Source organism: Hordeum vulgare, chromosome 6H (genome assembly GCF_904849725.1).
Source record: "Hordeum vulgare subsp. vulgare chromosome 6H, MorexV3_pseudomolecules_assembly, whole genome shotgun sequence".
NCBI lineage: Eukaryota > Viridiplantae > Streptophyta > Magnoliopsida > Poales > Poaceae > Hordeum > Hordeum vulgare.
The window spans coordinates 522752955-522825043 of NC_058523.1; the positions used below are offsets into that span (position 1 = coordinate 522752955).

The 72089-nt window shown below is 42.9% G+C and overlaps 3 protein-coding genes across 3 annotated transcripts; 1 reads left to right on the forward strand and 2 right to left on the reverse strand.

Moving 5' to 3' along the window:
* Nucleotides 1-14028: 14028 nt before the first annotated feature.
* LOC123402066 (ethylene receptor 4-like) lies at nt 14029-17262 on the reverse strand. Its single transcript, XM_045095927.1, has 3 exons — nt 15193-17262; nt 14530-15105; nt 14029-14440 (listed from the first exon to the last, which is right to left on the reverse strand). The coding sequence occupies exons 1-2, from the start codon at nt 16891-16893 to the stop codon at nt 14620-14622; spliced, it is 2187 nt and encodes a 728-aa protein (XP_044951862.1). The 5' UTR covers nt 16894-17262; the 3' UTR covers nt 14029-14440; nt 14530-14619.
* A 100-nt stretch (nt 17263-17362) lies between these two features.
* LOC123402067 (soluble inorganic pyrophosphatase 6, chloroplastic) lies at nt 17363-21455 on the reverse strand. The gene is made up of 5 exons (XM_045095929.1): nt 20984-21455; nt 18576-18676; nt 18299-18480; nt 17762-17860; nt 17363-17643 (listed from the first exon to the last, which is right to left on the reverse strand). The coding sequence occupies exons 1-5, from the start codon at nt 21370-21372 to the stop codon at nt 17551-17553; spliced, it is 864 nt and encodes a 287-aa protein (XP_044951864.1). The 5' UTR covers nt 21373-21455; the 3' UTR covers nt 17363-17550.
* A 5374-nt stretch (nt 21456-26829) lies between these two features.
* LOC123403536 (WAT1-related protein At1g44800-like) lies at nt 26830-29693 on the forward strand. The gene is made up of 4 exons (XM_045097467.1): nt 26830-27104; nt 28486-28548; nt 28631-29314; nt 29433-29693. Exons 1-4 carry the CDS (start codon nt 26911-26913, stop codon nt 29677-29679), a joined length of 1188 nt encoding a protein of 395 aa, XP_044953402.1. The 5' UTR covers nt 26830-26910; the 3' UTR covers nt 29680-29693.
* Nucleotides 29694-72089: the final 42396 nt, after the last annotated feature.

Sequence of the window (72089 nt, forward strand, 5' to 3'; positions counted from 1 at the left end):
TTGAGAGAGAAAACAGAGGCAGGGCCATGGCGGGCATGGAGACAAGCTTTTGAAAAAGTGGAGGGAGAACCCAGCCCCCAGGAGTATTATGATCCATTTCGACCCAGATTATTCATTCATTAATCAACAGGTACGCAGAATTTTCTGCAGATGAAGAAGCATGTTCATACAAGAGCAGCATGCTTAGGTACGTATGTCACTGAAAGAATGTGTTGTTGGCATTCTCATCAATATTTCCACAGCGGCATCACCACGTGCACAATAAATAAGCTTTTAGTCGTTGGATATCTTGTCTTCATCAATATTTCCACAGTGGCATCACCACATGCACAATAAGAATAACTAAAAGTCCATGTCAAACAAAATCAAGGTGACAACAATCTCTGGTACCCACGAGTTATGACTGACGTAAGACAAGTTCCAGATGAGTAGTGCCTGCAGCTTCAACTTCTGAATAGCCCTTCTTATACTTAACATTAACTTATAGAGAACCATTAGAATTGCCATAGTTAATACCATGTCAAAATACTTGCTAGGGATGGGAGTGGTAGCGGAGAACGAGACGAGAGCAGCGGCAGAATATAGCACTACTGGAGCTGCCTTCCAAAAAAACGCAGAGGAGCATCATCATCAAATCGGGGATGGTACCAATATGGCTTAGGCACCGGCCACCTGTTGTACAAATTCTTCAGCGCAAATTCGTGTTGATAAATAGTAAATGAATTTGCAGTGGGAAACAGCAAGAATACCTGTTTTTCTTAACTGTTGCCTCACCCATTATGTCAGTAGCATGGTCCGTTCCTCTTTGTCATAGAAAGAAAATAATAACGTAAGCACATTAAATGAATAGATACAAGACAACAAGAACCGAAACATTGTACAAAAGAAAAAATACAACAGAGACAAGGGAAGAGATGTACCTTTGTGATGGGAGATCAACCCCGCTTAAAACTTCTACAATGATTCTCCTTGGCAGGTAAGGAGTTACATCAGTTTCACCATAGAAGTTCATGCCAACAAAACACCCATCAAAAAGACTAACAAGGGGCCCTCCAATCCCAACCTGGTACAAGAAATGGAATGGAGAATATGGTTGTAATGCCCTGGATAGACTACGATAACTAAGTAATAGGTTGCCAATTAAGGGGCATGGTGGATTGATTCCAGTGTACCTTCTTGATTTGACAAGTAGATAGCTTAAGGTCTTCACAACTAAGTTTGTCATCCGCGCGCTTCTTGACCCTTTTACCAATCGTCCCCATCAATAATCCATCCTCAGCCTCGCGCCCTATGGCTACTACCCTACGTGGCCTCTCAACTGTGCAGAAAATATTTTCCGGACGGATACCATACAGACGCTTCTGAAGACTGATGACAGCAATGTTATAATCTGAATGGTACAGTTCCGATGTCCCAGCAGCACTCTGATTCGGTGGGAGAAGTACTTTAATCTGCAACGGTACGTAGGTAAAGTCAGCTCAATTAGCCAACATCTTACTCAAGAGGACAAGAAAAGCAATTAGGAGCAGCAACCTTCAGTTTCTCATCAATCTTGTCTTCATCAACCCGACTTCTAACCAAACTGGCTGAAGTCAGAATAACAGGGATACCAGTTTTATGCCACTTTATAAGTAGGCCTGTGCATGAAAAATATCTCACATCTCCTACACACAAATAACTTTGGACGTTGGTCAGTGGAAAAAAATAATAAAATGAATAATAATCAACATATGACTGTAAAATCACCATCGTATGAAGAAAGTGAGACAACACTCCGTCCAATATTTGTAACAACTTCTTTTTTAAGATCAGCCCAGACCTCCTCCCAAGAGCTACGATGATCGAGATTGCAATCATAGTCCTTATAACCGTATAATTGACCAAAATCCTCTTCAAATGTATTAAGCAATTTCCCACCAACTGGTTATAGAAAAACAAGATCAGAAGTTGTGTCACTGCAATAGCAAGAAGGTTAGAGAAGATCGAAGTCGGCGCTACAGAATGCAACAACTTACTTTCGAGCACAAGTGGTGGTGGCTGAGGATATCCACGTGATTTTAAATAGTTAATGTCTGCCATAAATCCTGATGCAATAAAATGATCAATGCGAGTACTCAAGATGATATGTATGATAATATCAACATGACATTCTCCACGCATGATGAACAGATAGCATTTTTGGAACGATAATTCACACCTGATGGGACTATGCTGTATACACCAACAGGCAAGGTATATTCACGCAAGTTGGTAGAGTTTGGGCTGCAATAGAACAATGTACGTTATCACAATAAGTAAATAGATACACAGAAGTGCTATTCCAACAGAAAAACAGCAAAAAACAACATGTGAGACAGATCATAGAGAAGGAAACGAGGTATGAAAGAAGACATGGAAATCAGGCTTATCAATACAAAACAGATGCATAGGTCAAAAATATGAGCCACATTGTCCATGTTTTAGTCTGAACGTGAATCTCTTCCTTATTTGAACCCTTTGGTCCATCCTGCGACTAACAAGAGCTTGACAGCTGTTTTCCTAATGAGTTTAGTTTGCTGTGGTCTTTCCATCGGTTTGACCAGGCTAACAGGTCGGTCCACTGCTTTGACTCGCTCCCACGAGCCTCAACCTATCTAGAAGTCCACAATCTTGTGCCCCTCTCTCCCCCACCTCCACCCCTTGCTGCCCATCTAGCACCGTCTCTCCTCCCTTTCTTCTTCTCACTAGTGGGGGCATGCAGCTTGCTTTTGGGAGATCGCAGCGAGCATGAACTCAGCTTTTGTGCGCTGGGAAATCCCCAACCCCCTATCCACCATTGGCCCCCTCCAGTCCTCTAATCCTCTCCGACACAACAGACCAGACTAAGAGAGATCACATGTGAGGTCCTTCTTCAGGAAGCAGAAGGCCCACTCTGGCACGGCGGCCACCAAGCCCACTGCCGGAGTTTCCAAGAAGGCGGTGCACCACGAAGAAGCAAGCTGCAGTGCATCGCCTAATCCCAGTTCAAATGGTTCATATGTCGTTGTCATCCGATCCTTGCAGATAGGCTAATCAACAATCTGATTTTCTTTATTTGCTGTCTCTGCTGTAGATCATGTCAACCTCCCCAAAACGTAGGCAGTAGTGCATGTAGAATCAACAGGGAGCTGATTTTCATATTTACCACTTCGTTATTGAGATCTAATTAATTCATCATTGGAGTTTTCACCTACATTTTTTGGAGTATTTAAGGGTTGACAAGTGATTCCATTATTGAGCTGGCAGGTTTTAGTTGACAACTTAGATAAAGATCGGAACAATGTCATTTGTGAGGATATGCTTACCATGGACATTTATTTATGAACAATACTCCCCTAATGTTTCTGTCCTTCAGATTGCATTTTATCATAGCTAGTGGAAAGAGGATCTGATTTTGAGCATATTCTGATTGCTCTTATGGGTGTTGGGAAAATACAAAATAGTGAACGTTTTGCTAAGTGTCAGGTCCATTTCTTATGACAGTTGCATATAATAAACTATCTTATTCAATTATTTATATGATATTAAAATAAGTGGATGTTCAATTCATTGTGAATTGTAACATTTACTCGGTTACTGACCATCTTATTTCAAGAAAAGCATACTAATAGGCACTTCCTTATTATTGTACATTACAACATCTACTCGCTTACGGACCATCCATTTCCAAACTTTGAGATATACATACTAATAGGCACTTCTTGAAAAGAAATACTCATCCTTCGTAGCGCACATGGAAGGACTTGTACATCAATTTTTCCTAGATAAAGGACTTGCACATCCATGCAAGCACCGCCCTGTCCATGCACCGTAAATCGCAAGCAGATATGCGCAGCACAGAGCTTGATACCTTCCAAGCCCAACCCACGTCACCGCCACAAAACATCAACTGTAACCGGCTATAAATAGACCAACAACCAATAGACTTCTACACCCAGCCAACTACGTACTCCTCCATCTCAAAATAACTGTCTTAACTTTGTACTAACTCTAGTATAAAATTGTACTAAGCTTAAGAAACTTATTTTGAGACAGAGGGAGTATATAAGATCCCTACAAACCGGGCAATAGACCATACACATGCCACCAAGGAGAACACACCAATATGTAAAGGAAAGACACGGGCAATAACTACTGTAGGTACACGATAACTAACAATGGGCTAATGCTAGGGCATGGCGTGCCGACGCACTACTACCTCGCCAGCTAGCAACATGAGATGACGCAAGTACCCACCAGCTAGAGGTAGACGACCCAATTTGTTATTATTGCAGAGATTACTGTGTGAGAACTCTTAAGGCTTCAATGCTTGTATCAAAAGATGGCTCCCCTTACAAGAGAGGAACTAAAAGAGGTGCGTTTTGAACAAAAAAAATATAGATACACAAATTGGGGATGATTTAGCTAATAATCATAAGTACTAGAAGCAAAGGAGACATACGTGAACTTCTCCAAATATTCCAAGCGGTCGCGAAGCGCCGCAAGTGGTAGGAAATAGGTAGTCACCCACTAGTGGAAAACGGGCCTTTGGCCGGGACCCTTTAGTCCCGGCCTGCCTCTGGGCCGGGACTAAAGGCCCGGCCACGTCGCCCCAATTCTCAATACCTCCCTCGAGGCTTTAGTCCCGGCCCGTAAGGAGCCTTTAGTCCCGGTTCGTGTCCCAAACTGGGACTAAAGGGCTACGCGGCAGGCAGTGGTGGTGGCAACCGTTCGTATCCCCCTTTAGTCCCGGTTGGTGGCTCGATCCGGGACTAAAGGCCCAACACGTGGCCTGCCGTAGTGGTGGCAACCGTTGGTATACCTCTTTAGTCCCGGTTGGTGGCTCAACCCGGAACTAAAGGCCCAAACGGTTTGCATCCCGCGTCGTTTCGGGCGATGAAAAGCACGAACCGAAGCACAGTCGCCATTTCTCTGTTTCTTCTTCTCTCTCGCTCTCCCTCTGTGTTCTTCTCCTCTCTTCTTCCCTTCTCTTCTTCCACCATGCCAACTCACTTTCAAAAGGTGCTCGCACATGGCACGACCATGCTCGATGTCGTGTACACGAACGAGAGCAGGGAGGTGCCGTTTTTTCTTGAACAGTTGAAGGAAAAATGGCTTGACGCCGCAATGGATCATGAGAAGTTCTTGGGGCTTGATCTGGAGTAGCCGATCAACGCGGTGTTGCCGTCATCCAACTATGCTTCGCACGCCATGTCTTGATCTTCCAATGGGCGAGGTAAGTTTTGAGGCTTTCTTTGATCCAAGATAATGACATTGTAAGTTTATTTGTTTCAATCATAGTTGGTTCCCTTCAAATAGTTGTAGTGAAACAATTTTGATTAGTTGAAGGGGAACACAATCTAATTGGAATAGTGTTCCATAATCTGAAAAATCGTATTAGAATCAGCTAGTGTTTAATATGTTCCATTGGAATCATAGTTGGTTCCCTTCAAATAGTTGTAGTGAAACAATTTTGATTAGTTGAAGGGGAACACAATCTGATTGGAATAGTGTTCCATAATCTGAAAAATCATATTAGAATCAACTAGTGTTTAATATGTTCCATTGGAATCATAGTTGGTTCGCTTCAAATAGTTGTAGTGAAACAATTTTGATTAGTTGAACGGAACACAATCTGATTGGAATAGTGTTCCACAATCTGAAAAATCTGATTGATTCAATATGTTCCATTGAAATCATAGTTGTAGTGATACAGTTTTATGCGGTGTTCTTTGATCCAAGGTTATGAAAATTGCATATAGCTAGTGATCTCTCTAGGTTCCATTGGATAGCAATATGATATGTCATAGTCATGAAAATTGCATATAGCTGGTGATCTCTCTAGGTTCCATTGGATAGCTATAGTGATCTCTCTAGGTTCCATTGCATATGTTCTATTTGAATCCTAAAGATAATTTTATCTTTAGTTGTAGTGAAACATGTTTCCTTATTGCAGCAGTATGTAACATTTGTTCCATTTTAATTTGTTTCTGTTGCAGTAGTGACAAGCATTGTCCAGAACTCATGGACTTCCTTCGCAGCGGCATCACTTTTGCTATCGTTGACATAAGAAACGACAAGCTGAAGATGAGGTACAGCTTCGGTATTGAGATACCAACTGGTTGCCTCATTGATCTCCAAACGGTATTCAGGCTTCGACATGTCAGGACTTTGATGGCTCATATGGCAGTTGCCTTGATCGACGAGGAATATGGTGATATGAAGACCAGTTTCCCAAAGTCTCAGCACAAACTTTGGGAGAAGGCCCCACTTGATCCTATCAACATGGAGTATGCAGCAAAAGATGCATACGTTTCATACGAGTTGTACCGCAAGATTCGAGTCGTGAACTATGGCCAGCGTCACCTCGAGGAAGGTGGACATTCTGATTCAGACGATTCAGACGAGTAGTGTTCTCAATGTCGAACACTTGTATATATATCTATGGTAGCTATTATTATGTACTGTTTGGACTAGTATCATGTACTGCTTGGACCAATTTATATATGTCTAGTTTCTGTTTGTGCCATTATAGTTTCCAAATTTCAATGGTTTAGCCCTTTCTAACTTCATTTGCTACTTTTGAATGGTTTAGCCCTTTCTAACTTCATGGTATCATGCATTTCGACCACATATATATACAAAAAGTCTTTAGTTCAAATAAGTTCAAAAAATGAAATCCCTTTTGTAACAGATCTGTTTTTGATTAAAACAGTCATTTAAAAATGAAAGACCATTAGTCCCACGTGGCGTGCAGCGGAACCACGTGGCGTGCCGCGGAACCACTTTTGTTGTGGGGGTTGCTTTTACTTCTTCTCCTTGTGCTAGATATTTGTTATGCATTAGGGAAAGAAGGAATAGCGACCATCATCGACGGTCAAAAAATCAGGTGAGGGAGTGTCCACCATACATGAGAGAAGAAGAATGCCGACTGTTGTTGTGGGGGTTGCTTCTCCTTCTTCTCTTTGTGCTAGATATTTGTTATGCACTAGGGGAAGAAGGAGTAGCGACCATCATCGACGGTCGAAAAATCAGGTGAGGGAGTGTCCACCATACATGCTATGTGGGTGAAATGATGATAGCATGCCAACTTTCAACATTTTCATAGTTCATTTGTAGTGCTTTTCAATTTCAGGGTCAACTAGCTCAAAAAAAATAAGTAAATGCACGAAGAATACCAAATGAAGTCAGAAATTGTTGAAATTTTGTCATGTGCCTTTGAATGATGCATTTTGAACACACAAAAAGTATGGAGTTCAAATAAGTTCAAAAAAATGAAATCCCTTTGTAAGAGATGAGTTCTCGTTCGAAACGCTGATACTTCGAGAGAGATTGTCCGTTTTGTACACGAAGTGCATCCAGTTTTTGTCGTAGCCCTCTCAACTTTTTAACACATGCTATGTGGGTGAAATGATGATAGCATGCCAACTTTCAACATTTTCATAGTTCATTTGTAGTGCTTTTCAATTTCAGGGTCAACTAGCTCAAAAAAAATAAGTAAATGCACGAAGAATACCAAATGAAGTCAGAAATTGTTGAAATTTTGTGATCTGCCTTTGAATGGTGCATTTTGAACACACAAAAAGTATGGAGTTCAAATAAGTTCAAAAAAATGAAATCCCTTTGTAAGAGATGAGTTCTCGTTCGAAACCCTAATACTTCGAGAGAGATTGTCCGTTTTGTACACGAAGTGCATCTAGTTTTTTACGTAGCCCTCTCAACTTTTTAACACATGCTATGTGGGTGAAATTATGATAGCATGCCAACTTTCAACATTTTCAGAGTTCATTTGTAGTGCTTTTCAATTTCAGGGTCAACTAGCTCAAAAAAAATAAGTAAATGCACGAAGAATACCAAATGAAGTCAGAAATTGTTGAAATTTTGTGATGTGCCTTTGAATGGTGCATTTTGAACACACAAAAAGTATGGAGTTCAAATAAGTTCAAAAAACGAAATCCCTTTGTAAGAGATGAGTTCTCGTTCGAAACGCACATACTTCGAGAGAGATTGTCCGTTTTGTACACGAAGTGCATCCAGTTTTTGTCGTAGCCCTCTCAACTTTTTAACACATGCTATGTGGGTGAAATGATGATAGCATGCCAACTTTCAACATTTTGATAGTTCATTTGTAGTTGTTTTCAATTTCAGGGTCAACTAGCTCAAAAAAAAATATAAGTAAATGCACGAAGAATACCAAATGAAGTCAGAAATTGTTGAAATTTTGTGATGTGCCTTTGAATGGTGCATTTTGAACACACAAAAAGTATGGAGTTCAAATAAGTTCAAAAAAATGAAATCCCTTTGTAAGAGATGAGTTCTCGTTCGAAACGCTAATACTTCGAGAGAGATTGTCCGTTTTGTACACGAAGTGCATCCAGTTTTTGTCGTAGCCCTCTCAACTTTTTAACACATGCTATGTGGGTGAAATGATGATAGCATGCCAACTTTCAACATTTTCATAGTTCATTCATAATGCTTTTCAATTTCAGGGTCAACTAGCTCAAAAAAAATAAGTAAATGCACGAAGAATACCAAATGAAGTCAGAAATTGTTGAAATTTTGTGATGTGACTTTGAATGGTGCATTTTCAACATACAAAAAGTATAGAGTTCAAATAAGTTCAAAAAATAAGTTCAAAAAATAAGTTCAAATACTTTGGATAGTCAAAATAATTACTTTTGAAAATTGAAAATAGTTTTGCATTATTTATTCAATTTCAAATACTTTTCATTATCATAGTTTTGTCAAATTCTCAAATATGCAAAAAGAATTTTTAATAAACATAGTTTTTAATTGAAAATAACAAAATAGATAATAGTTTGGATAGTCAAAATAATTACTTTTGAAAATTGAAAATAGTTTTGCATTATTTATTCAATTTCAAACACTTTTCATTATCATAGTTTTGTCAAATTCTCAAATATCATAGTTTTGTATATCTCTTCGGCTTATGCCTCTATAAACATGCACGCGTCCCTGCTAAGAGCATACGCTTCCAGCCTTTCTCACATGGTATAAGAGCCACCTCTTCCATCGACATGTCATCTTCCTCCCCAAGCTCCACCATGGCTGCCTCCCTCGCTGCGCTAGGTCACACCATAACCGAAAAGCTAGCTAGGGATAATTTTTTGGTGTGGAAGGCGCAGGTCCTCCCACATGTGCGCGCCGCCGGACTCATGGGCTACCTTGATGGCACCATGGCCGAGCCGCCCGCCGTTTTGACCACCGAGACTGATGTTGCAGGGAAGAAGGAGATCTCTTCGATTCCCAATCCTGCCCAAGTCCTCTGGTACACGCAGGATCAGCAGGTCCTCACTTTTCTTCTTGCCTCCCTATCTCGCGATGTTCTCCTTTAGGTGCACTCATTGGCTTCTGCAACCGGTGTCTGGACGGCGATCCAGCAGATGTTCGCCTCCCACTCCAGGGCGCGCCACATCCAACTCCGGGGGCAGCTCGGCAACACCAAGAAGGGTGACTCTCCTGTCGCCATCTACTTCACCAAGATGAAGGGATTTGCAGATGAGATGGCGGCAGCAGGCAAACCTATTGACGACGACGAGTTGGTGTCCTATATGCTGCAAGGATTGGACTCTGACTACAACCCGTACGTTGCCGCCCTCTCATCTCGTCCCGAGGCTGATCAGAAGATCGGTCTCACCAAGCTTTTCTCCTTGCTCAACACGGTGGAGGCCCGCATCGACGCACAAAACGACAGCAACACCAACTCCTTCTACATCAACCTCGCCTCCAAGGGGGGCTCCCGCAACAACACCGACACTCGCCCCTCTGGTCCTGGCGGCGGCAATCCTGCTGCCTACCGTGGTGCTGGCGGAGGGTTCTTCCCCAACACCGCTGCTGCCCCTCCTTCCTGTGGCGGGCGGGATGAGACCTGCCAGATTTGCAAGCGGCAGGGCCACGCTGCCTGGCGCTGCTTCAAGCGCTATGACAAAAACTTCAATCCTCCTCCCAAGCGTCAAGGTGGTGGTGGCGGCAACAACGGCGGCGGTGGCGGCAACAGCAGCGACGGCAACACCAAGTCTACAAACACTGTCTCTGCTGCCTACGGCGTCGATACCAACTGGTATCTTGACACCGGTGCTACGGACCATGTCACCGGCGAGTTGGAGAAGCTTGTCGTGCATGATCGATATACTGGACCGAAGCAAATCCACACTGCAAGTGGTCAAGGTATGGAGATTAATCATGTTGGTCATTCGCTGCTTCCTACTCCACATAAACCATTACACCTAAACAATATTCTTCATGTTTCCAAATCCAAAAATCTCCTCTCTGGTTCCCAACTTACAAAAGATAATGATGCCTACCTTGTTGTTTACCCTGAGTTCTTTTCTATTCACGATCAGGAAACGGGGGGCACAATCCTTCACGGTCCGAGTAAGAATGGGTTGTACCCCATTGCTGCTGGCCAACCAGGTGCTCATGGGCGTCACATGCTTGGAGCCATCAAACCATCTACTTCTAGGTGGCATAGACGCCTAGGTCATCCGTCCTTCCCAGTGGTGCAGCAGATTCTACGCAACCACAGTCTCCCAGTGTCAAATAAAGTAGATCATCACCTTGTGTGTGATGCTTGTCAAATGGCTAAAAGCCATCAATTACCCTACTCTCGGTCAACTAGTGTGTCTCAAGCTCCTTTAGAGCTCATTTATTCTGATGTTTGGGGGCCTGGCCCTCTTTCAGTTGGTAGACAAAAATATTATGTTAGCTTCATTGATGATTTCAGCAAATTTAGTTGGATTTATCTTATCAAACACAAATCAGATGTCTTCCAAAAATTTCATATCTTTCAAGCACTTGTTGAACGTTTGTTTGCCCGCAAAATTATTGCTATGCAAACCGATTGGGGGGGTGAGTATCAAAAGTTAAACCAATTTTTTCAGAAACTTGGCATTACGCATCATGTGTCATGCCCTCATGCTCACCAACAAAATGGTTCTGTTGAATGTAAGCATCGCCATATTGTCGAGGTTGGTCTTTCCCTCCTCGCTCATGCCTCCATGCCTCTCAAATTCTGGGATGAGGCCTTCTCTACGGCTGTTTATCTTATTAATCGTGTTCCTAGCCGTGTCATTCACAACCAAACTCCCTTGGAACGTCTTTTTGGTCTCACACCTAACTACACCTTTCTTCGTATTTTTGGTTGTGCTGTTTGGCCTAATCTCCGCCCCTTCAACAAACATAAACTTGAGTACCGCTCAAAACAATGTGTGTTCATTGGTTACAGTGATCTACACAAAGGATATAAATGCCTTGATGTCTCCACCGGGCAGGTCTATGTGTCTCGGGATGTTATTTTTGATGAACATATTTTTCCCTTTGCATCTTTACATCCCAATGTCGGCGCTCAACTTTGTGCTGAACTCGTTCTTCTCCCACCCACCCTTCTCAATTTATCTAGCCCCCTTACACCTTCCGCAGCACCAAATGACCCCATGGCAATCTCTACAACTTTTGCACCCACCTCTGCTAACAGTGTGCAGGACTCCGCAGGTATTTCTCATGATTTTATGCAGCCTAATGTTTCTACAGATCCGGTGGCCACAGAAAATCCAGGGCTGCCTGCCTTGGAATCAGCACCTCCAGCACCTGGGGCAGGCGATCCTCTCCTCCAGGCCTCGGGATCGGCCGCCGCAGCCCCTGGATCTTCTCCGGATTTATTGCACCAACCCGCTGCGTCGGTTGGCCGGTCCCCTGCATCCACCTCGGATCCGGCGCGCCAACCAGACACGTCTGTCGCTCGGGCCCCCGCCTCGGACCCGGTGCGCCCGACAACGGCTGCGACCGCGCTGTCCCTCGCCTCGGACTTGGTGCGGTCCCCCCCAGGAGATTCGCCTGCAGCGGCGCGCTTCCCCAACCACGCCTTGGATCGGCCGCGGTCTCCCCCGTGTGGTGGGCCCGCCCTGTCTCCTGCCGTGGACACGGGAGACTCCCCTCGATGTGGCGACCCGCTACAGGCTCCTGCGTCGCCGTCCCATGCAACATCGGTGGCATCCCATGCAGCGTCGGTGGCATCCCATGCAACGTCCGCCTCGCCTGCTGTTTCTTCTGGTGTGTCATCTGATCCGGTATTTTCTGATTCTGCGCTGCCCCATCGTGTCGAGCAAAATATGCAACCCATGCAACCAGCACCTCCACCCCCTCGGGCTCATACTAGGTCACAAAGTGGTATTCTTAAACCCAAAGTTCACACCGATGGTTGTATTCGTTGGGGCTCTTTTTGTGCTACAGGTGAACCAGAAAATCTCAAGGAGGCTATTGCTGATCCTAAGTGGAAAGCTGCTATGGACGAAGAATTTGGTGCACTTTTGTCCAATAACACATGGCATTTGGTACCCCCGCGTCCTGGACAAAATATCATTGACTGCAAATGGGTCTATAAGGTAAAACGACACTCTAATGGTACCATTGATAGATATAAGGCTCGTCTTGTTGCCAAAGGATTTAAGCAACATTATGGTATTGATTATGAGGATACGTTTAGCCCAGTTGTCAAAGTTGCAACCATCCGTTTAATCCTGTCTATTGCCGTGTCCTGTAATTGGTCTATGCGCCAACTTGATGTCAAGAACGCGTTTCTACACGGTGTTCTGGAAGAGGATGTTTTTATGAGACAACCACCTGGGTATAAAAGTTCACAGTCACCTACATTTGTTTGCAAGCTTGACAAAGCAATCTATGGCCTAAAACAAGCACCTCGGGCATGGTATTCTCGTTTGTCCTCTAAACTTCAGTCTCTTGGATTTCATCCTTCACAGGCAGATACCTCCCTATTTTTCTATTCAAGACATGGAGTCACAATTTTCATGCTTATTTATGTTGATGATATTATTGTCACTAGTTCCTCTGCTCATGTGGTTGATGCTCTTTTAAAAGATCTTCGTATGGACTTTGCCCTCAAAGATCTTGGTACACTCCACTACTTTCTGGGCATTGAGGTAAAACCTACTCGTGATGGTATTGTTCTCTCTCAAGGCAAGTATTTGGTGGATCTTCTCACACGTATGAACATGAAAGGTTGCAAACCTGTTTCCATTCCTCTCCCAACCGCAGCAAAACTATCCCTTTATGATGGTGAGCCGCTTTATGAGGACTCCACAAAGTACAGAAGCATTGTTGGTGCCTTGCAATATGTGACTTTAACTCGTTCAGACATCTCGTTTTCTGTCAACAAAGTTTGCCAATTCTTACATGCTCCTACCACTGTTCATTGGTCCTTGGTTAAGCGCATTATTCGGTATTTACAAGGAACCATGCATCATGGTCTCTGTATTAGTAAGACAGATTCTATGCTGGTTAGTGCCTTTTTAGATGCAGACTGGGCTGGTTGTCCTGATGATCGTCGCTCCACAGGAGGTTTTGCAGTTTTTCTTGGGAGTAATCTTGTCTCTTGGATTGCTCGCAAACAACCCACTGTCTCTCGTTCCAGTACCGAAGCTGAGTATAAGGCACTGACAAATGCTACTGCTGAAGTTATTTGGGTACAAACTCTGTTGACAGAACTTGGTGTGCCTCATCCTCGAGAAGCTTCTCTTTGACGTGATAATTTGGGTGTTACTTACTTGTCTGCTAATCCTATCTTTCATGCTCGCACCAAGCACATTAAAGTTGATTATCACTTTGTTCGTGAAAGGGTTGCCAACAAGTTGTTGAATATCAGGTTTATTCCTACTGGTGATCAAGTGGCGGATGGGTTCACTAAACCATTGACAGCTCAGCAACTTGGTGTTTTTCGTCGCAATCTCAACTTAGGCAGTTGTGATTGAGGGGGGATGTTAGACGAAACATCTCTTTGTATTATACGTGACTTGTATAACACGTATTGGTTAGGATCTCTTTCTATCTCCTTGTGTTTAAACTGTAGATAAGATAGATTGATCTTAAACCTCTTCTCATGTATATCTCTTCAGCTTATGCCTATATAAACATGCACGCGTCCCTGCTAGGAGCATACGCTTCCAGCCTTTCTCACACCCCTGCCGAAATGCATTTTCATCCGATTATTCTGTTGCTGACCAGCAAAAACCAGAAGACAATATAGAAGTTATATAAACAGTTTTAAATTGTTGCTGTGTTATTTTGCACGACACTGATTGCAAGTTCCAAGTGAGTTTTGCAAGCATCTTCAGTGAAAAAGCCAGATGATGATAAGATCATGCAAGCAGCAGCAATAGCCAATAAGTAGCAACGCAACAATTACAGAGGACAATACAATACATTATATACATGCATAAAACATAATCAGTTGGAGATTCTGCTGGTTTATCTGCTCCTTGTTATTGATCCCAGGACTCAATTCACTTGGCTGGTATAGGATGATGCTGCAATCTTCGTGACTGGTGAGTGTATGCTGCCCCTTCCCTTCTTGCGGTTCTAGCCCGCCCCCCTTTTATTTCGCGTGCATTACGTCACGTGTTTTCTTCTTCTGAAATACATTTTGCAAATTACATCCAAAGTCATTGATATGAAACTAAATGCACAGATGATCAAATACTTTTTTTTTTGCCAATTTACCTCTCGTTCATCTTAGAAGCTTGTGGATCAGCCCCTTGTCTTGTGATGGAAACACAATAGGCATTATGCATGAGATGACTAATTCCACCATCAGTTCCGAAGGACTCTGTGGAGCTGAGCTCCCAGCGCCGTCAGTGTGAGGGGTTTCTGGATCAGGCTGTTTATCCCCGAGTTGCGGCACATCTCACGGATGCCGTCGTCCACGGTCACGGCAAGAGCAGCAGCAATGAGAAGCCAGCGCCTGTTCTTGAGCCCCCTGATCCGGAGGGCCACCTCAAATGCATCCATGTCAAGGTCGAGGAGGAGGAGCTGGAATGAGGAGCCGGCGCTCCCCAGCAAGGCCAGGCAATGGGCGCCCGACGACGCCGATATGACCTGGCAGCCGAGCTCCTCGAGGAGCTTCTGGGTCACCGCCCGGCTCATGGCGTCGCCGTCTGCGAGCAGGATCCTCAGGCCATTGAAGTGAGGGATGGACGACGACGTTCTTCTGCACATGCCTGATTGCTGCAGCTGGAAGTGCAGGATGAGGGTGATGCTTTCGCCATCCGATGCCGACCACACGGTGCCGTTCATCATCTGAAGAAATGAGAGGAAGGATGGATTAACAACAACCGGTAGCTGCGCAATTTTGCTTTTGGTATACCAAGTGAGTACTCTACCAACCTGCACGATCTTCTTGCACGTGTTGATCTGAGAGCTGGCCGGTCCACTGGGTGTCTGGCTGCACCCAGTTGATCTTTCCATGGCAACCTGAAACTCAACGCATACGCTACACCCTGTGGACAGATCTGGCCACACCGGGGTGGAAGAATCCTTTTCATCCGCGCTGCAGCTTTTGATGGAGAAGGAGAGACGCCCTGCTCCATCTCGTCGCTGGCCGAGCACGTCGCCGGCCATCTGCAGCAGGAGATGGAAGACCCTCGTCTCGTCGCCGACGACCCACTCAGGCAAGGCGTTCTCCAGCTGGTACGAGAAACCAACCCCGCCGCAGCTGGCCAGGCACCCCGCGACGCTCATGGCCTCCCTCATCAGGGATCGCAGGTCGAACGGCACGCGGTTCACCGTCAACGTCTCCGTGTCGACGTCGTTCATCAGCGCCAGCGACAGGGTGCTCGTCCTGGCAATGGCGTCGGCCACGAGCCTCTGTTGGGGGCGCATGTCCTCCGCCTGCCGCACCATGGAGAGCAGCCCGATGATGGAGTATATCGGCCTCCGCATGCCGTCGCACATGGCGCTCTGGATGCTGTTGATGCCCTCCGTCGCCATCATCGCGTCGTGCTTGGCGTGCAGCAAGGCCCTGTTCTGCTCGGCAAGCCTGTCGCTCATGGCCTGCCACTCCTCTAGGACCGCCGCGTGGGAGAGCGCCACGGCGACCTGGTCGGCGATGACCTGCACAACCTCCAGGTCATGGCCGCCCCACTCTCCGGAACCGGAGCCTGATGCCTTGCTGCGAAGGGCCAACACCAAGATGGCGTATGAGCTCGCCACCGGCGTCTTTCTTCCGTCGAAGTTGGAGACCTTGAGCATGGGGATCCGTATGGCGGCCACGGCTCCGGGCGGCTGGAGCTCGCCGCTGCTCGCCGTGGCGAGGACCGAGCCTGGCCCGAGCACCTTGGCGGCCTCGCTTGCCATTACGTCGACCACGTCCGGGTCATCTGCCGAGATGGGGGCCTGCGAGCCGACCACGACGCGGACGGGCCCCTTGCCCCTGAGGCTGAGCTGGTGCACCAGGTGGAGGTCGTCGGCGGCGTCGCGGCCGGGCATCCAGACGGCGCAGCTGTGGAGCTCGAGGGCGTCGGCGAGGTGGAGCATGGTGGTGTGGAGGATGGTGTGCGCGTCGAGCGGGGAGCTGCGGATGCGGTGGGTGAGCATGCGGACGAGGCGGGAGGTGGCCTCGACGCGGCGGCGGATGAGGCCGAGGTCGCGGTCGAGCTGGCGCGCCTTGGCCCGCAGGAATGCCTCCCGGAGCTTGGCGCGGATGAGGCGCGGGATGAGGGCGACGAGGGAGACGGCGGTGGCGAAGGAGACGAGCGCGGCGAGGAGCTTGGCGGCGGTGGAGGCGAGGAGGAGGCCCGAGGAGTGCGGGTGGGCGTGGGAGAAGACGGCGAGCAGGTGGGTGGCGCCGCCGAGCACGGCGAAGGCGGCCAGCTGCAGCAGCAGCCACTTGAGCGGCGCCAGGTCGGCGCAGGAGGCGAAGTAGAGCAGCTCCAGCGGGATGGAGAGGTAGGAGGCGGCGATGAGGAAGTCGCTCACCCGCTGGCACTGCAGCATCGCCTGCACCGCGCCGTCGTCCCGCCCGTCGCACCCGCCGCCGCAGTAGTACCGCTGCACCGCCGCCGCCGCCGCCGCGAAGTGCCGCGCCATTGCCTCGGCCGGTCGGGTCCCCTCTGGTGGCAGTCAGTCAGACTGATGCATGCAGTGGTACTCCAGTATATGCATGCGCGCAGTGATCTGGTCGGAGAAGATGCCGACGTGGAGGGAGGGAGGCGCGGAGGTGGCGGTTGGTTCCGGTGCGGTGGAGGGCGGGGGAGAGGACAGGTGCGTACCGAACGCTGACATGCCCCATGCAGCGGCCGGCCCATGCATCGGGGCCATCACCCTGGCTGGCTGACAGCCCGACCCCACAGCCCACCCCAGGCCTTGCAACAGAGGCATGGCTTCCTCTGAGAGAAAAACAGAGGCATGGCCATGGCGGGCGCGGGCATGGTATGGAGACAAGCTTTTGAAAAAGAGGATGAAGAACTCGGCAAATGCATCTTCTCATTTGACACTAGGAGTAATTAATAACTGGACCAGAGAGCATTCATTCGGTTTCATTGTGAAAAAACTTGGCTCAGGAAATCCTTATTCGCGCCACCAGATTGATTATTCAATCATTATTTCCTGTTTTAACAGGTACACAGAATGTTTTGCAGATGAAGAAGCATGGTCATAGTTATGTGTCACAAAAGAGCAGCACACTTATGGGTATGTCACTGAAAGAATGTGTCGTCGGCTTCTCATGGGGCCTATGAAAGGCTACTAGGCTAGCGAGAGCTCTCCCGCCGGGATTTTCCTCTTCACCAATTTCTCCCATGACTCGTTGGTTTCCTCTATCACCTTCAGGGCATATTCCTGGTTGCGGCACACAAGGATAGATAGGTAGATAGATAGCATCAGATATGTTGTATGTAAATATCTTCCGCGTTTCAGGAGGGTATAAACCAAGAAGCTGAGCGAAGATCGGCCTTACCTTGCTTGTGGGCTTGTCGCCCAAGCCGAATCTGTTGGCGGGCTTCCCGTCTGGGATCTTGTAGTCTCTGAACCAGTCTCTGATTGCAGTCAACGTTCCCTGGATAGGTGCCGCAAAACGTTGGTAAGAACAGTCGAAAAGAACAGTTGGGCGTAATTAGTTGCCGTTAGGTTTCAGTCAATGCCAACTGGGGAACTTGCGGAGTTTCAGGAGAAAACCTAACAATCAGAGACAGTTGAAAAGCTTCATGGAAATGCACCAGCGGTTGTTACAGTAAAGCATGTGAGATATTGACTAGGGCTGAATCATTCTACCAGGAGCGCTATTTTTCAGTGCCATTACTGCAAACTAAATTTGCTGCATACTGCATAGGACTTGCTTCCAAGCTACTTGGCTCACACCAAAACTAGCAACCACAGTGCTCATATGATCATACCATATGTGCATATCCTACTTTCCATCGAGGAGATAGGCACCGGGTAGCAATGGAGAACAAGGACAAACACTAAAACGTAAGGATAAGGACATCAATCATACCGGAAAATGCTCCTCGACATCATCTACATCATTCACAAGAGATGCTTTGGGATCGTCCAAAGAAATGGCCACAATTTTCCAGTCAAGCTCTCCTTCGTCAATCATCGCTAAAGCTGCCAATGGTTTCACCCTAAGAACATCCCCAATATTGGCCCGTCTTTCACCAATCTCGACAACATCAACTGAAAAAGAAGTCAAGGGGAAGATTTATTAGAGTGGATAGAGCTAATACGAAAACCATGCTCATCAAAGATAGTAAACCAGAGAAGTTAACTACCAGGATCATTGTCTCCAAGTGCTCCTTCAACATCAGCATTTGCAGCTGTCGGGTCTTCCCATGTCTGGGGAAGTAACCCATAGTTCCAGTTGATGTTGTAGCTGATATAACAGGTGATATCAGGAATAGCCACACACAAATTTATCAACAGGGGCAATAGTTGCATAAACTCGTTGCCTCAATTGTCTTGCTAGCAAGCAGGGGAATTTCTCACTTGAAGCTTATGCCAAATAAAAGCTCAACAAGAAAATGAACTAATAAACATGCACACTGACCCCTTTTCAACAGGAAACAGGATAAGGCATAAAAGCACAGCTTAAAATTTCTTTTGTCAAGAAAAAACGACCAAGCACACTAAAATATTCAACAACACACTTTAACTTGAATCAGTACAAACTAGCTATGGTCAGTTAAGTTTTTGTGTCATTTAATCGTAGAGATTTATACAAAAACGACCAAGAAATGAAAGTGTCACACATTTTTGCCAACCCGGTTAAAAAAAGCAATTACATAAAATTTTCAGCCCTTTTTGGTCAAATTTTGACCAAAAAATGGCAGTGTTCGGATTTTTTTTTAAAAGTAAATCTGTAAAATCGAAACTAACATAGTGATCATTCTGGGAAAGTTTCAAACATTTTTTCCAAACAGAATTAGGAATGCCCTCAAAATTTGACCCCAAAAGGGGCTGAAAATGCAATTTAAGTGTATTTTTAAATCTGTTTGGCATAGAAGTGTGGAACTTTCCCAGGATGATCACTATAGTAGTGTTGAGTTTACGTAACTTTTTCTTTTTTTTTCTGGACACTTCCATTTTCTGGTCAACATTTAAGTTAAGTGGACTTGCTTACTGGGATGCTGACTGGCCGGTCAGCAGGTCAAAACCAGGCCTACTCTGCGAAAACCGGTTTGAGGAGAGGGGAGGGTCGGTTCGTAGCCGGTTTTCATAGTTCAGGGTTGAACCTTAGACGGTTTCAGAGTTCAGGGTTGAATTTTAGACAGATGGAAGAGTTCAAGGTTGTAATATGGACTTCTCTCTACCTGAAATAAAACATATGGCGGCCTCTATAGCCTTTCTACATTGAAGTAAAGCTTCCTAAAAGCGATTGATGCAAGAATACTAACCTCCTATTATTTCTCCACTATACCACAAAGGAAAGCACGAAAAGAACCACCACTCTGCCAGTTTTTCTTCCAAAGTTACCTTTTTTTAAAATAAAGGATAACAACAACCATCGGTTGGTGCAAAGTTTGCTAATATAAACACAAAATTACAATCTACAGTGACAAGCAAAGACCATTTGTTTGTCCTCATATTGCCACTTACGGTTACGGACAAAGACAATCAACAGTGAAAAGCAAATATCATGTATTTGTTTCCATATTGCCACTTACGGTTACAAACAATGACAAGCAAAGATCATGTGTTTGTGTCCATAAACACAAAATGACAGTCAACAGTGACAATAAACAGCTTAGTTATGGACATTCCACCGCAACACTTTAGTTGGTGCCACTAGAACACTTATATGAACTATCAGTACAAGTGCAAGTGTTTCTCTTCATATTGCCACTTACAAATCTTTCTATCAAGGTTAAGTTGTCTGCCAGCATTTCCACAAAGGATCATCAAATTGCCAGAAAGCACACAAAATGCATCTTCACATCTGCCGATTTGCATAAAAACTGTAACCCTTAAGACTGGCTAGGCCATACAACAGACATATTTACTTACCAACGATTCCATAGTCTCAACCATAAAGGTGAACAAGACTGTAAACATTTGACTGAAGACTATACAACTACTCTCTCAATCTTACCATCAATAGATGAACCAAATTATAAATTCGAGCCACCCATTATGACAATGAATTATACCAGCTAAACTCATGAGAGGGATGTAATCTCCATAGTTCTAATGGGCACTAAATTGTAAAGGCGCCAGTATTTTTTTACCAAATTCATATCACGGGGATGGTATCATCCCTCTTTGTAACACACAGTTTTATCCTCTTAAGGCTCTAGAACCAAAAACGATTTAGTAGTTCTGGTAGTGCAGCAGGAAGTGAACAACATGTACTCATCTTTAATCTATTCCATCCTTCGTTCTTAAGATGGGAGTAGATAGCTTGAAAATTTGGTGAACTTATGGCATTCTCTTTTTTAGCCCACTATTTTTTTCCAATTAAAAGGGCCTCACAGCCCCCAATTTCATCAGTATAGCAATCAGTTTGCCATTAGACATCTGGCCTCTAGCCCTCTATTAAACAATCCCAATAATTTGGCTCGCTATTATAGTCCCAACTTCAATTTTTCTGCTTCCAGTTTTGACACGGAAGACGCAATGATTTCAGCAATAACGCAAATTGCGGCATTTGGGGCCGAAACTTCCGTGGTTTCAGAGTCCTTACGGGTAGTAACGGAGGTTGCCCTTCTTGGTGTCCTGCTTGATGGGAGTGTAGGCCTCGTCGGTGGCGACCTCCATCTTGGCGCTGCTCTCCTTGGGGATCTCCACGATGAAGTGGAACGCCCCGTCCCCGGCGCGGAGCGGCACGTCGTGCCACGGGGACACCTTGCGGCCGCCGCCGTCGATGAGGAAGACGCGGTAATCGAGCGTCTCGGGCTGGCCCTGGTCCTTTGGCTTGAGCTCGGTGGGCCTGAGGAGCGCGGTGGTGGTGAGTCCCGGCCGCTGGAAGCGGACGGCGGTGCGGGGGCGGTAGCTGCTGCGCCGGAGGCCGACGCCCGCCAGGCGCGTGAAGCGAGTCGCCGCGGTGGCGGACGCCGTGACCGCCGTCGCCATTCGGGGTGTCGCCGGGGGTTGGTGAGGAGCGGGTGGAGGTGGCGGCGGCGGCGGTCACTGCGGACTGGAAAGTGGAGCTGCGGATGACGAGGCGATGAAACTTTTTGCGGATTTTGCGTGGTGGTGGCTACGGGCTATGCTAGGTGGGCCCTACCCTGACAGATCTCAAGAATGTTTTCATGGGCCACGTGGAGGGGCTTGTTCGTAAGGTACTCTTAGGCCCATTTCGATGCTGGGCTAAACAATTGGGCTCTCAATGGGGTAGGCTACGTGCTTCCATTCGTCTTTCCTAAATTCCCTAAAAAAAACTCATTGCAATAAAAAAAACGTCTTTTTCGTGAGGACTAAAAAAACAGTCATTCCTCGTTTGGAATACCAAGAAATTAGAAATGCACAAAAATGTTGTTTGGATGTCACGTAGAAAAAAAGATGAATTTTAGACACAAAGAGAGAAAAAATGGAGTAGAATCTCATGTGCTGTTTTCCTCCAAAATTTCGATGAAACAGGCCACCCCATAGAAAAATTCAAAGAAATCTAGAATAAACTTTTTTATCCAAATTTTAGCAAAGAAATATTTTCTATGAAAATCTTATCCTCGAAAATTTTACGCTTGTTTTTGTACCAAACGACCCCTTAAATTCCCAAGGAAAAGAACTCATATTGTCGTCATCCTTTCACATGTATAGCTAGAAATTCTATGTACAACATAGACATGCACACATACACACATTGCTTACTAAAGAATAGAGTTGTGAAGTTCCAAGGTTGATTAAGTCACCATATGTGTCTTGCTCTCAATATGGTGTCATGATCATCTCACTCATAGATTAATCAAGCATTACTTGGACACATGAGGCGTTAAACAATGAATGGTTCTCTCCTAGCTGCCTCTTTCCTTTTCCTTCCCAACACCCGGCATCTAGGATTTCTTCCCCTTCTCCGGCAAGGCTGCTTTTCCCCTCCGTCTCCAGTCCACATATTGGCGCGAGGAGACAAAGTAGTTCTTCATACGATGTGTACTTTCATTTTGGATAGGCTTTTGTCTGTGTGTCTTAGCAGAGACGTTGAAGCGACGACACCATCAATGAGTCCCTTTTGGCCTCCTCATGCTTCCTGATTGTTTTATTCCAATGTCATCGACAAGCTTATGAGGGTATAATCATGTGGATCTGGGCAACCAGATTTATTGGGCGATGTGATGATGTTAGACAACAAAACCAAGTCCAACTTTGGATCTACGTGAGTATCAACATGGTACGAGAGAGCATCCTATAAAGCCTCATATGGTGTTCTATTATCACGCAAAGATTCTTCGTCACGTGCGTCACATCTATTGTACAACAGCGGACCTCTAGAACTTTTCAATAGAGTAGGTCTTAAAATATAGATTTCTTCTTTCACATGTGTGCATGTCCGTCAGCGTCATTCGAACCAGATTGTCCGCCAGGACCCTTTCCAAAGATTGCTTTTAAATCCTTGACCATTCAAATATATCATCACTAGTACGGGGGACATGCTTCTTCTCGTGATCTACCTCATCTTTGAAATGCTTGCCTTTCTTTCTTGAGGGATGCGTGCTCGGGAGAAATCGATGATGTCCCACGTACATATTTTTTTTTACATTTGTCCAAACATATACTTTCGGTATCTAAATAGTGTGTGCATGCATTGTATTCCTTGTTTGTGTGTCCTAAAAGGTTACTAAGAGGAGGCCAATCATTGATGGTTACAAACATCAATGCTCGTAGGTCAAATTCCTGTTGTTTGTGCTCATCCCACACGCGTACACCTTTTATATTCCACAACTGTAAAAGTTGTTCAACTAATTGCCTTAGGTACACATCAATGTCGTTCCTGTGTTGCTTCGGGCCTTGGATGATCACTGTCATCATAATGAACTTCCACTTCATGCACAACTAAGGAGGAAGGTTATAGATACATAGAGTCATAGGCGAGGTGCTATGATTGTTGTTCTGCTCCCCAAAAGGATTAATGTCATCTGCACTTATACCAAACCATAAGTTCCTTGCGTCATGTGCAAACTCCGACCACTTTTTCTCGATTTTTCTCCACTGTGACCCATCAGTGGGTACTCTCAACATCCCGTCTTTCTTACGGTCTTCTTTGTGCCATCGCAACAACTTGACATGCTCTTTGTTTCTGAACAAACGTTTTAACTGTGGTATTATAGGGGCATACCACATCACCTTGGCAGGAACCCTCTTCCTGGGCGCTCACCCTCAACAACGTCACCAGGGTCATCGCGTTTGATCTTGTACCACAATGCACTGCATATCAGGCATCCATTCAAATTCTCGTACTCCTCATCGCGGTAGAGGATGCAGTCATTAGGGCATGCATGTATCTTCTCCACCTCTAATCCTAGAGGGCTGGGAACTTTCTTTGCTTCATACGTACCATCAGACAATTCATTATCCTTTGGAAGCTTCTTCTTCATTATTTTCAGTAACTTCTCAAATCCCTTGTCATATAAATCATTCTCTGCCTTCCATTGCAGCAATTCTAGTGTGGTACCGAGCTTTGTGTTGCCATCTTCGCAATTTGGGTACAAGCATTTTTTGTGATCCTTTAACATGCGATCGAACTTCAACTTCTTCTTTTCACTTTCGCATTCTCTCTGTGCATCAGTAACTACCCGACGAAGATCATCAGCGGGCACACCTGCTGCCTCTTGATCTTCAACTTCTCCCATTGCAGTATCAACTTATTTAGGGAACATAGGATAGTTGTCATCGTCCTCTTCTTCTTCATTGTCTTTTATCATAACCCTTCTTTCTTCGTGCTTGGTCAAAAATTATAGGTGGGCATGAAACCAGACGATAGCAGGTGGGTGTGAAGGATTTTCAAGCAAGAGTAACCCCTCGTATTCTCACACACAACACATGAGCAACACATAAAACCATTCAGACTGTTTGCCTTAGCCACATCGATAAAAATATGCAGTCCCGTAATGTACTCGGAAGTGCGTCGGTCACCGTACATCCATTACCGGTTCATGTGCATTATATAATTAAGTATATAAAAAACCATTACAAAGTTTCATGAATAGAGAAATGACCAAATTAATACAAGTTCATCACATTAAAACCGAAGTACAGTAGTGACCAAATGTTATTACTGCAAACATAAATACATAAAATTCATACACAGTTTCCATAAAACAACATACAACTATCTAGAGCATCTAAAATATACATTGAAACTAACATACAACTATGTGAAACATTTAAATGCAAGAACAAATACGAAGCCTCTTTATCAACGACACATTTTTTAATCTTTCTAATCTTCAAGCGCATTACATCTATCCGGATCTTGTGTAGATCGACCACATCGACAACATGCAACTCTAATTTCATCTTCTCTGTTTCAATTCCTTACAATTTATCTTTCAAGTAATTGTTTTACTTTTCAACTAAATTTAACCTCTCGACAAGAGGGTCGGTTGAAATTTCCGGTTCACATACCTCCTACGTAAAAATATCTATGTCAAGTTGGTCGGCATAATTGTCATAAACACTAAATGAAACAAATAGTAATAAAAGATAATCTACCACATCTGAATCATAGACCAGAGGAGAGCCGACGGGGGCGAATGTTAAAACCATGACACTATATAATAACTAACAATAATACAAGTAAGAAAATTATACAAACAATAATACATGTAACATTTAGAAAAAACAGATAAGAACAAGAGGCTCACTACAGTGATGCCGGTGACGAGATCGACGCGGTCGATCGACGGTGGTGACGACGGGGACGAGAGCTTGGAGGAAGAAAGAGGAGAAGAAAGAGGAGAAAGCTTAAGTGTGGCTCGGGCACCTCATATCAATGCCATCATGCTTTCACGCATTTCATCGAACACCTCTTGTGCATAGGAAAGGAAAACAAACTAGCACACACCTCCCACCTTCTTCGAGGAAAAAAAATAAAGGATGGGGGAGGGCAGGGACAAGGGGATATATATATAGGTAACTTTTTAGTGCCGGTAGGTGTCTTAAACCAGTACTGAAGACATGCCTTTAGTGACGGTTAGAGACATCAATCGGGACTAAAGGATGTGGGACATGCCGCAACCCCTTTAGCCCCGGTTGGTGTCTCCAGCCGGGACTAAATGTCCCATTCGAACAGGGATTGATGCCTACCGAGCCCCGTCTGACGTTCGCACCGCTCGAACCGGGACTAATGCTCTAATCCGGCTAGAACCAAAGCCCTATTTTCTACTAGTGAGTGGACCGCAAACACACCCCCCAACACGCTATATATCCGGGTCCTTGAGGTCGATACGGGTCGAAATCCTATCCCTCCGCCGCCCCGATTCCCCATCTCCCACCTCTATTTCTCTCTGCCGGTGGCCAAAATCCTCCACTCTGCCCACCGGTCTGTGGGATGTGGAGCTCCGGCCGGCGCGGCAACGACGACCCCGAGCGGAGGCGTTGCGTCATAGCCAACGCGGCGCGAAAGCGCTCCGCCCTACGGTACATGAACCACAGACTTGAGCCGCCGCCGTTGCTCCTCCACCGCGAGACGGAGGAATACGACCGCACATGCGGCTCTTCTCCGACGCAGTCAGCTCCTCCAGGACGTCAAGCTTCCGCTCGTCGCTCGAGTAGGTGGAGGTCCCCCCGCTCCGCACGGTTAAGAGGGAGCCGAAGGTCGACGCGGAGCCGGAGCGTTGGGGCGGTGGCATCGTCGGGCGGAGGACTTCATCAAGGCCGCCATTTTTGCGCGCGGTGCGCGGGAGGAGGAAAAGGAGCTGCAGCGCCGCCATCGGGAGGAGGAAATCAACGTCGTTCTCTACGAGAGGGCCTCGCGAAGGCCCTCACGTTCGACGATAAGGAGGAGGAGTGGCGCCGCGAGGCCATAGCGCAGGAGAAGGTCTACGTCGACCTCACCTCCGACGAGGATTGAGTGGCGCCGCTGAGCTTCGGTGAGCTCGATTAGGTCAGCTATCGCACTCGCCGGGCTCCAGCAAGCTCGATTATTGTCAGCTTTAGGGTAGGGTAAGCGTACGTCAAGCTTTGTATGTAAGAATCTATGACGTGTATGAATTATCATCCCCACTTTTGCGTACTGCTCTTGTTTAATTTCTCACACGAAACTAGTTTTTTAAATTTTACGTTTTCAGTTAAGGATTTCGTTCAGCCGCGGAGTTTATGAACCCGCATATATATCCTGTTGCGCGAACTGTAAATTGCGTTTTCAATTTCTCGATTTACGGAGTCTATACTAGAGTTGCTCTAAGCTAGTAGTGGGACGCAAGGGGCATATGCTGTGGCAGGCGGATCCATGACTCGGATCCACCGATGCGCCACACTAAATTTTTCTTCCAGTTTCTGAACCCTACACGTACTGTTGACCGCACAGTGTCGGTGGAGCGCGTCTATATAAAGGAGACGGTTTCGGTGTGAGCTCATCGCCCCATCGTTCACAGCCACTGCTAGCAAGAGTCGCATCGAGCTCGAGCTACTGAGTGAGAGAGAAGTAGCTAGCCAGAGGAGAGAGATAGAAGTATGGGTATGGGGTGGAAGGTCCTGCACGACGCCAAGCCGTACCTGGCGATGGTGCTGCTGCAGGTGGGGTTCGCCGGGATGTACATCATCGCCGTGGCATCCCTCAAGGCCGGGATGAGCCACTTCGTGCTCGTTGTCTACCGTAACCTCGTCGCCACCGCCGTCATGATGCCCTTCGCTCTCTACTTCGAGAGGTAACTAGCTAATTCCGTCCAAGCATCGTGGGCTCTCGCGCATGCACACGCATCATGCGGATGGAACTAGTGTAGTTTGCATGCATAGAATGTCTCACTGCTACCTACTTTTACTTCGAAAAACAACCGCTAGAGGATCTGGATCGATCAACGCGTACACACATCTATCAGCTCACACTTCAGCTTACCGTAAACAGTTTTGGTAAGCTTTCATTCGACTGAAACTTTATTATGTCGATGCTATATTCCTTTGATCGTGTATGATGATTCGTCCATAAATATTCATTTCAGCTCCTCTTTTTTTCTTCTTATATACCATATCATTTGGCTGAGACTTGATTAAGTCTCAGTCGAGACCTAGCTAGCCACACCCTACTGCAAATAGGTTTTTCACAGTGTCACACGATGTTGTGATCTTAGTTAACTCGGAGTACAATCGCCTCATTAACCACCCAAGCAAGGGCTTGGTTGTTTATATATTGTCATGAGCTACCATGAAAGTAGAGGACTAGAGATAGATCATTAATTAGTCAGAGTAGATGGTTCCCACATGCATGCGCGCTTCATGCATGTTTTACAAAAAATGTACAGCACAACTTAATTACACATGCATGCATGAATGTCCAGTTAGCTGCCATTACTCTGAGTCTCTGACCGATGCTCCCATACACTCTAGCTAGCATTCACTTTCTTTTCATTGTGTAGCATTTACCGTTAGTTAGCTAGTCAAACTTTCAAGGAGAGCTAGGGACAACTGAACAAACTGATCGATAGTAGTAAAGGGAAAATTAACAAGCCAACTTGCCAAACGTGCACCCCCACGATCGAGCAAACACACACGTACAATTTGCTCGGTTCATTCTCACTTTTGTCTCATTTAGATGGTGCAAGCTGCACTCGTGGATCTTAATTCAGAAAGGTGTAGATGCACTTCTTGATACCTTATTCTATTTTGTACGGGCAAAGCGACCTTTCCGGGCTTTCTTTATCAGGCGTTTAATCAGCAATATATTATCAGGAGTATGGATGAATCAAACAGAATATCAGAGTGGATTAATTAGCACGAGTAGAAAATGACACATAAGCAGGTATATATGGCTATAGCTAACCGGCCTGTGTGCGGTATGTGTGTTTACGTACGTGTAAACGCACCTGGACGACCTCCACTAGGCAGTGTGACCTGATTGGCCACTGGTGGAGGGCCTACCATTCATGGAAGTGAAACCACCAGAACCCACAAGTCAGCCGGAAGCATGCCGGTTCATCCATGCAGTTAAATCCACTCATACAATTTAATTTATACGAGTTCATTTCGATTCATATTTACGTAGATCATGATTCATGAGAGAAGAGAACACTAAATAATTGTGTATTTGCTCAGGGGGCGGAGGCCAAAGATGACAACCACCATCTTCCTCAAGATCGCAGGGCTCGCAATTCTCGAGTACGTCCGTACTGTTAACAAGGCAGAAGCAGACCTCTTTCCTGATTACTGACTGATGTGCCGTGTTGCATGGGTCTCTCAGGCCCGTGATTGACCAGAACCTCTACTTCTTGGGCGCGAAGATGACCTCGGCGGGCTTCGCGACGGCGCTCCTCAACACCCTCCCGGCCGTCACCTTCGTGCTGGCCCTCCTCCTGCGCATGGAGAAGGTGCGGCTGCGGAGCCTGCACAGCCAGGCCAAGATCGCCGGCACGGTTCTCACGGTGGCCGGCGCCGTGCTGATGATCCTTTACCACGGACCCATCGTGCAGTTCCCGTGGGCCAGAGGCCAGCACCACCCCACTGCCGGTGACCAGGGCGCCGTTGGCGCCGCCGCTGCGCAGGACTGGCTGAAAGGGACCATAATGCTCATCGGCTCCTGCATGGTCTGGTCGGGCTTCTTCATTCTCCAGTCCAACACGCTGCGGAGCTACCCCGCGGAGCTGTCCCTCACGGCGCTCATCTGTGGCATGGGCTCGCTGATGAGCGGCGCCGTCGCCCTCGTCGCTGAGCGCGCCAACTCCCATGTCTGGGTTATCGGCTTCGATAACCGCCTCTTGACCGTCGTCTACGCCGGCATAGTGTGCTCCGGCGTGGCGTACTACTTGCAGGGCGTCGTGTCTGGGCAAAGGGGCCCGGTGTTCGTGACGGCCTTCAACCCGCTCTGCATGATCATAACCGCTGTTATGGGCTCCATCATTCTCAAGGAGGAGATCAATCTCGGAAGGTACACGTACTACACCAGTGTGCTAGCTAACATATCAAGATTAACGAGGATAAAATATACTAGTACACATTAATTAGTGCAACAAATACTAATGATATCATGTCATTTTTGCTTTCAGTGTGATTGGTGCAGTGATCATCGTGGTAGGCCTCTACTTTCTCATTTGGGGCAAGAGCAAGGACGACATAAGCCGAGTTTCCGACGTGAGCGTCAAGGTCGCCGGCGAGCTGCCCTTAACCTCCTTGACCAACGGCCACGGCCACGGCAAGCAGCACGAGCTCGGCAATAGCAACGGAGACCATGGCGCCTTAGACGTCAAGACGCCGACGACCAATGTCCACTACTTCCTTCGTCACAGTTTATAAGACGTGCACATGTACCCAGGTCATCAATTTGACTTATATAAAATATATTGTTTAACATAAAAAATATATTATTAAAAAATAGAACATCTAAAGTTTTTAATGATATATTTTTTGTAATATATGTCTCTCATTAAGTTAGTCAAATTTATGACCTAGATACACATGCCGGACTTATAAATTGAAACAGAGGGAGTACTAGATAAGGGATCGACTTCGAGCATCCATAGCAAATCCGGACCGTCAAATACCCGCAAACAGTGACCGGTTTACACCTTAAATTTGCTCCTTTATATTCGGATACCTCATACTTAAAATTTTAAAATCATACAAAACATGCAAAAAAGGAAAACCAACGTATTGCATAGACCAAATAATCTATCTATACTATCCTAGTCCACAATCTCCGTGTCCGGCTCCTCGTACATGGACGACAGCTGCAACTTTGTCTCCTACGACTCCTCGCTTCGGCCTTTGCCTCCTCCTCCATGACTAGTTCGGCAAAAAGTGCGTCGACCACCACCCATTCTTATCAGATGAACCGTCACTTGGCCTCGACATAGGCCTCATCTCGGCTGGACTCCAGAATGGTCTGTGGCTCCCTATCTTTGTCGTTTGGGCGGCCACGAACTCCGCCATGGCGTCCTCCATATCAAAGCCCGCAACGGGCGACGACTCCTCTTTCAGTTCCTCTGTGTCATCCTCCTTCCAATCCCCCGTATCCTCCTCCTCTCGATACGCCACCTTCACAAGAATAGACTGTTGTTCTTCCTCATCCTCCTCGGGCTCTGGCGAGTCCGAAGGCAGTCCGACTGCGATACGGGCGGTGTGCCTCGCCCGGATCTCCTCTAGCACCTGGAGTGGTTCTCTGGTGTTAGCATCACATAGGTTGTCTTCTTCTGCTAGGCCTTGGCGAAATCGAACGACAAGGGAATAGTGAGGCTGAGAGGGAGAAAGGTGAATGCGATCGGGCTGACGGCACGAAGAGGGAGGAAGTGGATGTGGATAGGGATGGCGGATGCCGTCTGACTTAAATAGTCAGAGTTTGGCCCTCGGGCAGCGAGCCAGGGTGGCACCACGCGACATTCACACTTCGTCGGACGAGACGCCCATCGGACCGCCGGGTTTTCGGGTGTTTTTCTATGGGAGTTTGTTAGGGACCAGTCGTGGATACACTTCATCTACTAACTGAGCTCACGAATTCGAGTCATGGGTATCGATTACACGCGGATTACACGAATTGGGAAAGGGGGTCGGGGGTAGGAGGAAGAACAGGTAGCCACCGCCAGCGGGTCCGTGATCCACTGGATGTCGTTCCCCTCTCTGCGTGTGGCTTCAAGTAGTTCCGCGATTGGCTTCAGTTGGCCCATGTCGGCCCGTGGTAGAATGGGTTGGTCCATCTAGGCCACACGGGTCATTGCACAACGTTGGAGTAGTGATAGTCCCTGCCCTGTGGATCCCCATGTCAGGTACGCCGATATCCCCCTCCGCTTGGGATGAGGCTTGCCCCCCAAGCCTCTGTATGCGGGAAGAGAGCAAGCAGGCTTGCCGTGTCTTCCCAAGTAGGCCCCAACCCATAAGAGTTGGACCATTATATCTTGACCTATTCACAAAGCCATCTTTCTTCTTGTGCCAGAGAGTTTGCAGGATAGCTATAGGAACAACAAGACCGTCAAAGCAATGTGGGAGCTGAGGTTCAACTATCATACCCGGGAGCAGGACGCGACAATGCAATGGAACTTGAAACACCGGATGCACGGTGGCTTGCGGTGGTAGCTGGAGTTGTATGCGACATCGTTGATTTTGTCGATGATTGGGAATGAGCCATAGAACTTGAAAGCCAACTTGTGATTCGCCTGCGGTGCAACCGAAGCCTGGATGTATGGCTGGAATTTGAGGAAGACTTATTCGCCAACTGCAAAGTTATGGAATGAGTGCTTCTTATCAGCCTGTTCCTTCATAAGCTGCCAAGCTCTGTTGAGGTGTTGCTGAAGCAGGTCTTGGACCATAGCACACTCATCCATCCAGGATTGAAGAGCCGGGACCGAGCAAATTGTAGCAGCTATGAACCCCCAATGGCGAGGTTCATACCCAAACATAGCTTTGAACAAAGTCATCCTGATGGTCGAGTGATGGGTGTTGTTGTACCAGAATTGGGCTAGAGGAACCCAGAAGCTCCATCAACGTGGGCAAGACTGTGTGAAGCAGCACAGAAAGGTCTCGACGCATTGGTTAACACGCTCTATTTGGCCATCTGTTTGCGGGTGATTCGTTGTGCTCATTTGAGTTCTGTGCCCGTGCCACGGAACAATTCCTGCCAGAAGTGACTTGTGAAAACTGGACCCCTCTCCAACACGATTGCCCCTAGGAGCCCTTGGATCTTGTATATTTGATGCAGGTAAAGTTGAGCGGCAGACGTTGGTGTGTATGGATGTGCCAAAGGGAGGAAGTAGGCAAATTTGGTGCGCTTGTCCACGATGACGAGCAAGCAGTTAAACTTACTGGACTTTGGCAGGCCGTTGATGAAGTCCATTGATATCATTTCCCACGGTGGTCTGGAATGGGCAGCGGTAAGAGCAGTCCACGGGATGCAACACGATCTGGCTTGGCTTGTTGGCACACCTCACAACAGCGGATGTATTGGAGGATATGTGCTTTCATCTTAGGCCATGCAAAGAGGTGTCAGATGCGCCTGTAGGTCGCTAGAAAGCCCGAGTTCCCATCGACGGTACTGTCATGAAACGCTGAGATGATCTTCTATTGAATTTCAGTGTTCCCTCCCACCCAAATCCTGCCAAGGAAACGCAGAATGCCCTGCTGCAATGAGAAACTCCCCTTCGGGAGTTCCCCCATGGCGAGTTGCTCTAGTAAGCGCCTGGCCTGGGGATTGTTGATGTAGCTGTTGGCGACGTCCTCGAGCCACGCTCGCTGGCATGATGTGATGGCAGTCAATGTGTCAGAAGGGTTGGCACGCGATAAAGCATCAATGCCGGAATTCTCACTGCCTTTCTTGTAGTGGATGCGGTAATGCAGACCGAGTAGTTTGGCGATTGCCTTCTGCTGCAAAGGTGTTGTCAGTCGTTGTTCCTCCAAATGAACTAGGCTTTTTGATCAGTGAAGATGTCGAATTTCGCATGCTGAAGATAGGGCCGCAATTGGTCAACAGCCACAATGATTGCAAGGTACTCATTCTCATAAGTGGACAAGCCTTGATGACGTGGGTTGAGTGCCTTGCTCATGAAAGCAATCGGATGCCCATGCTATTGCAGAATGGCTCTAATGCCGTGGTCACTAGAGTCTGTCTCGATTGTGAAAGATTTCTTGAAGTTGGGTAGAGCCAGTACATGGGCTGAGACTGGTTGTTGCTTGAGCACTTGGAATGCAATTTCAGTGATGGGAGTCGAGAGAAATGGAACACCTTTCTTGACCAGATTGAACAGAGGTCGTGCGATCATGCTGAAATTCCTAACGAATCGGCGGTAGTATGCTGTGAGTGATGGGGAACGTTGCATGGGAAACTAAAATCTTCCTACGCACACGAAGACCTATCATGGTGATATCCATCTAAGAGAGGAGATTAGATCTACATACCCTTGTAGATCGCTCAGCGGGAAGCGTTAAGAAACGTGGTTGATGTAGTGGTATAGCTTCGTGATTCAAATCACGGTCGTCCCATGATCCGTCCCACGAACGGTTCCGATCTAGCGCCGAACGGACGGCATCTCCGCGTTCAGCACACGTACAGCTCGATGACGATCTCGGCCTTCTTGATCCAGCAAACAAGACGGAGAAGTAGATGAGTTCTCCGGCAGCGTGACGACGCTCCGGTGGTGGTGATGATCTACTCCCGCACGGCTCCGTCTGAGCTTCGCGGAAATCCGATCTAGAGGTAAAACTATGTGGAATAGGCTAGAGTTGCATGTGGCAAAGTTGTGTCTCAAAAAGCCCTAAACCACCAATATATATAGGAGGAGGGCAGGGGCTAGCCTTGGGGCACAAGGGCCCCAAGGGTGCGCCGGCCGCAAGGGTGGAGGTGGACTTCTCCTCCAATTCGGTTTGGGAAGGAGGAGTCCTCCTCTTCCTTCCCACCTCCCTCTTTCTCTTTTTTTTCTTCCTTTCCTTTGGTATTTTTACATGTGGCGCCATAGCCTCTTGGGCTGACTCCACCAGCCCACTAAGGACTTGGTGCGCCACCCTAGGGCCTTGGGCTCACTCCCGGGTGGGTGGGCCCCACCCGGTAAACACCCGGAACCCATTCGTCACTCCTGGTACACCGCCGGTAATGCCCGAAACTTTTCGGTGACCAAATGAAACCATCCTATATATCAATCTTCGTTTCCGGACCATTTCGAAAACCCTCATGACATCCGTGATCTCATCCGGGACTCCGAACAACATTCAGTAACCACACATATAACTCAATTATACTTAAACATCATCGAACCTTAAGTGTGCAGACCCTGCGAGTTCGACAACTATGCAGACATGACCCGAGAGAACCCTCGGTCAATATCCAATAGCGGGACCTGGATGCCATATTGGATCCTACATATTCTCTGAAGATCTTATCGGTTGAACCTCAGTGCCAAGGATTCATATAATCCCGTATGTCATTCCCTTTGTCCTTCGGTATGTTACTTGCGTGAGATTTGATCGTCGGTATCCGCATACCTATTTCAATCTCGTTACCCGCAAGTCTCTTTACTCGTTCTGTAAGACAAGATCCCGTGACTTGCACTTAGTCACATTGCTCGCAAGGCTTGTGTGTGATGTTGTATTACTGAGTGGGCCCCGAGATACCTCTCCGTCACACGGAGTGACAAATCCCAGTCTTGATCCATACTAACTCAACGGACACCTTCGGAGATACCTGTGGAGCACCTTTATAGTCACCCAATTACGTTGCGACGTTTGATACACACAAGGTATTCCTCCAGTGTAAGTGAGTTATATGATCTCATGGTCAGAGGAATAAATACTTGACACGCAGAAAACAATAGCAACAAAATGACACGATCATTATGCTACGTTCATAGTTTGGGTCTAGTCCATCACATGATTCTCCTAATGATGTGATCTAGTTATCAAGTGACAACACTTGCATATAGTCAGAAAACCTTGACTATCATTGATCAACTGGGTAGCCAACTAGAGGTTTGCTAGGGACATTGTTTTGTCTATGTATCCACACATGTATCTATTTTTCATTCAATACAATTATAGCATGGATAATAAACGATCATCTTGTAACTGGAAATATAATAATTACTATTTTATCATTGCCTTTAGGGCATATTTCCAACAGTGAGACCGAGGAAGCTACTGACTCCTTTGACGTCCGTGGGAGCTGTCCAATTAACCACTGCAGCAATCTTGGAGGGCTCGGTAGAGATGCCCTCGGTGCCAATGGTGTGGCCCAGGTACCAGTTCTGCTCCTCGCCGAAAGCACACTTGCTGTGCTTGACACTCCAACTGTCCTCACAGAGCAGCTATAGGACTTGCCGCAGATGGACGACATTCAGGCAGAGATGCGATGAAGACCAAAATGTCATCGAATAAGTGGAGCACACATACACGGTTGAGGGGTTTGAGGGTCGTTGTCACTGCGCCCAGGATTGTCGCTGGTGCGCCTGCGAGTCCAAAGGAGACCACCTTGAACTCAAAGTGGCCTTGGTGGGTTTGAAAAAAAGTTTTGTGCTCCTCTCCTGGTGTGAGCCTGATTTGGTGGTAACCTGTGCAAATATCAAGCTTGGAAAACCAGGTCGCGCCATGTAGTTCATCCAAAAGTTCCTCAATTGCTGGTACTGGGTACTTGGCAACCACTGTAAGTGCATTAGGTGCTGGTAATATATGCACAAGCGCCATGTACCATCCTTTCTCTTGACGAGGATGACTGGCGAAGAGAAGGGACTGGTGTTGCGCTGAATGATACCCGATCTAAGGAGTTCTTCCACTTGTGCTTCGATTTCCGTCTTGTACTTAGGCTTGTGACGGTAAGGCCTGATGTTCACTGGTTTTGCGCTCGAAATAAGAGGTATCAGGTGATCATAGGCTCGCCAGGGCGGCAAGCATGTGGGCTCGGCAAAGACATCTGGAAAGTCGTCGATGATGCATTGAATGCAGTCCGGGATTGGCGATGATGGTTCACTCGTTGTTGTGACTACACACGGATGAATGATGTGCGATATGCTCCCTTTGCTGCAAAGGCCTTGTAGATGAATGCTGTTGATGGACTCGCACACAGTGGACACAACATCATGGCCTACCAGCCGTAGAGGTCCCGCTGGTGTGGATATTTCGATGAAGCCGTCGCGCCAATTGATGATCATGGGGCTGTGCTCCTCGAGCTAGTCCATCCCCAGGATGGCTTCGTAGGTGCCGAGTGCGAGTAACTTCAGGTCAGTGAAGAACTCATGGCCCTGTGAGTACCTAGGACAACATGGTATGAATGCAGATCAGATCAACTCGCCGCCATCGGTGACACGGACATGCTCCTGCTTGGGAAGGGGTTGAACGACTGGTAGAAACGCCGCGAGGTGCGCGTCGATGAAGGAGTTTGAACTGTCCGAATCCACCAAGAGAAGCACCTCACGCCCTTGAATCTAAGCGCGTAATTGAAACGCGTTGGCAGAAAATCCACCAGTCACTGCTGACAGAGATATGGCCATGACGGAGTCGTCCGTACCGCTCGGAGGTGGCAGTTGGGTGTCGATGAAGTTGTTGAGGTAGAACATGTCGAGAAGCTCCTGGATGACGTGCATCTGTACAGAAGTAGGGCAGACATGATCATGCCCCCACCTCTCGCTGCACTTGAAGCAGAGACCGCGAGTTCGTTTGTAATCCCGCAGCGTCTTGAGCTTTGATGCATCGACGCGGGTGCAATAAGTGCCATAACGATCGATGGCTATCATCGGCGTCGTGTGATGAGTCGGTGGTAGTGGCACTGGTAGTGGCATAGCCACATGCGGAGTCGCCTCTGGTGGTCTTGGTAATGAGCCAAAAAAACATCAGCGACCTCCTCCTGGAGCAGCGCCAACGTGAAATCTATATCCAAATCAGGTGGGCGTTGCACCAGCACCACAACCCTGATGTCGGTACCCAGGCCCTCAACAAAACGAGTGAGAAAATAGTAAGTGTGTATGGAATCTGAGTAAGAATTCAAATGATCTGTAATGAGTTCAATTTTCTTTATGTAATCGGCCACGATCGACGTTTTCCGCACTGCGTAAAACTGTTTTATTAGCATCTAGTGACGATCGGGGCTGAACCTTGTGCACAACAGGGCCGTGAGCGAGTCCCAGTTGAACTCGCCCAAGCGCTTTTGTATGGCCTACAACCAAATGGCTGCAGGTCCAAAGAAATTGAGTGTTGCCGTGGGAACCCAAAACGAAGGAACAATTCTAAAGATGGAAAAATATTGCTCACACAGAGTTATCCAGAGGTTTGGGTTCTCGCCCAAAACTGCGGAAACGAGCTGGAGGGGTGTGCTTGGCCGAGGCCGGTGAGCATCTGGCTGGCATGGGAAAACGGCGACAAAGAAATCAGAGGAGAAACAGCTTCGTGTTGACATTTGGCCGGGAGCAGCGGCGATATCACAAGGGACTCCACCGCGGGCCCCCATTGAAGATGGAGATCGCCGTGTCCATCGGGCCGTGGGAGGAACATGTCTCCCCCACTTGATCAGTTGCCGCTGTGGGATCGAGCCTCGATGGGGTTGCCAGTCGCGCGAGTTGCAGTGCCGTGACCGCTTCGCCAAGATCGACGACGTGTCGCTCGAGATCGGGCCTTCAGGGGAGGAGATCGTCGAACTTCGCCATCGTGGTCTGCTGGGCCATGGTGTTGGCTTCGACAGCGGCCTCGATCCTGGTATCGAATTGGGTGGGGAAGGTGGAGACGCTAGAGTCCATGTCGTCCAGCGAATCGCGAGCTTGGCGCAACACCCGCGTCTCGATCAGATGCGCAAGATCGAAGCGTCGAGAAGTGGAAGACTGGTCTCTGATACGAGATGTTAGGGAACCAGTGGTGGATACACTCGATCTACTAACTGAGCTCACGGATTCGAGTCATAGGTATCGATTACACGTGGATTGCATGAATTGGGAAAGGGGGGTCGGGGGTAAGAGGAAGAACAGGTAGCCGTTGTCGTCGGGTCCGTGATCCACTCGATGGTGTTGGCCTATAGCCCCAGCCTGTAAGGGGCTTTTGTCCCGGTTCACCAACCGGGACTAAAGGGGCGGGACTAAAGGCCTAACCTTTAGTCCCGGCCCTGTTCCAAGCCGGGACCAAAGGTGCTCCACGTGGGCGCCTCGGAGCGCCCTCAGGGGCAGGCCCTTTTGTCCCGGGTCTTAACACGGACCGGGACTAAAGAGTTTCTGCAGATTTTGTTTATTTTTGTGTTTTAGGGTTTTAAGGTTTAGGTGTTCGGGAGATTAACGTGATGCCTCGTTTGGTGTTCGGGAATTAGTTTTCATATAATTCTAAATAGAAATAATTATGCATATATATATAAGATTAATTTATCTTACAAGCGAGCATATATATACAATTATATGGAGATCTGAATTATGGGGACTAGAGCCCGTCTATTCGATTACATGGACCAACATCAGTAATGGCCCCTAGCTACACTAAATCGTCCTTTGTCATCTATAGCTTCCGCCCTCAGAAAGGTCGCAAGCTCCTCTGCAACAGCAATCGCGCATTGCTCTCGTAGGGACTTCTCCCTCATGGCCGTGTACTAGAAGAGGAGATGAATATGAATATCAATCATGATAACAAAGAATGACGGGTAAAAATAGAGGTGTGAATGTTCATTGCTTACGTCGTATCTGTGATCCTTGTGCTTAGAGGTAAACGTGCGAATGGTCTCGCAAACATAGTATCCCCATAGATGCGTCCCCCGTGGCTGCTGGTCGCACTTTACGAGAATAAAAAATATATAATCAAAATAATAATCTAGCATCACAAATGTATTGAAAATAGAAGTATATCATACTACTACTTACCTGAGCCGCTCTAAAGATCAGCTTCTCAGGCTCGATACCGAGAGTCACGCACTTGAACCGCTTCCAAACCCTGCCCGACAAGGAAAATGATTTGTTAAGTTTTTCATTAATTGATATATCAGAAAATCATCGAAAGAGACCGATAGAGCGGAAGAATGATTGAAATTACCCTTGGAGCATGTCCTGCAGGCTTTGGAACTGTTCCAAGGGTCTCGATAATGGGTCGAAGGCATCAACTCTTCCCTTATCAATTTGAATGTCCAACAGAATCCAATGGAAGCTGCACATGTATATATATATATATATGTGTGTGTGTGTGTGTGTGTGTGTGTGTGTGTGTCAGTAACTTATCAATTACACTTATAAGTGAATGGACACAACAGAGTAAAGACCCTCACCTGAAGTTGTATGGAAACAGTATGTGGTCATAGAAATTTTGATCTGTTAGAAACCTTAGAAGGTTTTCCTCCGTCTCCTTAGGTTTATCAGTTAGCGTCGCTATATGTATTTTATCTAGGTCAATAAACCCAATATTTAGGATGTTCCTATTTTTACAATCCAGAATCTTCATTCTGCATAATAGAGTACAAGTTATATGTAGACAATGAATTGAAATAACTAAACAAGTCATATATAGACAACGAATTGAAAAACTTACAGACAATAGAAACTCATAAGCGATTTGTCGAGGGCGTCGGCATTGTACATCTGGAAGAGTTCATCAAAGTCGATATGGATTTCTTCGGGGCGGCCTAGTACTCCCGTGGGACACTCACCACGATCATCGTTCTCCCATTCTTTGATTCACTTAAGTACCATGTATGCAAGTAACGCATATTTGTTGGGAGATCATCTTTGCTGACCAAAGGCGCTCCCATGACAAACTGTTGCTTAGGGACCACAGCCTTGGGTAACCTGTCGTCTTGGGAAGCCAGAACGTCTTCAACCGGGATACCCCATTCATCCGCCCACTTCTTTGCTAATTCCAAATCTTGCCCCTGCACCATAGGGGGACATTCTCGGGTAACACCCTAAGGGGTGGGATCGACTGTTTGGCCTGTTGTCCAGGCTGAGGAACGTCTGATCTTTTTTTGCTTGTAGTTGAACTTGATTTGCTCCCACTTGCACTTGCACGTGATCTGCTCTTTTTCACATCCTTCTGCAATGTGCGTGTATAGTCATCAGGCTTATGGTGTAAGTCATACTGTGATGGAAGGTTCGTGAAGTATTTTGCAAATGCTATTTGCTTCTCGGTGTATTCCGGGCGGGGCTCGGGTTCCTTCTTTTTCATCTACGCATCATGATGTTCCTTTGCTATCCTGGCGTTTTCCTCGGCGGTACGATCATAAGGTCTGATAGGAAGATTAGCATGAGGTACCTTTGGGAGGGGCGACAGTTTGCGCTTTCGGGAGCTCCATCGCTTAGAAATCATCGGCGGAGCGTTCTTGCTGGCACGCTTCCGCTTAGTATCCGGAGCGGGCGGCGGCGGAGACGGATGACCCAAGTCCGGCGACGGTGATCGAGATGGACTCGTGTTGTGCTGGCCGTCGTCATGTGGAGGGCTTGGAGGTGATGGAGGTGTAGGTGACCTGCGACGACTCGGAGGCGGTGTTGTCCTTGGGGCCGAGCCTGGAAGCTTGATGTAGTTCTTGTCCCATAGGATGACTCCACCCAGTACTTCTCCGAGTTTCCTCTCATCTTCGGGTCCACCTATGTCGAGCTCCATATCATGAAACCCCGCCATGATTTCATCCACCCCGACTTTAGCAAAGCCAGCTGGAATCTCACGGCCATGCCAGCGTGCATCAGGGCCAGAAGGTAAAGCTTGTCCGACGGCCACCTTCATGGATATGTTCTTGAATTTCTGATGGAGTTCACATGATGTTGACTCCTTGATTCCATCCACGGGGTAGCCGAGACCGCCCTGTATCATTCTTCGTGCATCGTCGGGCGGGGCCTCAGATTCAGCCACGCTGCTTTTCCGCTTAGATGGGGCGCCGGTAATATGGAGTGCAGGATCTTCCTGGCGCGCTACTCCTCTAAGCTCATCAATCTGCTTCTGTTGCTCGTTAATCCTGGCAAGCAACTGGTTGAACTTGTCATTCTCCTCATCCTGCTGTCGCTTCTTTGCTCTCGCTCGGCTTCTGTAAGTGTCTTGGTTTCTGGCAAACCCAAGCCACCACGGGTAAGAAGGACCGAAGCCTCGCGTTCGTCCTCCATGTTCGGCATTGCCGAGGACCAGTGTGAGCAAATCTTTCTCTCTATCTGCAGTGAACTGTATTTTTCCCTCCTTAATTTCTTTCACTATCTTTTTCCAATTCTCCCTGGGTATCCTAAGACCGTCACTGCAGATGAGGTCCCCTGTTTCTTCGTCGTACGAACCACCATGCGCAAGGAACCAATTTCTTGCTCCCAATTCCCACTCATCACGGAGTGGTTCAGGTATGATGCCTTTAGCTAGCAGATCTTGCTCTTTCTTATCCCACTTGAGGATGGCAGTCTCATAGCCCCCTGGCCCCAGCTTGTGGTGATATTTCTTCTTGTCGGCATTTTTCTTGTTCTTTTCTGATAATGCCTGGGCATCTTCTGACTCCTTGTACTCTTGAAATGCCTTCCAGTGATTCGCATGCTTGGCTAGATACCCCTCGAATACTGGCACTTTCTTTGTCTTCAGATAGTTTTTCCATAGCTTCTTCTTCCAGCTACGGAACAGTTCGGCCATCTTCTTTAGAGTCCACTGCTTGACTTTGGCCCTCAGTTTTTTTGCGGCGTCTTCATTCTCACATTCTGGCAGGTTGAAATGTGACATGAGATCATTCCAAAGATTATCTTTGTACCTTTCGGCGACATAGTCACTATCGGCTGCCCCTTTGCGCTTGTTCCACTCCCAAACGCTGATCGGGACGTGATTCCTAACGAGAACTCCGCATTGCTTCTTGAATGTGTCAGCAACATTCTTAGGAAGCTTGGGTTCGCCCGTAGGCAATATCACCTCAAAGGTGTAATGCGTCCGTGCATCCAACTTTCTAGTCGGGCCTCGTTTCGTAGCTTTGCTCGATGTGGAGGCCTGAGAGGGAGAAACATTCATCAAATGAATGTATATGTATACAATATAGAGCTATCTCCAATATTTTTCACATATTACAAGTGATTGTCGAACTTCATATGTATACCTCGCCAGAATTTATTATTTCTCCACCGGCTTCACCACCGGCTTCTCCATCAGTGGAGCTATCACCTTCTCCGTCATTGGACCTATCTCCTGCCCCATCGGCTTCATCTTCATGTCGGTCGACCTCCATTCCATATCCGGAGGGGTTTAGATATGACGACGGAGATTCAGCTGGTTCAACGTCGGGGCCGTCTTTGATTATATCTTCGAGAAGTTCTTCCTCTTCGAGGTTCCTGATATGTGGATCCATAGTTCTGCAAAAAACGGACATTTGATTAACTAATAAACTAACAAACTATATAAGAGGGGTTGGAAACTTCGAAGTGTCGTTTTATATAGGAGGACCTTTAGTCCCGGGCCTTGGCTAGAACCTAAACTCTAAAATATGTCTAACGGATTTTCTTAACCTTTAAGGATTTAACAAAATGGCGACATTCTAGATGTGTAGAAAATGATCCTATTTTTCCTGATCTCATCTACCCTTCTATATGTCACATTGTCTAGTGTCAAAGGACTTTGTTGAACTTTGTACCAAAAAAGAATTATTCTATCAGGAACTCCGTTCCAAAACAACTTTAGTCCCGGGTCGTGGCTCCACCTGGGACTCCTAGATTTCTGCATAGTATTCAAAGTAGGAGTACTTTTCCAATTTGAGCATTCAATATGCAAAACCAAATCGTAAAATAAATTAGTATTCAAATTAGCATGCATTCAATTATAAGCAAAACTACATCATATATTTTGTCCGTACATCGTTGAATATTATCACTAATACTCCTCGAATACTATCATACATATAGCATCACTGATACAGCTAGAACCGTAGCGCCTCACGGGTATCGTCGCGGGCGGTGGACACCCAAAGAGAAGGAACCATCATAGGATCATAGCTCTAGTGAGATCCCTGAAGAACCTGCCACGTATGCTCGAACTTGCCCTCCAACGCAGCCATGTAGCGACGGACGTGCTCATCCTCCTCGCTGACACGGTGACGTACCACCTCCGCGGTGTCCGGAAGCCTCGGCATCGTCACTGGCCCATGCGACCGCCACCAAACAAGGATCGGGTCAACAACGGGCTGGCTCCTCACCAACCTACGCCCCCCGGAAGGTAGCACCTCCCAATACCAGCCGGACGGAGCCCAGTCCCGGACATGGCCCCTCTAATCAAGCAGGTGTCCTCCGCCGAGTCGACGACGAGGATGCGGGATAGGCATCGTAAAATGAACTAAAAAATAAACTAGTTCTATTAATTTTCTTGCTAAAAATAAACTAATTGTATATATAGTAAAATAAACTATTAACACTTAAGCATATACAATAGAAAAATTAAGTAATAATCTAAGAAACACTAGTTAAGCATCTATATACGTAGAAATGTCTTCTTCTTCTTCTTCTTTCTTATTTTCTTCTCCGCTTCTTCTTCAACTTCTCTTCTTCTACTTCTCCTCTTCTTCTATTTTTCCTCTTCTTCTCCTCTCCTCCTCTTCTTATTCTCCTTTTTCTTCTTTTCTTCTCCTCCTCTTATTATTTTCCTTTTTCCTAATCTTATTTTCTTATTTTTGTTCATCTTTCTTCTTCTTGTAACCCTAACCTAATTCTAAATATTACTAACCCTAATAATCTAGCACAAACCTAATAACAATAGGAATTAAATGACAAAAAAAAATCTTTTCTTCTCCTTTTTCTTCTTTTCTTCTACCGGCCGGAGTGTTGGGGAGGAGGGGGCGGGGGGCTTACCGGCCGGAGTGGGAGGGGAGGGCGTCGACGACGGCGAGGAGGACGGCAGGCGGAGGCGAGGAGGACGGCGGGCAGCCTGGCGGCGTCGCGCGAGTTCGTGCCGCGCCGGGCAGGAGAGAGTCCGAGGAAGAAGAGAAATGGCGATTTGGGTTGGAAATTTCCAACTCCCGCTTATATAGTAGGATCTTTGGTCCCAGTCCGGGGCTCGAACCGGGACTAAAGACACCCTTTAGTCCCGGGTGGAGCCACGACCCGGGACTAAAGGCCCTTTTTCGGCAGACCAAAAGGCGGGAAGCAGGGGCCTTTAGTCCCGGGTCGGGGCTCGAGCCGGGACTAAAGACACCCTTTAGTCCCGGGTGGAGCCACGACCCGGGACTAAAGGCCCGTGCTCGGCACGCGGCAGGCGAGGGGCTTTAGTCCCGGGTCGTGGCTCCACCCGGGACTAAAGCCCATCCGCTGGCTGCACTATAAGTTTAGTCCTACCTCGCCCAACGAGGGGGACTAACACTAGTTTATAAGCCCCGTCGCAGCATCTCCATCGAGCTCCTCTCTAAAGCAGGCTTACGGGTCTAAACTGACTGTAAATTTAAAAATTGAAACTATATTTGAAATAATGGAGAAAATTAAACGTGAATTCAAAGTGAGGTCACTTTGAATTTAGGTTTAATTTTCTCTATAAATTCTCATATAGTTTCAATTTTTTTCTATTTTCAGAATTAACTATTTTGTTATTTTCCATTAAAAACTATGTTTATTAAAATTCTTTTTGCATATTTGAGAATTTGACAAAACTATGATAATGAAAAGTGTTTGAAATTGAATAAATAATTCAAAACTATTTTCTATTTTCAAAATTAATTATTTTGACTATCCAAACTATTAACTATTTTGTTATTTTCAATTACAAACTATGTTTATTAAAATTCTTTTAGCATATTTGAGACTTTGACAAAACTATGATAATGAAAAGTGTTTGAAATTGAATAAATAATTCAAAACTATTTTCTATTTTCAAAATTAATTATTTTGGCTATCCAAACTATTAACTATTTTGTTATTTTCAATTAAAAACTATGTTTATTAAAATTCTTTTTGCATATTTGAGAATTTGACAAAACTATGATAATGAAAAGTGTGTGAAATTGAATAAATAATTCAAAACTATTTTCTATTTTCAAAATTAATTATCTTGAGTATCCAAACTATTAACTATTTTGTTATTTTCAATTAAAAACTATGTTTATTAAAATTCTTTTTGCATATTTGAGAATTTGACAAAACTATGATAATGAAAAGTGTTTGAAATTGAATAAATAATTCAAAACTATTTTCTATTTTCAAAATTTATTATTTTGACTATCCAAACTATTAACTATTTTGTTATTTTCAATTAAAAACTATGTTTATTAAAATTCTTTTTGCATATTTGAGAATTTGACAAAACTATGATAATGAAAAGTGTGTGAAATTGAATAAATAATTCAAAACTATTTTCTATTTTCAAAATTAGTTATTTTGAATATCCAAACTATTAACTATTTTGTTATTTTCAATGAAAAACTATGTTTATTGAAATTCTTTTTGCATATTTGAGAATTTGACAAAACTATGATAATGAACTCCGTACATTTTTTGTGTTCAAAATGCACCACTCAAAGGCACATCACAAAATTTCAACAATTTCTGACTTCATTTGGTATTCTTCGTGCATTTACTTATTTTTTTGAGCTAGTTGACCCTGAAATTGAAAAGCACTACAAATGAACTCTGAAAATGTTGAAAGTTGGCATGCTATCATCATTTCACCCACATAGCATGTGTTAAAAAGTTGAGAGGGCTACGACAAAAACTGGATGCACTTCGTGTACAAAATGGACAATCTCTCTCGAAGTATCAGGGTTTCGAACGAAAACTCATCTCTTACAAAGGGATTTCATTTTTTTGAACTTATTTGAACTCCATACTTTTTGTGTGTTCAAAATGCACCATTCAAAGGCACAACACAAAATTTCAACAATTTCTGACTTCATTTGGTATATTTCGTGCATTTACTTATTTTTTTGAGCTAGTTGACTCTGAAATTAAAAAGCACTACAAATGAACTGTGAAAATGTTGAAAGTTGGCATGCTATCATCATTTCACCCACATAGCATGTGTTAAAAAGTTGAGAGGGCTACGACAAAAACTGGATGCACTTCGTGTACAAAACGGACAATCTCTCTCGAAGTATCAGGGTTTCGAACGAGAACTCATCTCTTACAAAGGGATTTCATTTTTTTGAACTTATTTGAACTCCATACTTTTTGTGTGTTCAAAATGCACCATTCAAAGGCACATCACAAAATTTCAACAATTTCTGACTTCATTTGGTATTCTTCGTGCATTTACTTTTTTTTTTGAGCTAGTTGACCCTGAAATTGAAAAGCACTACAAATGAAATCTGAAAATGTTGAAAGTTGGCATGCTATCATCATTTCACCCACATAGCACGTGTTAAAAAGTCGAGAGGGCTACGACAAAAACTGGATGCACTTCGTGTACAAAACGGACAATCTCTCTCGAAGTATGAGGGTTTCGAACGAGAACTCATCTCTTACAAAGGGATTTCATTTTTTTGAACTTATTTGAACTCCATACTTTTTGTGTGTTCAAAATGCACCATTCAAAGGCACATCACAAAATTTCAACAATTTCTGACTTCATTTGGTATTCTTCGTGCATTTACTTATTTTTTTTGAGCTAGTTGACCCTGAAATTGAAAAGCACTACAAATGAACTTTGAAAATGTTGAAAGTTCGCATGCTATCATCATTTCACCCACATAGCATGTGTTAAAAAGTTGAGAGGGCTACGACAAAAACTGGATGCACTTCGTGTACAAAACGGACAATCTCTCTCGGAGTATCACGGTTTCGAACGAGAACTCATCTCTTACAAAGGGATTTCATTTTTTAACTTATTTGAACTCCATACTTTTTGTGTGTTCAAAATGCACCATTCAAAGGCACATCACAAAATTTCAACAATTTCTGACTTCATTTGGTATTCTTCGTGCATTTACTTATTTTTTTTAAGCTAGTTGACCCTGAAATTGAAAAGTACTACAAATGAACTCTGAAAATGTTGAAAGTTGGCATGCTATCATCATTTCACCCACATAGCATGTGTTAAAAAGTTGAGAGGGCTACGACAAAAACTGGATGCACTTCGTGTACAAAACGGACAATCTCTCTCGAAGTATCAGGGTTTCGAACTAGAACTCATCTCTTACAAAGGGATTTCATTTTTTTGAACTTATTTGAACTCCATACTTTTTGTGTGTTCAAAATGCACCATTCAAAGGCACAACATGTCCTTCACATAGAAAACCTGAGCGACCTCATTGGCTAGGACAAATGGTTTGTCCATGTACGCAAGATTGTTGAGATCCACTGTTGTCATGCCGTACTTTTGGTCTACAACTACCCCGCCTCCTGTCAGCTTCACCCATTTGCACCGAAACAAAGGGATCTTAAAAGTAGGTCCATAGTCAAGTTCCCATATCTCCTCTATGTACCCGTAATATGTTTCCAAACAGTGCCCATTCTCGTCTGTTGCATCAAAGCGGACACCACTATTTTGCTTGGTGCTCTTTTTATCTTGGGCAACCGTGTAAAATGTATTCCCATTTATCTCATACCCTTGGAAAGTACATATAGTCGAAGATAGTGGCCTAGCTAAACAGTACAGCTGATCTCCAACGGTGCCGTCATTCATGAGATGTGTCTGCAACCAACTGCCGAAAGTCTTCTCGTGTTCCCCTTTAATCCAAGAGTCGGCCTTCCCCGGGTTTTCGGAGCATAGAATATTATTGTGTCTCAGGATATACGGAGCCACCACGGTGGAATTGTGTAGAACTGTGTAGTGTGCTTGAGAGAACGAATGCCCGTCCATACATACTTTTGCTTTCCTTCCTAGTGTGCCTTTTCCTGTCAGCCTACCCTCATACCGAGATTCAGGAACACCAATCGGCTTAAGGTCAGGAAGAAAGTCCACACAAAACTCAATGACCTCCTCTGTTCCATAGCCCTTGGAGATGCTTCCTTCTGGCCTAGCACGGTTACGAACATATTTCTTTAAGACTCCCATGAACCTCTCGAAGAGGAACATGTTGTGTAGAAACACAAGACCGAGAATTCTAATCTCTTCGACTAGGTGAACTAGGAGGTGTGTCATTATATTGAAGAAGGATGGCGGGAACAACAACTCAAAGCTGACCAGACATTGGACCACATCAATCTGTAACCCTGATAGACTTTCTCGATTGATTACCTTCTGAGAAATTGCATTGAGGAATGCACATACCTTCACAATTGCCAGGCGAACATTTTCCGGTATAATTCCCCTCAATGCAACCGGAAGCAATTGCGTCATAAGAACGTGGCAGTCATGAGACTTTAGGTTTTGGAATATTTTGTCTTTCATATTTACGATTCCCTTTATATTCGACGAGAAGCCAGTCGGGACCTTGATACTGAAAAGGACTTCAAAGAAGATTTCCTTCTCTTCCTTAGAAAGAGCGTAGCTGGCACGCCCTTGAAACTGCCCTGGATGCATGCCATCTCTTCCTTTATGACGTTCCTGGTCCTCCCATGCTTCCGGTGTATCTTTTGACTTCCCATACAAGCCCAGGAAGCCTAGAATATTCACGTAGAGATTCTTCGTCAGGTGCATCACGTCGATTGCCGAGCGGACCTCATGGACTTCCTAGTAGGGTAGCTCCCAAAATATAGATTTCTTCTTCCACATGGGTACGCGCTTATCAGGGCCGTTAGGAACAGGTTGGCTGCCAGGACCCTTTCCAAAGATTACTTTTAAATCTTTGACCATATCAAATACTTCAGCACCAGTACGGATGACAAGCTTCCCCCGGGGTTCTGCCTTGCCATTGAAATGCTTGCCTTTTTTCTTTAAGGGATGCTTGGGCGGAAGAAAACGAAGATTGTACGGGTACACATTCTTCCTACATTTGTCCAGATATATACTTTCTGTCTGATCCAAACAGTGCGTGCATGCATTGTATCCCTTGTTTGACTGTCCTGAAATGTTACTAAGAGTAGGCCAATTATTGATGGTTACAAAAAGCAACGCTCGAAGGTCAAATTCCTCTTGTTTGTGCTCGTCCCACACACGTACACCTGTTTAGGCCCACAGCTGTAAAAGTTCATCAACTAATGGCCTTAGGTACACATCAATATCGTTGCCGGGTTGCTTTGGACCTTGGATAACCACTGGCATCATAATGAACTTACGCTTCATGCACAACCAAGGAGAAAGGTTGTAGATACATAGAGTAACGGGCCAGGTGATGTGACTACAACTCTGCTCCCCAAAAGGATTCATGCCATCTGTACTCAGACCTCACCATAAGTTCCTTGCGTCAGCTGCAAATCTCGGGAACTCTCTCTCGATTTTTCTCCACTGCCGACCATGAGCGGTGTGCCTCAACTTATCGTCTTTCATACGATCTTCCATGTGCCATCGCAACAACTTCGCATGATCTTTATTTCTGAACAGACATTTCAACCGTGGTATTATAGGAGCATACCACATCACCTTGGCAGGAACCCTCTTCCTGGGTGGCTCGCCCTCAATATCACCAGGGTCATCTTTTCTGATCTTATACCGCAATGCAGTGCATACCGGGCATTTATCCATATTCTCGTACTTCTCACCGCGGTAGAGGATGCAGTCATTAGGGCATGCATGTATCTTCTACACGTCTAATCCTAGAGGGCAGACAAGCTTCTTTTCTTCGTACGTGCTGGCGGGCAATTCGTTCTTTCTTGGAAGCATCTTCTTCATCAGTACCAGCAACTTTTTGAATAACGAGTCAGTCACACCGGTCTCTGCCTTCCACTTCAGCAATTCCAGTGTGCTACCCAGCTTCTTCTGGCCATCTTCACAAGTTGGGTACAACAATTTGTTGTGGTCCTATAACATCTGCTCGAACTGCAACCTCTCCTTTTCTGTGTCGCAACCTCGCCGTGCATCAGAAATGACCCGGCGAAGATCATCAGCGGGCTCATCTGGTTCCCGTTCTTCATCCTGATCTTCTTCTTCATTGTCTTCCACTGCGGTATCAGCATACTCAGGGAACATAGATCGGTAGTTGTCATCATTGTTCTCTTCTTCTTCATCGTCGTCTTCCATCATGAACCCTCTTTCTCCGTGCTTGGTCCAAACATTATAGCCCGACATAAAACCGGACCGAAGCAGGTGGCTCTGAATGACTCTTGAGGAAGTGTAATCCTTCTCATTCCGACATTCAACACATGGACAAAACATATAGCCACCACCATGCTTGTTCACATCGGCTGCATCTTGAAAAGAATGCACGCCTTCTCTGTAAGCGGCTGTGCGTCGATCACCGTACATCCATGGATGGCTCATCTGTGTTATACGACAATATATCAAATACAATCACGATCCTAAAAATTAGTACCACACGGTCTAAACGAGAAAATATAGTTGCTAACCTTTTAGAATAAGTAGAAATAAAGAGGAAGAGGTTTAAGCGTGGCTCGGGCATCTCATATCGTAGTTGTGTTCGGTGAACTGAAGCGGCATCGCTCTAACACACATTTCAACAAACACCTCTAGTGCATAAAAAAAATGGAGAGCTAGCACACACCCACACTCTTCCATCCAAGAAAAATGCAAGGAAGAGGGGAGAGGGGGTCTGTGCTATATATAGGCAGAGGACTTTAGTCCCGGTTTGAGACACAAACCGGGACTAAAGGTGGCGCACATGCGGGCTGCACATCGCGTAGCCCTTTAGTCCCGGTTTGAGACACAAACCGGGACTAAAGGCTCCTTATGGGTCGGGACCAAAGCCTCGTGGGCGGCATTGCGATTTGAGGCGACGTGGCCGGGCCTTTAGTCCTGGCCCAGAGGGACGCCGGGACTAAAGGGTCCAGTCCAAAGGCCCGTTTTTCACTAGTGTTCCCTCTGTGTGCGTTGTTTCAAGTAGTGCCGCGACTAGCTTCAGTTGGCCCATGCCGGCCCGTGATAGCATGGGTTGGACCGTCTGGGCCGCCTCGGTCGTTGGGCATCGTTGGAGTAGTGACCGTCACTGCCCTATGGATCCCTCATTTCAGCTACACTTACAGAGTCCAACATTGATGTAACGTGACACACGCGTCCGATCACGTTTGGCCCGTCCATATCCTTTTTATATTTTGTGTGATCACTTACAATCACTTACAAAGTCCGGTTGGAGAAGTCCGGTTGGAGAAGTCTGGGCCAACCGGACCATTTGAGAAGCCGGTCTCGGTCACATTTTCTTCACCGGTCACTGACAATGTCATGTGCCAGGTGATTTGATGCTGATTTAAGGCGTGCCACTCTAGATGCTCTTAGTCCCTACTAATCAGATCAGGTGACTTAATCCTGTTTTTGGGCCAGTAACTTTTTATAGTATTACGTCTCCGGGTGAAGATGCAGATGTTTGGTCAGATACATGCATGCATGTCCTATGACTTCTCTTGTTAATTTTTGCGTGGTGTGCATGTAGTTGATCATCATGGTCATTCACGTGAGCTTTGTTGGAATTTTTTTTTGGGTTGCTTTGCTGGATGTTTATTTCGATTTGGGTTGCTGGATGATTCTTTTAGTTTATATGACTATAGAAGTGCATGCATGTCACATACATATGCCAACACACACATAATTTAAGCCTACGGTCATTATGCATAACATTATGTTTTTACTAGTTCACTAGAAAATAAAGTATACTCTAGTTTCTCACACAATATTAACTTGTGTCACACCAGTGCAAAATAAACTATAATATATATGAGCATAAATGAAAGAAAAAATAAATACAAATACAAAATATGGAGTGCATTGTATATTTGCGTGGACAAATAATGCATGCATGTTTTGTTGGAAATATGAGCGACTTACCATGTGATTTTACTAGCAAAAATAGTAGACAAATCATGAGAGAATTTCTTATTTGGCCCTTTCTTAAAATTCGATTCCTTATTTGGCCCAAATAAAATTTTCGTTCCTATTTGACACATAAAGTAAATTTTGTTCCTTATATGACACTTCCGTCCATTTTAGGCACTAACGGGGTTAGGTGTGAGGTGAAAAAACCATTTTGCTCCTGGTGCATTGTGTAACTATCTTGGATGTACTAAAAATCAATTAGTTCACACATGTTTTAGGGATGTTCAACAAATGCTATGTATGTATATGTATGATCTAATATTTTGTTCCTTAGGTGAACTGGTTTCTGCGTGTAAAAGTCATACAAAATATCCGTAGAATTTGTATGGGTATATATTATACGGTCAATACAATACTTAAGGTGTCAAATTGGGAAGAAAATTTGTCATATAAGGAACAACAACTACTTAAGGAACAAAAATTACTTAAGGTGTCGAATTGGAAAGAAAATTTTATTTTAGGTCAAATAGGGAACCAAATTTTAAGAAAGGCCCAAATAAGGAATTCTCTCATAAAGCATTACTACTATAGCAATTACAAGACTAGTCAAGCAATCATATAGAGAGTATGCAAGTAGCATCTCAAGTGGTGAGTAGAAAAACAGAACATATCTAGAAGAGAAACTAGACCAAGAAACTATGGGAAGAACTCAAAGAAAATAAGCATGAACACGTACGGAGTTATAGCAGCATCAACAATAGTGGGATTGGCGTTGACGTCAAGGAAGAAGTCGTCGTCCGGGAAGTGGTCATCGGCATCAGTGATGAAGAAGCCAGTAGTCGCGCAGAGCACTCCCCCAAAACCCTATGACCCTTCTCTCGTACAGGACTCAAAGAGGCGATGTTTTGGAGGCCAACTGTCCCGACCTGCGGTGCACGCTGCAAGCCGGGATGGGGAAGAACATATCAGTAGCTTAGATATTGGAACTCTATGGTGTGAGGAAGATGATTTTCTCTTGTATATCTCTAGAGAGGAGCGACCTCTATTTTATAGGCACAGGAGAAGGAGACGAACAGGCAACGACGGAAGGCGAAGCAAAAGAGGGAGACGAAACCAACAGGTAGCAGCCAAAGGGTGCATCGTTCGTATTCCATCTCCACTACAACCAAATCTTCCAGCTCCCGAGGGAAAATCTCGGCTCATTCCCGCAACCCGCGGCGCGTCGTGACGTGGCATGCTGTGGCAAGGCGGGTAGGGAGGAGGAAGAGCGCACATGTATGTTTCTATTGTTCTCATGCTCATACATGTGGGGAAACATCCTCCCTTATAAGGAGGTTGAACTCCTACCAAACTAGCAATGAGGGACTGAACTTTAGTTCCACCACTTTCCTTGCATGAATGGTCTTAGTGGGCCTCCAGGATTTATCAGGAATTCAGAAACTGGTTACTGGGCTGGGCAATATATGGATCAAATTCTAGTAATCCCCCACCAGATCCGAGAGGCACACAAAATTTGATTTTGGTTCCAAAACACTGTTTATATACTAGTACTACAGTCGAGACTATTAAGTTGAACTTCCACCTAGAACTCTATGCTACATTAGTAAGCAACTTGAATAGTGGACTATGCCTTGAACTGCAATTTTTCTGGGAATCAAGCTTCACACAAAGCCTTGACCGATACTAGGCTACCGTGGTACTTCCTCGTGGGTGGAGCTTATGCGTCATACTCCGAGACCTTTCATGAGTTTATTAGAGCACCTTACTCTCATAGATTAGGACGTTAACAATCAGACTCATATAGGTGTTCTTTAAAAGATGTTCTGCAAGACGACATATCTCCTTCAATAAGCCACTTAGAACACATTAAGATATATATTAACCTGCCATACATATTAGGAAAGTATTGCATCTTCATGGAGTGGTACTATCAATGGTAAGGATACTCTCCTCTCAGTTGACCAACAGCTTGTCTTCCACATCTAATTCACGGGATCTCTGATCACATAGAATAGGTTACCACTCTGAACACTCATATTCTGGGTCTCATACCCATCTCCTTCGATGCATTATCTATCACATTACGTGATAGACCCTTAGTGAAAGTATTTGCCATATTTTTAGATGTTTGGACATAATCCAATGCAATAACTCAGTAGTTTCTCATTTTCCTAACAGATTTTAACCTCTTATGTACATGTCTCGATGACTTCATGTTATCCTTTGAACTACTCACTTTTGCGATCACAGTTCATAAGAACACCCGGTACGAGTTTCTCAACAACCGGTAAGTCATTCCATAGCCAACGAAGCCAATCTGCTTCGACCGTAGCTGTATCTAGTGTTCTGATTTCCGCTTCCATTGTTGACCTCGTTAAGATGGTTTTCTTGCAAGACTTCCAAGAAACAACGCCACCACCATGAGTGAATACATATGCGCTCATGGCCTTTATCTCATCAGCATCAAAGATCTAGTTTGAGTCACTATACCCTTCAAGTACCTTTGGGTACCCGGTGTAGTGAATTCCATAACTCGTAGTTCACTTCAAATAGTGCATAACTCTTTCGAGAGCTTTCCAATGATCATCTCCTGGTTTTGAAACAAACCGGCTCAGTTTGCTAACAACAAAAGATATGTCGGATCTTGTAGCGCTGGCTAAATACATAAGCGAGCCAATTATTTGAGAGTATTTCAATTGATCTCTAGCAATTCTTCGATTCTTTTGAAGCAACACACTAGCATCATAAGGTGTTGGAGAGGGCTTGCAATCACTATTACCAAAGCAACTCAAGATCCTTTCCACATAGTAAGATTGATGCAATGCAATCTCACCATCATCACTTCTCAACAGCTTGATATTCAGAATAACATCAGCTACTCCTAAATTCTTCATGTCAAAACAACGAGATAGGAAATCCTTGACCTCCTTAATAACATTTATATTGTTCCAAAAATCAGTCTGTCATCAACATACAAGCAAAGGATAACTCCCTTGCCCCCACGATGGCAATAGTACACACATTTGTCAGCTTTGTTTACAACAAAGCCTACAACCATTAAAGTTCTTTCAAACTTCTCATGCCAGTGCTTTGGTGCTTGCTTAAGTCCATACTGAGACTTAAACAATTTGAACACTTTTTCTTCCTGACCGTCCACTATAAACCCATCTGGTTGTTCCGTATAAATTTCCTCGTCCAATTCTCCATTTAGGAAAACAGTCTTAACATCCATTTAATGAACGAGAAGACCATGTGAGGCAGCTAGAGAAAGCAGTACTCGAATAGTGGTTAGTCGAGCCGCATTTGAGTAAGTATCAAAGAAGTCTTCACCTTCCTTTTGAGTATAACCCTTGACCACGAGTCGTGACTTGTACTTCTCAATAGTACCATCATGCCTAAGCTTCTTCTTGAATACTCATTTGCATCCTATAGATTGGCACCCATAAGGACGATTAGTTTTCTCCCAAGTTTCATTTGCTAGGATTGAATCCATCTCACTACAGACCACTTCCTTTCAGTAGTCAGCATCTTCAGATGCATAAGCCTGTGAAATAGAACTAGGAGTGTCATCTGTGAGATATACAAGAAAAGCATCACCAAAGACTTTGTAGTCCTATATCTTCTGCTCGCTTTAGGAGTCTCATTCTTGTTCTCCACAAGATCTTCGAGATGTTGCGTTGCAATGGTAGGTTCAAAAATTGCAACTACAACTTGACTCGATGAACTAGGCATCTCGTGATTTGATGAGCTACCCATACCCTTCATGGGAAAGATATCTTCGAAGAAAGTCGCATCATTCGACTCCATGATTGTACTGACATGCATGTCGGATACCTCAGATTTAACAATCAAGAATCTATAACCAATGCTATGGAATGCATAACCCAAGAAAACACAATCCACAATTTTTGGTCCAAGCTTTCACATCTTTGGAGTTTGTATATTGACTTTTGCCATGCAGACCAAAGTTCGTAGGTAAGAGAATTTTAACATTTTCTTTTCCCATTCCTAAAATAAATTTACCTCTTTGTTATTTGTGGGAACTCGGTTTAGGACATGACATGCATTTAAATTGTATTTCAACAAGTTCATATTGAGTTCACTTGAAACTAGTTGAACTAGTAATAAATTCTAGTTCAACTAATTCATATATAGTTCTCTTGAATTCTAAATTACTTCAATAAGATTTGATACTAGTTCATCAACATTCAATTTTTAGTTCAACAAGTTGAATCTAATTCACTTGAATCAAATTAATTCTAATAAATTCTAGTTTAACTAGTTCAAATATAGCTCCCTTGAATTCAAAACTAGTTCAACAAAATTTTAAACTAGCTAACCAACATTAAATTTTTAGTTTAACTAGTTCATATTCATTTCACTTGAATCGAATTATACTTCTAATAAATTCGTGTTCAACAAATTTAAATACAATTCACTTGAATTCAAAATTAGTTCTTCAAGTTTTGAAACTAGTTCACCCACATTGTAATTGTAGTTCAACATTTTCAAATTCAGTTCACTTGAATTGAATTTAACTTCTAAAAATTCTAGTTCAATTAGTTCAAATATAGTCCCCTTGAATTCAAAATTAGTTCAATAAGATTTGAAACTAGTTCACCAACATTCAACTTTTATAAAGGTTCACTAATTTGTTTAAAAAAAGTTTCAATAAATTAATTTTAACAAGTTCAAAGTCACTTCACTTGAAACTAGTTGAACTAGTAATAAATTCTAGTTCAACTAATTCAAATATAATTCTCTTGAATTCAAAATTAGTTCAACAAGAATTTGAAATTAGTTCATCAACATTCAATTTTTAGTTCAACAAGTTCAAATTTAGTTCACTTGAAACTAGTTGAACTAGTAATAAATTCTAGTTCAACTAATTCAAATACAGTTCACTTGAATTCAAAATTAGTTCAACAAGATTTGCAACTAGTTCATCAACATTCAATTTTAAGTTCAACTACTTCAAATTCAGTTCACTTGAAACTAGTTGAACTAGTAATAAATTCTAGTTCAACAAATTCAAATACAGTCCCATTCAATTCAAAATTAGTTCAATAAGATTTGAGACTAGTTCACCAACATTCAATTTTTATAAAGGTTCAATAATTTGTTCAAAAAAGTGCAATAAATTAATTTCAACAAGTTCAAATTCAGTTCACTTCAAACTAGTTTGACTAGTAATAAATTCTAGTTCAACTAATTCAAATATAGTTCTCTTGCATTCAAAATTAGTTCAACAAGATTCGAAACTAGTTCATCAACATTCAGTTTTTAGTTCAACAAGTTCAAATTCAGTTAGTTGAACTAGTAATAAATTCTAGTTCAACAAATTCAAATATAGTTCCCTTGAATTCGAAATTAGTTTAACATGATTTGGAACTAGTTCACCAACATTCAATTTTAAGTTCAACTACTTCAAATTCAGTTCACTTGAAACTAGTTGAGCTAGTAATAAATTCTAGTTCAACAAATTCAAATACAGTTCCCTTGAATTCAAAATTAGTTCAACAAGATTTGAAACTAATTCACCAAAATTCAATTTCTAGGTCAACAAGTTCAAATTCAAATCACTTTAATCAATTTCTACTTCTAAAAAATTACAGTTCAACAAATTCATATAAAGTTCCCTTGATTTCAAAAATAGTTCAGCAAGATTTGAAACTAGTTAGACAACATTTAATTTTTAGTTCAATAGAATTTTACTTCTAATAAATCTAGATCAACTAGTTTGAAAATAGTTCACCAACATTTAATTTAAAATTAGTTCAACAAGATTTGAAACTAGTTCTCCTACATTCAAATTGTAGTTCAACAAGTTCATATTTAGTTCACTTGAAACTAGTTGAACTAGTAATAAATTCTAGTTAAACTAATTCATATATAGTTCTCTTGAATTCAAAATTAGTTCAACAAGATTTGATACTAGTTCATCAACATTCAATTTTTAATTCAACAGGTTAAAATCCAATTCACTTGAACCGAATTAATTCTAATAAATTCTAGTTCAACCAGTTCAAATATAGTTCCCTTTAATTCAAAATTAGTTCAACAAAATTTTAACTAGTTAACCAACATTCAATTTTTAGTTTAACTACTTCAAATTCAGTTCACTTGAATCGAGTTATATTTCTAATAAATTCTAGTTCAACAAATTCAAATACACTTCACTTCAATTCAAAATTAGTTCTTCAAGATTTAAAACTAGTTCACCTACATTGTAATTGTACTTCAACAATTTCAAATTCTGTTCACTTGAATTGAATCTAACTTCTAAAAATTCTAGTTAAACTAGTTCAGATATAGTCCCCTTGAATTCAAAATTAGTTCAACAAGATTTGAAACTAGTTCACCAACATTCAAATTTTATAAAGGTTCACTAGTTTGTTCAATAAAAGTTCCAATAAATTAATTTCAACAAGTTAAAATTCAGTTCACTTGAAACTAGTTGAACTAGTAATACATTCTAGTTCAACTAATTCAAATATAGATCTCTTGAATTCAAAATTAGTTCAACAAGATTTGAAACTAGTTCATCAACATTCAATTTTTAGTTCAACAATTTCAAATTTAGTTCACTTGAAACTAGTTGAACTAGTAATAAATTCTAGTTCAACTAATTCAAATACAGTTCCCTTCAATTCAAAATTAGTTCAACAACATTTGGAACAAGTTCACCAACATTCTATTTTAAGTTCAACTACTTCAAATTCAGTTCACTTGAAACTAGTTGAACTAGTAATAAAATCTAGTTCAACAAATTCAAAAACAGTTCCCTTGAATTCAAAATTAGTTTAACAAGATTTGAAACTAGTTCACCAAAATTTCATTTTTAGTTCAACAAGTTGAAATTAAATTCACTTGAATCGAATTAATTCAAATAAATTACACTTCAACAAATTCAAATATAGTTCCTTTGAATGCAAAATTAGTTCAACAAAATTTGAAACTAGTTCACCAACATTCAATTTTTAGTTCAATCGAATATTACTTCTTATAAATTCTAGTTCAACTAGTTTGAAAATAGTTCCCATTCAATTCAAAATTAGTTCAACAAAATTTGAAACTAGTTCACCTACATTCAAATTGTAGTTCAATGCTACGGCAACAGACAACATCGCCAGAAATTGGTACGTTGACGGAGACTTGGCTTGCACTAATTTTTCCCTTGAAGAGGAAAGGGTGATGCAACACAGGAGCAGTAAGTATTTCCCTCAGTTTTAGAACCAAGGTATCAATCCAGTAGGAGAATCTCGTCAAGTCCAGAGTACCTGCACAAACACAAAAGACCTTGCACCCAACGCTATAAAGGGGTTGTCAATCCCTTCAAGATTGATTGCAAAGTGAGATCTGAAGGCGGAAAGTGCAACGAAGTAAAAAGTGTAAGGCTGAGAACATAGTGTGAAGTAGACCCGGGGGCCATAGTGTTCTCTAGAGGCTTCTCTCAAAATAGCAAATATTACGGTGGGTGAACAAATTACTGTCGAGCAATTAATAGAACCGCGCAAAGTCATGACGATATCTAAGGCAATGATCATACATATAGGCATCACGTCCGAGACAAGTAGACCGATACTTTCTGCATCTACTACTATTACTCCACACATCGACCGCTATCCATCATGCATCTAGTGTATTGAGTTCATGACGAACAGAGTAACGCCTTAAGCAAGATGACATGATGTAGAGGGATAAACTCAAACCAATGATGAAAACCCCATCTTTTTACCCTTGATGGAAACAACACGATGCGTGCCTCGCTACCCCTTCTGTCACTCGGTGAGGTCACCGCACGGTATGAACCCAAAACCAAGCACTTCTCCCATTGCAAGAATCATAGATCAAGCTCGCCAAACAAAACCCACAACTCGAAGAGAATTACAAGGATATGAAATCATGCACAAGAGAGATCAGAAGAAACTCAAATAAGATTCATAGATAATCTGATCATAAATCCACAATTCATCGGATCTCGACAAACACACCGCAAAAGAAGATTACATCGGATAGCTCTCCATGAAAATCATGGAGAACTTTGTATTGAAGTTCCAAGAGAGGGAAGAAGCCATCTAGCTACTAGCTATGGACCCGTAGGTCTATGGTGAACTACTCACACATCATCGGAGAGGTCATGGTGTTGATGAAGAAGCCCTCCGTATCTGAATCCCCCCTCCGGTAGGGCACCAGAACGTGCCCGAGATGGAATCTTGCGGAGACAGAAGCTTGCGGCGGCGGAAAAGTACTTTCGATGATCTCCTGATTTTTTCTGGAATTTATGGGAATATATAGGCGAAAGACCTAGGGCAGAGGTGTCCGAGGGAGCCCACAATTCTGGGAGGCGCGGGCCCCCCTGGCCGCGGCTAGGGGGCTTGTGGGGTCCCTGGTGGCCCCCTGCCTTGGTTCTCAAGCTTCCCGATCTTCTTCTGTTTCGGAAAAAATCTTTTTGGAAGTTTCGTTCTGTTTGGACTCCGTTTAAAATCCTACTCTGAAAGGGGTCAAAAACACGGAAAAAACTGGAACTGGCACTTGGCACTGAGTTAATAAGTTAGTCCCAAAAAGATATAAAAAGGCATACAAAACATCCAAAGTTTGACAGGATAATAGCATGAAACCATAAAAAATTATAGATACGTTGGAGACTTATCATTCAACAAGTTCAAATTCAATTCACTTGAAACGAATTATACTTCTAATAAATTCGTGTTCAACAAATTCAAATACAGTTCATTTGAATTCAAAATTAGTTCTTCAAGATTTGAAACTAGTTCACCAACATTCAATTTTTATAGAGGTTCACTAATTTGTTCAAAAAAAGTTCTAATAAATTAATTTCAACAAGTTCAATTGAAGTTCACTTAAAACTAGTTGAACTAGTAATAAATTCTAGTTCAACCAATTCAAATATAGTTCTCTTGAATTCAAAATTAGTTCAACAAGATTTGAAACTAGTTCATCAACATTGCATTTTTAGTTCAACAAGTTCATATTCAGTTCACTTGAAACTAGTTGAACTAGTAATAAATTCTAGTCCAACTAATTTAAATACAGTTCCCTCGAATTCAAAATTAGTTCAACAAGATTTGGAACTAGTTCACCAATATTCAATTTTAAGTTCAACTACTTCAAATTCAGTTCACTTGAAACTAGTTGAACTAGTAATAAATTCTAGTTAAACAAATTGAAATATAGTTCCCTTCAATTCTAAATTAGTTCAACAAGATTTAAAACTAGTTCACCAAAATTCAATTTTTAGTTCAACAAGTACAAATTCAAATCACTTGGATCGAATTAATTCTAATAAATTCTAGTTCAACTAGTTCAAATATAGTTCCCTTGAATTCATAATTAGTTCAACAAGATGTGAAACTGGTTCACCAACATTCAATTTTTAGTTCGCCAAGTTCAAATTCAGTTCACTTGAATCGAATTATACTTCTAATAAATTCGTGTTCAACAAATTTAAATACAGTTCACTTGAATTCAAAATTAGTTCTTCAAGATTTGAAACTAGCTCACCTAGATTGAAATTGTACTTCAACAATTTCAAATTCAGTTCACTTGAATCGAATTTAACTTCTAAAAATTCAAGTTGAAGTAGTTCAAATATAGTCAACTTGAATTCAAAATTATTTCAACAAGATTTGAAACTAGTTCACCAACATTCAATTTTTATAAAGGTTCACTAATTTGTTCAAAAAAAGTTCCAATAAGCTAATTTGAACAAGTTCAATTTCAGTTCACTTGAAACTAGTTGAACTAGTAAAAAATTCTAGTTCAACTAATTCAAATATAGTTCTCTTGAATTCAAAATTACTTCAACCAGATTTGAAACTAGTTCATCAACATTCCATTTTTAGTTCAACAAGTTCAAATTAATTTCACTTGAAACTAGTTGAACTAGTAATAAATTCTAGTTCAACTAATTCAAATACAGTTCCCTTGAATTCAAAATTAGTTTAACAAGATTTGGAACTAGTTCACCAACATTCAATTTTAAGTTCAACTACTTCAAATTCAGTTCACTCGAAACTAGTTGAACCAGTAATAAATTCTATTTCAACAAATTCAAATATAGTCCCCTTGAATTCAAAATTAGTTCAATAAGATTTGAAACTAGTTCACCAATATTCAATATTTAGTTCAACAAGTTCAAATTCAAATCACTTGAATCGATTTTTTACGTCTAAAAAATTATAGTTCAACAAATTCAAATACAGTTCCCTTGATTTCAAAATTAGTTCAACAAGATTTGAAACTAGTTCACCAACATTTAATTTTTAGTTCAACTAGTTTAAATTATGTTCACTTGAAACTAGTTGAAGTACTAATAAATTCTAGTTCAACTAGTTCAAATATAGTTCCTTTGAATTCAAAATTAGTTGAAGAAGATTTCAAACTAGTTCGCCAACATTTGATTTTTAGTTTAACTAGTTAAAATTCAGTTCACTTGAATTGAATGTTACATCTCATAAAATTTAGTTCAATAAGATATTTTGATAAAGGCAAAACATTCGAATGGGATATTATAAATCCAACAATATAAGCGCTGCACAAATATGATAAATCAATAATAAAGTTCATATTCCAATTCTTATTCAACAAGCAGACCACATCATTTTTTTTTCAAAATAAACACAAAAACCTGCTAAAGATCAATCGGAATAGATATCTCAAATATGTTCTCCACAATAAATATGTGCAATTATCCCCAAGCTAACACCAATTGCGCATGAACTAACTAAAGCACATGCGAAAGTACCATATGTGGTATCTATACACATCTCAAGTAATCACATATAAACCTAACCAAAGACCTTATCATAATATTCATTACAGTCTGAATTCATTGACCAATCAGATCTAGATTTTTTTATCTTTTACTTTTGACAATCTCAAATTGAATTTTTTCCTCTTTTGTGCATCACACTTTTGAGCTTCAATTTGTGAACGAGACTTCAATCTATTTCCTTTTTTACTGACTTGTTCCTTTTAACAACTGGATCTCTGAGGGCCAAATCTAATTCATTCTGCCTTCCATTTTCATCTTCATCTTTATTCTTTTCTGTTTCTTCTTTTCCACATAGATACCTACTATGCACACCCTTCACGGCATTCACTAACTCTTGACAATAGACAGGATCATGACTAATGTCGGAACAAACCTCACCGACAATATTCATAACAATTGCATAACACACAACATTTTGTGATTTGTCTATAGTATGTTCTCCTAGAACATCAAACTTGTGCTTCCTTAGTTCAAACTCTTCGAACTCTCTTGTCCATCTTGGTAGTATATACCTTTCTGAAATCTTGAGGAAATCAAACTATGTAAATATTCTTAGTATATGACAACAAAGAATACCATCCCTATCAAACTTTCCACATTCACCGTCAAAATGCTGAGCAACTCGGTCTACGTGCACAATAAATATCTCCCAATCATACTCAGGGTTCTCTTACTCAAAATTTCTTTTTAGCTCATATGTTTTATCTTTCTCAATCTCTTTCACTCCAAATGCGGTTGCATTCAACATCTCTGACAGGAACTTGCAGTATATTGCTCATGTATAAATTTCAGCTGCATGTCGTTCAAATCGCTGATAGCCCCACAAAACTGGAAATTTTTCATTAGACAAGAACCTGTCCTGATTCTCTATATGTATGACATTCCCCTGGAATAATTCATATTGTCGGATAAATGTCTCAATTGTGTCTTTAATCAAAACATAATCCTTGAAGTTTGAGTTGAAACTCTCACTCCAGCTAGTTGATCTAGTGAAAGGGCAGAACACTTTTTGGTACTAGGCTAGAACAAAGTACTCCCTGTTGTCCCACATGAGCTTAATGTGAGCATGTTTTCCACAACTGTGCTTATCCAACATTTCTTTCCATTTTCTTTCAAATTCCTCAACTGTTATTGATTGCATTGTGCATTCTTCCAAGTCTTTCTCCATTCCTTTCTTCAAATGAAAATAAATTTTCAGATTCTCTCTTGCTTTTCTCCACACATGCCAAATGCAGAATCTATGAAAAGCTTCTGGGAACACCTTTGGAATAGCTACTTTCATAGCAGCATGTTGATCTGTCAGCACAACAACTGATTTCTTTCCTCCCATTGCTACTACAAACGTTTCAAACAACCACCTGAAAGTATCTGCCTTCTCATCCTGCAAAAGATCCCACCCAAAGACAATTGTTCTAGAGTGTCCATTTACACCTATAATAGGTGCAAAAGGCATGTTGTATTTGTTCGTGCTGAACGTTGTATCAAAAGAAATAATATCTCCAAACAACAAATAATGAAGTCTTGACCTTGAATCCGTCCAGAACAAACTAAGTATTGAATTACAAGAATCTCTCTGTGCCTTGTAAATGAAATCTGGTTCTCAACCTCCAACTTCTCAATGTATTCCAGAGTGTTGTGTATATATGGATTCCTCCTTTTTTATTCTTAGTTTGCTTTAGGTTGTCTAGTTTCTTTACATCAAAAGAAATATTCCCAAACTTGCCCCCACACAGCTTCCTAAATATGCTCATTGTTTTCCAAGGCTTTACTCTGTGTTCTTGCAGCAGTTTCGACAACAATTTCCCAGCTTCCTTCATGCTTTTGTGGCTAAGAAAAAAAATTGTCAGAGATGGTGATGAAACCAAAGGATGGTTATGGTTCAAATCTTGGGATTGAATATGCCATTTCCCATCTTCCAGACTAACTGTCACATGCATTTGGCAATTTGTTCTTTCAAGAACATTTCTCCTCCTCTTTCTAGCGCCTTTATATGTTTTTACAGTTTTCCTGCTCTTGTTGCAAACAAAAGAAATCTTCCTGTTCTTGTGATTTCTTCCTTTTTTTTATTCCAAATCCAGTAATGAGAGCATACATATTAAAAAATATTTTTTCTTCATCCAGAGTAGTGAACACCTTTCCAACTAGAGGTTCATTTGATTTCTCTATTTCATCTGGTGTCGGAAACAAATATTCTTCATCTTTGGATTTACAATCAGTTTCTTCATCAGTAGAATGATCACTACCAATGTCAAAATCTTCCGGTCTAATCTCAACAATGTTCTGAGTACAAAGTACATCCTGGAAAAATGAAAGTACATCATCAGCAATCATAATCATTTTAGGCTCCTGTTCAAAATAATTATCAATAAATATTACTAGCGATAACATATTTTTGACATAGAGTGAACCTTCTCTTTTTCAAGCACAAGAGCTAACTGATAATCATCTTGAACACAAGACAGAGCATCTCCACCTATTTCAGAATCTTGATTTCCACTCAATACAGTAGAACAGTTAGCTGAAGAACTTCCAACACTCTTTTGTTGTAATTCTATATGTATCTACAATTTTGACAGGAAAAAAATTGTATTAACACCATGTAAATTGAAGTACATTAGTTCAATAGTTTATACAGGAGAAGCTTATTCAAACTACACTAAATTACCTCTTCAATATCTTGATAGTTCGATATTTCACAAACTTGTTCAATTTCAACTCCTTCAGTTACGCAATCTGTAACACATACTGGACTACTAATTGTTACGCAATATGTGTGCAATTTATCTAGACTACTGTTTTTTTCTTGGCTAAACTTTTGTTCTTGAGTGCTCAATACTTCCTGAAAAATTATCATTCAAATGTATCAATTAACAATAATTTTAATATGAAGAGAAAGTTGGATAAAATTTTCCAAACTCTACATCGGATAGTGCAACTTACTTCTGATTGCTTCTTCACTGCATGGTATGATACATACTCATCAAATTCAAGCATCACATCATCAACCTAAAAATGTTGAAAACAATACTTCAAACTTTTTGAAAACAAATACTAAAATTAAGTTCATTACTTGGAAACTAATTCTGTTTCGAGCAACGTTAAAGAATCTTACAACACTAGCTCCTTCCAATTTTTTTGTCATCTGGACAAATAACTGCTCCCTTCTTTCCGACTTCTTTGATTTTCACAAGTTTCTTCCACTGTACTATTGTAGCCTTTTTAGTTCCAGACACCTAGGAAATTAATAGTTAAATCTTATAAATCTAATATGAAAGAAAGGTTTAAAGTTATGCCTGATTCTAATATTTTAAACTTACTTCTTACTCATTTCCGATACTGCATTAAATTATTACAAAAATTAAAGCACATATCCTAGAAAAAATTTGGACTAAGCCTGCCCAATCCCTTTCAACTAAATAGTACTACATCTAATTAAAGCAGATATTGAATTAGGAAATATCTTTTGTAATAGAATTATTAATACTATGAGATATTTCAGTTTAGAACTCTCTCCTTTTTTACTAACTACAGTTCTTTTGTAAAATGAAAAGAAAAAGCACACATTGGATGTTTTTTTCATGTTGTTGCAGTCTTTTGTTGCAATTTGTTTGGTCATTCGTTAGTAGGTAGACATCTGATGTTCTTCTACCTTGCCCAAAATAAAGTGCTATGTGAAGAAATATTAGAGGTTAAAACCACGAATACTGAGCAGGCTTGTCCAAAAACATCATGAATCCAAAACAAGAATTTGCTGAGCATTTTTACTATTGCAGGAAACAAAAATTATCTTGGAAAATGTCCACAGAATTTTAGTCAAATAGGCATGTACTTTTCAAAAACATCATGAATCCAATATCTAGGAGATAGATTTTTTGTAAACATTCTGAATTTTTACATTGAACATTTCTGAATTACTAATTCAGTCTGAAGATGTCATCACATTGCTAAAATCAACTTGAAGCTTCTTGCATCTTAATTTTGCATTGAGTTTATTTGTCACACTTAGCGTCATTTATAAATCAGAAATTGAAACTATTAGAAACTTCGACCTGAATACGTGGTGTTCAATTTCTGTTTTTTCCTGAAGATTATTTACGAACACACTTGTTCCTAAACTTGATGTTGATTTAGGAACACAATCTTCAGTGAGAGTCTAAAAAATAACTAGTCCATGTACTAAGTGATTCTACACTTAATCAGAGAAGTGATTCTACTCCATGAAGGTGTTGGCTCTGTCTCCTAGCTTAGGATAGTTTCAATGAGAATTTTAATCCTACAAAATTTTAATTCTACACTTCACTACAGAATTTCAATCCTACACAATCAATGAGGTTTAGGGTTTCACTTTAACTAGAATTATTGTTCCTTACAGTTGCCACATGAGGAATAAGATGAAAAACATAGAGTTAAAGAACCCTAATGAAGAGAATAAAGTACCTTTGATCTGGGCTTCCGGGCGTTAGGAATTGGGAGTGCTACGCGTGTCGAGCTGTTGGTTGGAGAAACACGAGTGTTAGCTCCATCTAAGATTTGCGTAGCCGCCGGCGGCGGCGCCGTGTTCACCGTGTCCACCATCGCGGCCGTGGCCGCCATCGGTGAGGAAAAAATCTGGTTCCCTCTTGTTTATTCTTTTCCAGGATAAATAATCCTTTTAGTTTCCGCTACTGTCACTTACTACTGGGCCGTCTTTCTGTTCGAAGTAACATCAATTTTTTCCCCAAATCAACCAAGGATAAAGAAGAAAACAATCTGGCCAGATGTAAAAATAAAGGGACTTTTTTGAAAAAGAACCAACCCGACAAGGTAAAATACGCTTTCCATTTCTCCTCCACTTCACTTCTCTGTTCATCCAATCCATTTCAGTAGCCTCTCGCGATGCTCCCCTGAGTATTCAACCTACACCCAGATACGAAGATGCCCGAAGATCTATAGGTTAGTTGGAAGAAAACTCTCTTCTCTATCAATCTCTTCTCCCTGTTCGTTCTTCCAACCATTCAAGAACCCTAGCTTGCCCCAAAATCATAGGCCTCGGACCCAAATAACCTAGCTACACAACCATGCCTCTTTGGGAAACAGTCGAGTTATGTTTCTCCCAACCGTTCTGTTTCTCTGATGAGGTATGGAAATGGATGAGCAATTTATATGTTCAGATGGTTTGGTGTGCATATCGTCTAACTATGTTACTGTGTTTAACTCCTTTAGTATTTCTCATTGCTCTGCAATCAACATGTGTAGTTCTGTCTTCTATTTGGTTAATAAGTATGAGTAATAGGATCTTAGCTTGTACTTGGTTCCGAGTTTGTTGACAAATATTAATACTAACATTGCAGATGTGTAGACATTTGTGCCACGTCATACAACACTATATATTGTAGCCATTTGAGTTGGATCTTAAGAATCTGAAGTTTGCAGAAGTGCATTGCAAGTTATCTAGCAGAACTACACTGAATCTAGAGTCTTCTAAGATTTACCACAAGTATTCAAACTGCTCATATAGGTTCCCAGCCGTAGCTAACTGCATGCTTTTTGGTCCCTCCCAAAGGCTAATACTTGGTCTCTCTGATTTGCCGCACCTCACAGTGATTCCCTTACACCTCAATTAAGCCTGAATACTTCACCTACCACTTTCTCCTTGACTTATAGTTTTCTATAAATGCTGGGCCATCTCCCTCACAAATCTCAAGAAATAACAACATATTTCTAGCCTCAAATGAAGTAAGATGATCAGAGTTTGGATATGAAGAGAGTATGATTCACGGACTTGTTAGGAACATGAACTACTGACAATGTTAGGCATGTTCCTTAGCTCTACATGATTGTTGTAACTAATCCCATTTGAGCTATTGACACTCCAATGCTAATGCTTCTTCTAAGAAACAAATGCTATGTACTATTTTCATCTTTGGTGGGAGACAACAACCACTACATACTGGGATGAACCTCCATCAACAATGAGCGGGGAATACAAATCTAGCTATGCAGCATCTTGGTTCGTGTCATTTGTCATTTCCTCGAACACCTGCAGGTGGTTCTGCAGCCTCCATCATACTGTGCTCGCCGTGTTCCTAAGCCAGTGGTTGTTGGCCTTGGTGTGACTAGCACCCTGATACGTCTCCGTCGTATCTACTTTCCCGAACTCTTTTGCCCTTGTTTTGGACTCTAATTTGCATGATTTGAATGGAACTAACCCGGACTGACGTTGTTTTCAGCAGAATTTCCATGGTGTTGTTTTTGCGCATAAATAAAAGTTCTCAGAATGACCTGGAAATCTACGAGGAATTTTTATGGAATATATAAAAAATACAGGCACAAGAATCAACTGGAGGGACGGAGCCAGGAGCTCACAAGCCCACCAGTCCCGCCCCCCTGGTCGGGGCTGGCAGACTTGTGAGCCCCTCGGAGCTTCGCCGCCCCCAATTCCAGCTCTATATAACCTCTTTCGTCCAAAAAAATCAGAGAGAAGAGTTCATCGCGTTTTGTGATACGGAGGCGCCGCCACCTCCTGTTCTTCCTCTAGAGGGCAGATCTGGAGTCCGTTTTGGGCTCCGGAGAGGGGAAATCGTCGCCATCGTCGTCATCAACCTTCCTTCATCGCCAATTCCATGATGCTCTTCACCGTTTGTGAGTAATCTCATCGTAGGCTTGCTGGACGGTGATGGGTTGGATGAGATCTATCATGTAATCGAGTTATTTTTGACGGGGATTGATCCCTAGTATCCACTATGTTCTGAGATTGATGTTGCTACTACTTTGCCATGCTTAATGCTAGTCACTAGGGCCCGAGTGCCATGATTTCAGATCTGAACTTATTATGTTGTCGTCAATATATGTGTGTTTTACATCCTATCTTGCAAAGCACCTACTATGTGTTATGTCCCGGCAACCCCGGAGTGACAATAGCCGGAACCACTCCCGGAGATGACCATAGTATGAGGAGTTCATGTATTCACCAAGTGTTAATGCGTTGGTCCGGTTCTTTATTAAAAGGAGAACCTTAATATCCCGTAGTTTCCATTAGGACCTCGCTGCCACGGGAGGGATGGACAATAGATGTCATGCAAGTTCTTTTCCCTAAGCACGTATGACTACATACGGAATACATGCCTACATTAGATTGACGAACGGGAGCTAGTTACATATCTCTCGGTGTTATAGCTGTTACATGATGAATCACATCCGGCATAATCATCCATCACCGATTCAATGCCTACGAGTTTTTCCTACTGGTCTTTGCTACGTTACTTTGCCGCTACTGCTGTCACTACTACTGCTGTTACTTTGCTGTTACTGGTTACTGTTGCTACTGCTGCTATCATACTACCTTGCTACTGATACTTTGCTGCATACACTAAATCTTTCAGGTGTGGTTGAATTGACAACTCAACTGCTAATACTTGAGAATATTCTTTCGCTTCCCCTTGAGTCGAATCAATAAATTTGGGTTGAATTCTCTACGCTCGAAAACTGTTGTGATCCCCTATACTTGTGGGTTATCACACCCCCAAGAGTTTCCGTTGTCAGCAAATGATATATGACAGTTGAAAAGTGAACTCTGAGCTGCACTGCTGTTCCACCTCAAAGAAAAGCTAAAAATTGACATACGGTTGGTTGAGTTGACTAACGATCAAGTAGGTTTTCACATCAACTTTATTTGAGTTGACTAACAATCAAGTAGATCTAGTGCGTTTATTTTCTTTATTACTAACAGAAAAGCACAATCAAGATCATTAGAAAATTCATGAGGTATTTCAAGTAAATACTTAGTTCAAAAGCAAGTAGTTATTACACAAAGAAATAGCTTCAAAAACTATTCCAAACTTCATAAGCAAAATGCAGTGCACTTATCTTTATTCTCTGTCCTAAATTTTTTTGGCAAATAAAGTAAGTTCCTCTTTATATTACTATAAGCTTATTCCTATCAACACTTAGCTTATTACAAATGTTTTATGCAAATGAATTTTACTGATCCAAGTTTTCCCAAACAGAGCAGTAACCAGGAAACGGAAGGCTGTCATTTAACTTTGAAAGATGCTCCAAATTTTTTGACTGTAAGCTCAAATAATTTTACTGTCTCATAGCATTTTTGTTATTTTTTCAAAAATTGAAAATCACCAGAATGGATTCTCATTCTTATCATGCTTTTATGTTTTTCAAACACATAAAATATGCACATGAAATTTTCCTTAACAAGAGGAACAACCAAACAACCATTTACATTGGTTTATCAGAATTAAGTATCTCTAAGAGGTTAAAGGTAATGAAATATTTAATATCCTAACATTCTAATTTCTTGTTATATGGTTTCAAAACATTTCTTATTTCATTGATCTAAGCATTCTTGCTAAGCACAATCCTTTTATTATCGTTATTTCAACTCTTTTTTAACTTTTTAACTTGATATTTTCAAGTGATATAACTTCAACATTTGAACTAGATCACTCAAAATGTACATATATCTCTTTTCATAAAGTTTTTATCCAATCTAACTCAGGAACAGAAGTTGATAGTTCAAAAACTTGGATTTGGTTCTTTGCTCCACATAACATGTGATTGCAATTTTGATGATTTATTTCGATACTTAGCACTACAGTTCAACACGTCAACATGCAGAATTGAACTAAGTAATGGATTCAAATTTTCTTTCAACGAGAGTGAAGTTCATAAAATCCTAGATATTCCATGTGGAGGAATTCCAATACACACAAATCCCTCCAAGCAAACTGTCGATTTGCTGAATTCAATTCTTAAAACAACTAGTCCCAGCACTGAAGTTTTGGTGAAAATGATATCTGATAACATGACAGAAGAATCTTTCTCTAGAATTTTCATGCTTCTTGTGCTTTCCACTATTATCGCACCAACTTCAAAAGGAGTACTCAGCAAAAAATACTTCAGTGCCTTGGTAGATGTTTCTTCTGTTTCATAGTACAATTGGTGCCTATTCACATTGTCATTCTTGGTACACAAGATAAAAAAATGCAGTCAACTATAGCAAACAAGACGACAATTGTGCGAGGAGGTTGCAAACTATTACTAGTGGTAAGAAAAAACAAAAACTCGATCTTGTATATTGTTTATTCTAGTCAACATCAATTTCATATTTGTCTTTGGTCTTGAGAGATTTTTTTTCTCCAGGTTGCACACTTTGAATTCTTGATCACTTCTGAGTACAAGGTACCAACAAATATCTTCCCAACACTTCCTTTGTGGTCAACAACAATGCTTATATCATTCATTGCTCTAGATACAATGCATGGAATGAGTCCTAACTTTGGAAGGCTTCAAGTACAGATGCAATTAGCAATTACCTATATTTTAATTATATTTGTGATTCCGCTAATTTTCTCCTGTTTTATTTTTTGATTCAAATACTGATTCCATATTTTTTAAATAAAAACAGATGAAGCACATATCAGCTACTCCATTTAGAGATTCACTAAATGAGTCTGCTATACAATTATCTGAGTCAATTATGGAGTACATCAACACTAAGCTGCCCTGCATTCACAACATTCAAGTAAGGAATACTTTACACACAAGAAAAACCACACTGATTTCCTTTCAATTCAAAATATGTACTGTTGAGACTGTGGCATTTCCTGATTGGGTTATTTTAGTATATAACACTGATTTCCTGATTGCGTGTCCATGTATTAGAATGTTGCGCTCCTTGGAATTACTTTCTCTCCCAGTAAGGGAGCCGTGCTCGCGTTGTCCCTTAGTTGTGGTCTTCATTTTTGTCCTTGAGTTGCTGGTTGGTTAT

Bases quoted from the DNA above. Each gene is read 5' to 3' on its own strand.
- LOC123402066 (XM_045095927.1), bottom strand. From the start codon at position 16,893: ATGGCGCGGCACTTCGCGGCGGCGGCGGCGGCGGTGCAGCGGTACTAC. The intron at 15,106-15,192 runs GTTGGTAGAGTA...TCATTTCTTCAG, and splicing joins CGTGCAAGAAGATCGTGCAG to ATGATGAACGGCACCGTGTG.
- LOC123402067 (XM_045095929.1), bottom strand. From the start codon at position 21,372: ATGGCGACGGCGGTCACGGCGTCCGCCACCGCGGCGACTCGCTTCACG. The intron at 18,481-18,575 runs GTAGTTAACTTC...CTTCTTTTTCAG, and splicing joins ACTTGGAGACAATGATCCTG to TTGATGTTGTCGAGATTGGT. The intron at 17,861-18,298 runs GTATGATTGATG...GCACCTATCCAG, and splicing joins ATGTCGAGGAGCATTTTCCG to GGAACGTTGACTGCAATCAG.
- LOC123403536 (XM_045097467.1), top strand. From the start codon at position 26,911: ATGGGTATGGGGTGGAAGGTCCTGCACGACGCCAAGCCGTACCTGGCG. The intron at 28,549-28,630 runs GTACGTCCGTAC...TGGGTCTCTCAG, and splicing joins GCAGGGCTCGCAATTCTCGA to GCCCGTGATTGACCAGAACC. The intron at 29,315-29,432 runs GTACACGTACTA...TTTTGCTTTCAG, and splicing joins GAGGAGATCAATCTCGGAAG to TGTGATTGGTGCAGTGATCA.